Genomic DNA, 72089 nt, shown 5'->3' with positions numbered 1-72089 from the left:
AGCATGTTACACCTGACATGGTTACAGTACCTACAGATGATAAATACGGCATGTTATACCTGATATGGTTACAGTACCTACAGATGATAAATACGGCATGTTATACATGATATGGTTACAGTACCTACAGATGATAAATACGGCATGTTACACCTGATATGGTTACAGTACCTACAGATGATAAATACGGCATGTTACACCTGATATGGTTACAGTACTTACAGATGATAAGTACGGCATGTTACACCTGATATGGTTACAGTACCTACAGATGATAAATACGGCATGTAATACCTGATATGGTTACAGTACCTACATATGATAAATACAGCATGTTACACCTGATATGGTTACAGTACCTACATATGATAAATACAGCATGTTACACCTGATATGGTTACAGTACCTACAGATGATAAATACAGCATGTTACACGTGATATGGTTACAGTACCTACAGATGATAAATACAGCATGTAATACCTGATATGGTTACAGTACCTACATATGATAAATACAGCATGTTACACGTGATATGGTTACAGTACCTACAGATGATAAATACAGCATGTTACACGTGATATGGTTACAGTACCTACAGATGATAAATACAGCATGTTACACGTGATATGGTTACAGTACCTACAGATGATAAATACAGCATGTTACACCTGATATGGTTACAGTACCTACAGATGATAAATACAGCATGTTACACCTGATATAGTTACAGTACCTACAGATGATAAATACAGCATGTTACACCTGATATGGTTACAGTACCTACAGATGATAAATACAGCATGTTACACCTGATATGGTTACAGTACCTACAGATGATAAATACGGCATGTTACACCTGATATGGTTACAGTACCTACAGATGATAAATACGGCATGTTACACCTGATATGGTTACAGTACCTACAGATGATAAATACAGCATGTTATACCTGATATGGTTACAGTACCTACAGATGATAAATACGGCATGTGACACGTGATATGGTTACAGTACCTACAGATGATAAATACGGCATGTTACACCTGATATGGTTACAGTACCTACAGATGATAAATACGGCATGTTACACCTGATATGGTTACAGTACCTACAGATGATAAATACAGCATGTTACACGTGATATGGTTACAGTACCTACAGATGATAAATACAGCATGTTACACCTGATATGGTTACAGTACCTACAGATGATAAATACGGCATGTTACACGTGATATGGTTACAGTACCTACAGATGATAAATACGGCATGTGACACGTGATATGGTTAAAGTACCTACAGATGATAAATACGGCATGTTACACCTGATATGGTTACAGTACCTACAGATGATAAATACAGCATGTTACACCTGATATGGTTACAGTACCTACAGATGATAAATACGGCATGTTACACGTGATATGGTTACAGTACCTACATATGATAAATACAGCATGTTACACCTGACATGGTTACAGTACCTACAGATGATAAATACAGCATGTTACACGTGATATGGTTACAGTACCTACAGATGATAAATACAGCATGTTACACCTGATATGGTTACAGTACCTACAGGTTATAAATACAGCATGTTACACCTGATATGGTTACAGTACCTACACATGATAAATACGGCATGTTACACCTGATATGGTTACAGTACCTACAGATGATAAATACGGCATGTTACACCTGATATGGTTACAGTAACTACAGGTTATAAATACAGCATGTTACACCTGATATGGTTACAGTACCTACAGATGATAAATAAAGCATGTTACACGTGATATGGTTACAGTACCTACAGATGATAAATACAGCATGTTACACCTGATATGGTTACAGTACCTACAGATGATAAATACAGCATGTTACACCTGATATGGTTACAGTACCTACAGATGATAAATAAAGCATGTTACACGTGATATGGTTACAGTACCTACAGATGATAAATACAGCATGTTACACCTGATATGGTTACAGTACCTACAGATGATAAATACAGCATGTTACACCTGATATGGTTACAGTACCTACAGATGATAAATACAGCATGTTACACGTGATATGGTTACAGTACCTACAGATGATAAATACAGCATGTTACACCTGATATGGTTACAGTACCTACATATGATAAATACAGCATGTTACACCTGATATGGTTACAGTACCTACAGATGATAAATACGGCATGTTACACCTGATATGGTTACAGTACCTACAGATGATAAATACAGCATGTTACACCTGATATAGTTACAGTACCTACAGATGATAAATACAGCATGTTACACCTGATATGGTTACAGTACCTACAGATGATAAATACAGCATGTTACACCTGATATGGTTACAGTACCTACAGATGATAAATACGGCATGTTACACCTGATATGGTTACAGTACCTACAGATGATAAATACGGCATGTTACACCTGATATGGTTACAGTACCTACAGATGATAAATACGGCATGTTACACCTGATATGGTTACAGTACCTACAGATGATAAATACGGCATGTTACACGTGATATTGTTACAGTACCTACAGATGATAAATACAGCATGTTACACCTGATAAGGTTACAGTACCTACAGATGATAAATACGGCATGTTACACCTGATATGGTTACAGTACCTACAGATGATAAATACGGCATGTTACACGTGATATGGTTACAGTACCTACAGATGATAAATACAGCATGTTACACCTGATATGGTTACAGAACCTACAGACGATAAATACAGCATGTTACACCTGATATGGTTACAGAACCTACAGACGATAAATACAGCATGTTACACCTGAGATGGTTACAGTACCTACAGATGATAAATACGGCATGTTACACCTGATATGGTTACAGTACCTACAGATGATAAATACAGCATGTTCCACCTGATATGTATACAGTACTTAGAACTGCACAGAGCAGAACTATGCCGTCTTCAAGGGGTGACGCTTACAAACACTGGGAAGAGAACAAAAAAACACAGAAAGAAGAAATATATCTATAATGTATATTATTAAGAGCAGGAGGAGTTCACGTTATCTCTGGGTGTGTAAATCCTGTTTTTCATCTTATTTCATTTGTGACTTTATATGTACCTAACCCGCATGCACTGAAAGCTGCCATTTTCTGAGTTGAAGCCAATCAGATAGATAGATAATTTCTCTGCTGAATTCTAGAAAATGATAAACAGAAACGGATAGGTTGCTATGGGTAACATCACTGCTTGCCTATTTCCGAAGCTGTAGTAAATCTACTCCTTATAATGAATGCACTAGGAGCTGAGCTACAGAGTGGGAGCTTAAACACACCCCCTAAAGAAGACCATTGAGCTGCCTCCCAAAGTAACCAATCAGATTCTGTTATTTGTCTAGTTCATTCTATAAACTGACAGGTCAAATCTGATTGGTTCTTTACAGGCAACACCTTTGAGATCCGTATTTTCCATGCTATAACCGTGACACCTGTCGCACTTGTCCGCTCTCTTCTCTCCTAATTGATTTGAATTTGTCCCGAGTCCATTGTTGACACAAGAGCTTTCCCGGTACACAGGACGCGTTCCCTCTCCAAACACTGGGGAGTAATATGAGACTCAGCCACAGAACAGTGGTTGGGAGGATCTGCCCAGTTATTATATTTACAGGTCTCTTATCACTGTGGCTCTCTGCTTTGTACATTTTTAAGGGCCCCTTAAGGCCCCCATACACTGTGCGATTTGGGCCCGATTTCACCCGATTCGGATGGATCGGGCAGTGAAATCGGCCCAAATCGTATGTGCAGACATTCCATCCGAACCGATGCGCGGTCCCGTGCGCGTCGGGGTCGGGAGGTCGGACGGGCTGCACATAAGATTTGGTAAATCTTATGTGCAGCCTGGAGGCGGGCGGGGCACGCGGCATATGGGGAGCTGAGCAGGGCGGGCTGATGCAAGGGGAGGCGCACTGACCTGGGCGGTGATCGCCGCAAGCAGCGCCGGAGCGGTGAACGCGGTGATGGGTACCAGAGACCCTGTAGCGTGGGGGAAGCCGGACAGCAGCGGGCGCACATAGAAATGAATGGACAGTCAGTGATTGGCTGAGAGGTCTCTCAGTCAGAGAGCTCCCAGCCAATCACTGGCCATTTCTGTGTGTTTTATTACTATGTGCGCTCGCTGCTGCCCGGTCCGGCTTCCCCTACGCTATCCGGCAATCTGGTCCCCTCACAGTGCAGTAAGTAAACTCACTGCCTCTGGCAAGTGATTCATCACATGCAAAACTTGGCACATCAATTGCCAAATTGTGTGTGACCCTCCCCGGGTAGTTGTCAGTAGATTAGGTCCGCGGCCTAATGTATGGGGGCCTTTACACTTGTGAGATTTGACCCAATTCAGGTGGATTGTGTCAGTTTAAATCACATACATGTAATACTGCTGCAATGGGCTCATAGGGATTTTTGCAGAGCAGAATGCTGCGACTTGTAGAGAAATGGACCAGTTTAAATCACATACATGTAATACTGCTGCAATGGGCTCATAGGGATTTTTGCAGAGCAGAATGCTGCGACTTGTAGAGAAATGGACCAGTTTAAATCACATACATGTAATACTGCTGCAATGGGCTCATAGGGATTTTTGCAGAGCAGAATGCTGCGACTTGTAGAGAAATGGACCAGTTTAAATCACATACATGTAATACTGCTGCAATGGGCTCATAGGGATTTTTGCAGAGCAGAATGCTGCGACTTGTAGAGAAATGGACCAGTTTAAATCACATACATGTAATACTGCTGCAATGGGCTCATAGGGATTTTTGCAGAGCAGAATGCTGCGACTTGTAGAGAAATGGACCAGTTTAAATCACATACCTGTGAGAAGAGAAATAAACAGAAGATCAGTCCATATTCAGGGAAATTCATGCAGGATAACTGTTTTATAACTGTTCTTTATAAGTAAATCCACTTTGTATATTTCCCACTTAGTAGATTTCTCAGTTAGAGAACTGCCCAGGCAGAGGACTGCCTTCTATATTGTATTGTATTGTACTGTATTTTTGCCCTTTGCATAACAAATGCTGTATTATTAATGTGTTTCTAGTCTTTATTGTACCTGTTTGAAGCTGTGGTCAGTGAGGCATACTTTATTGTAGTAAATGTTTTGGCTAGTGTTTATGTTACACAGGCCTTGATTAGCTGGTCATGTGACCTCAGCTGTAGTCTATCTTAATTAGACCTGCTATATCTGGTCATATAGAAGGCAGTCCTCTAACTGAGAAATCTACTAAGTGGGAAATATACAAAGTGGATTTACTTATAAAGAACAGTTATAAAACAGTTGAAAAACATTGAACAACATCAACCAAGGTAAATACTATACTTATTCCACACTTTCTCAAACAATCTCCCCTTTACCTGGTCACCAACAGACAAACTATCACATCATGCTCACCACAATGCTACTTCTCATTTCATTACATGGCATACTTACCAAACTTCAACCATCCTATAATCTCCCTGACACTCACCACTCTGTACACATTGCCTCTTCCATTATTCACTCCCCTCTTCTAAACACTCATGAGCTCTTTAATTACTTCTCTACTTGTACTTTCACATCCACTTCCCATCACCAATACAAAAACCTGCAAACATCCACCTATCTCTATCTCTCCTTTCTAATCTTATTAGCTGGGGACATATCACCTAATCCAGGCCCCAACCACCTGACCCACCCAGATTTAATGGCTTCTAAGCCTAGAAATTCAGCTAACCTCATAAATATCACATGCCTCCCACCACACACCAAACAACTTACATGTGCCCTATTGAATGCACGCTCTGTTTGCAATAAATTAACATCCATCCATGACCTCTTCATCTCCCACAACTTCAATCTGATGGCAATTACAGACACCTGGCTCACACAATCAGACACGGTCTCGCCTGCAGCACTGTCACATGGTGGTTTCCACTTCACTCACACCTCTAGGCCTGGTAACTGTAAAGGAGGTGGAGTTGGTATATTACTGTCACAAGACTTCACATACTCAGTTCTCCCACCAGTTCCTTCACTCACATTTACATCATTTGAAGTACACTCCATTAGGGTTTTTTCCCCTTTCTCTCTGCGTGTTGCTGCTATCTATCGTCCACCTGGGCTTCCCAAATCTAAATTTCTGGAAGATTTCTCTGCCTGGCTCCCCCATTTCTTATCCTCTGACATCTCCACTATCATCCTGGGTGACTTCAATATTTCTATTGACAGTCCACCATCTCTGCATGCCTCCAAACTCCTCTCTCTAACCTCCTCTCTTGGCCTCTCCCAGTGGTCCGACGCCGCTACTCATGAGGAAGGCCACTGCCTTGACCTCGTTTTCACCAGGCTGTGCTCAGTCTCTGATTTTACTAACACTCCCTTCCCTCTCTCTGATCACAATCTCATTACTCTCTCACTCTCCTCCATTACCTCAAGCTCACTGACACAGAAATCATGCAAGCCTACTCTAACCCGCAGAAATACTAATGCTATTAATTTTCCACAACTTTCCACCTCCCTGCAACAACAGCTCTCACTAATTTCTACATTTACCTCTCCTGACTCTGCTGTTTCCCACCTCTACGAGACTCTTGAAACAGCCCTTGATGAAGTGGCTCCAGCTACCCATTATACCCCACGTAGGCTTAGATGCCAACCGTGGCACTCCAACACAACAAGACAACTACGAAATCAGTCACGTAAAGTTGAACGCCAATGGCGTAAATCTCGTAATATTACTGATTTCCTCACATATAAGACTAGCTACCACTCCTACTGCAATGCTTTGGACACGGCCAAACAAACATACTACCAATCTCTCATCTCTTCTCATGCCACCAACCCTAGGCAACTTTTTAACACATTTAAGTCTCTTCTGTACCCTCCCCCTCCTCCCCCACCGGCTACCATCAGTGCACAAGAACTTGCCTCCTACTTTAAGGACAAGATTGATAACATCCGAGATGAAATGGTATGCTCCACAACCTCTAACCCTCTTTCTGCCACACCTGAACCCTCTGGCACTTTCTCTTCGTTTGAGCCCACAAATGAAAAGGAAGTATCCGCACTCTTCTTATCCTCCTACTCTACTACCTCTCCTCTTGATCCTATACCTGCACAAGTCATTAAAAATCTATCTCCTGTGCTTATTCCAACCTTAACTAAAATCTGCAATCTCTCTCTTGCTACTGGTACTTTTCCGTCTCTGCTCAAACATGCAGCGATTACTCCCATTCTGAAAAAACACAATTCTGACCCTAACTCTCTCTCTAACTATCGTCCTATCTCTCAGCTCCCATGCCTCTCCAAGCTACTTGAGAGACTTGTCTACTCTCGCCTAACAAACTTTCTAAACTCCAACACCCTATTAGACCCGCTTCAGTCAGGCTTTCGCTCTCAACACTCCACTGAGACAGCACTGACTAAAGTGGTTAATGATCTGGTAACAGCTAAGTCTAAAGGCCATTACTCACTGCTTATTCTTCTAGATCTTTCTGCTGCGTTTGACACTGTGGATCACACTCTCCTTTTACAAACACTACACTCCCTAGGTCTTAATGATACAGCCCTTTCCTGGTTCACATCTTACCTATCTGATCGCTCTTTCACTGTTCGCTTCTCTGACTCTACTTCCTCTTCACTACCTCTGTCAGTCGGAGTTCCGCAAGGCTCAGTCTTAGGTCCTCTGCTTTTCTCAATCTATACCTCCTCGCTTGGCAAACTAATCAGCTCCTTCGGATTTCAGTATCACTTATATGCGGATGATACTCAAATCTATCTATCAACCCCAGAGTTGTCACCAGTGGTTTTGGGCCGAGTCTCTGAATGTCTCTCTGCCATCTCACTTTGGATGTCTTCTCGCCAACTCAAACTCAATATTTCCAAAACTGAATTACTTATATTCCCGCCAACTAAGAACAGTTACCATCCTGATATCTCCATCACTGTTGACAACTCGACAATCTACCCTACCCAACAAGCTCGTTGCTTAGGGGTCACCCTCGACTCTGACCTGTCCTTTGTTCCCCACATTCAATCTGTCTCCAAATCATGTTACATGCATCTAAAAAACATATCCAAAATACGACCGTATCTCACACAAGACACTACTAAATCTCTTATCCATGCACTCATTATATCCCGCATTGATTATTGCAATAGTCTCCTAACTGGACTTCCCAAGAACAGACTCTCACCACTGCAATCCATTTTAAATGCTGCTGCTAGGCTGATCTTCCTTGCAAGACGCTCATCGTCTGCTGATCCGCTCTGCCAGTCCCTCCATTGGTTGCCTGTATATTACCGTATTCAATATAAAACACTTCTACTTGCATATAAAGCTATTAACCATACTGCACCAGCATATATCTCTGCACTTATCACACAATATCTCCCATCTCGACCACTCCGCTCTGCACAAGATTTGCGTCTCTCATCTGAGCGGATCACTAGCTCCCATTCACTATTACAGGACTTTCATCGGGCTGCTCCCATCCTATGGAATGCCCTTCCATGCACAATTAGACTCTCCGCTAGCCTCCAAACTTTCAAGCGTTCCCTGAAAACTCACCTCTTCAGGCAAGCCTATCATATTTATACACCGCACCCATAACCCTCTGAGGCACTTATGTATTATATAGCTTCCCTTCTGGGCTTGTAACTTGGTGGGACTGCTATGCTATTACTGGTGCCTGTCCTTGTGTTTCCCTCCTATATCCCTATAGATTGTAAGCTTGCAGCAGGGCCCTCCTACCTCCATGTCTGTCTGTTACCCAGTTTGTTTTATCACTGTTTACTATTGTAAAGCGCAACGGAATCTGCTGCGCTATATAAGACGCTGTAACGGAATCTGCTGCGCTATATAAGACGCTGTAACGGAATCTGCTGCGCTATATAAGATGCTGTAATAGAATCTGCTGCGCTATATAAGACACTGTAACGGAATCTGCTGCGCTATATAAGACGCTGTAACGGAATCTGCTGCGCTATATAAGACGCTGTAACGGAATCTGCTGCGCTATATAAGAAACTGCAAATAAATAAATAAATAAATAATCTACTCCTTATAATGAATGCACTAGGAGCTGAGCTACAGAGTGGGAGCTTAAACACACCCCCTAAAGAAGACCATTGAGCTGCCTCCCAAAGTAACCAATCAGATTCTGTTATTTGTCTAGTTCATTCTATAAACTGACAGGTCAAATCTGATTGGTTCTTTACAGGCAACACCTTTGAGATCCGTATTTTCCATGCTATAACCGTGACACCTGTCGCACTTGTCCGCTCTCTTCTCTCCTAATTGATTTGAATTTGTCCCGAGTCCATTGTTGACACAAGAGCTTTCCCGGTACACAGGACGCGTTCCCTCTCCAAACACTGGGGAGTAATCTGAGACTCAGCCACAGAACAGTGGTTGGGAGGATCTGCCCAGTTATTATATTTACAGGTCTCTTATCACTGTGGCTCTCTGCTTTGTACATTTTTAAGGGCCCCTTAAGGCCCCCATACACTGTGCGATTTGGGCCCGATTTCACCCGATTCGGATGGATCGAGCAGTGAAATCGGCCCAAATCGTATGTGCAGACATTCCATCCGACCCGATGCGCGGTCCCGTGAGCATCGGGTCGAGGTCGGACGGGCTGCACATAAGATGTGGTAAATCTTATGTGCAGCCTGGAGGCGGGCGGGGCACGCGGCATATGGGGAGCTGAGCAGGGCGGGCTGATGCAAGGGGAGGCGCACTGACCTGGGCGGTGATCGCCGCAGGCAGCGCCGGAGCGGTGAACGCGGTGATGGGTACCAGAGACCCTGTAGCGTGGGGGAAGCAGGACAGCAGCGGGCGCACATAGAAATGAATGGACAGTCAGTGATTGGCTGAGAGGTCTCTCAGTCAGAGAGCTCCCAGCCAATCACTGGCCATTTCTGTGTGTTTTATTACTATGTGCGCTCGCTGCTGCCCGGTCCGGCTTCCCCTACGCTATCCGGCAATCTGGTCCCCTCACAGTGCAGTAAGTAAACTCACTGCCTCTGGCAAGCGATTCATCACATGCAAAACTTGGCACATCAATTGCCAAATTGTGTGTGACCCTCCCCGGGGAGTTGTCAGTAGATTAGGTCCGCGGCCTAATGTATGGGGGCCTTTACACTTGTGAGATTTGACCCAATTCAGGTGGATTGTGTCAATTTATCTGACAAAATCTGATGTGTAGGACACAATGCACAATCCTGGGTATAACCAAGAGATTGTAAGAGATTGATCCTCCTGCACATAGGATAAATCTCGAGTCAATCAGGTCCAATTTGTTGAACAATAAGTTGAACAAGTGTAAAGGGCCCCTTACATGACAGCCGCCTCATAGCTGGATGATTCAGGAGATAACAACCAAATCTCTGCCTTCTCTCACGCATATACTGTACAGATGAGACCCTTCTGTGCGCGTCACACGCAGCAGTAATGAGCATATACTGTACAGATGAGACCCTTCTGTGCGCGTCACACGCAGCAGTAATGAGCATATACTGTACAGATGAGACCCTTCTGTGCGCGTTACACGCAGCAGTAATGAGCATATACTGTACAGGTGAGACCCTTCTGTGCGCGTCACACGCAGCAGTAATGAGCATATACTGTACAGGTGAGACCCTTCTGTGCGCGTCACACGCAGCAGTAATGAGCATATACTGTACAGGTGAGACCCTTCTGTGCGCTTTACACGCAGCAGTAACGAGCATGTACTGTACAGGTGAGACCCTTCTGTGCGCGTCACACGCGGCAGTAACGAGCATATACTGTACAGATGAGACCCTTCTGTGCGCGTCACACGCAGCAGTAATGAGCATATACTGTACAGATGAGACCCTTCTGTGCGCGTTACACGCAGCAGTAATGAGCATGTACTGTACAGATGAGACCCTTCTGTGCGCGTCACACGCAGCAGTAATGAGCATATACTGTACAGGTGAGACCCTTCTGTGCGCGTTACACGCAGCAGTAATGAGCATATACTGTACAGGTGAGACCCTTCTGTGCGCGTTACACGCAGCAGTAATGAGCATGTACTGTACAGATGAGGCCCTTCTGTGCGCGTCACACGCAGCAGTAATGAGCATGTACTGTACAGGTGAGACCCTTCTGTGCGCGTCACACGCAGCAGTAATGAGCATATACTGTACAGGTGAGACCCTTCTGTGCGCGTCACACGCGGCAGTAATGAGCATATACTGTACAGGTGAGACCCTTCTGTGTGCGTTACACGCGGCAGTAATGAGCATATACTGTACAGGTGAGACCCTTCTGTGCGCGTCACACGCAGCAGTAATGAGCATGTACTGTACAGGTGAGACCCTTCTGTGCGCGTTACACGCGGCAGTAACGAGCATGTACTGTACAGGTGAGACCCTTCTGTGCGCGTCACACGCGGCAGTAATGAGCATATACTGTACAGGTGAGACCCTTCTGTGCGCGTTACACGCAGCAGTAATGAGCATGTACTGTACAGGTGAGAAACTTCTGTGCGCGTCACACGCAGCAGTAATGAGCATGTACTGTACAGGTGAGACCCTTCTGTGCGCGTCACACGCAGCAGTAATGAGCATGTACTGTACAGGTGAGACCCTTCTGTGCGCGTTACACGCAGCAGTAATGAGCATATACTGTACAGGTGAGGCCCTTCTGTGCGCTTTACACGCGGCAGTAATGAGCATGTACTGTACAGGTGAGACCCTTCTGTGCGCGTCACACGCGGCAGTAATGAGCATGTACTGTACAGGTGAGACCCTACTGTGCGCGTCACACGCGGCAGTAATGAGCATGTACTGTACAGGTGAGACCCTTCTGTGCGCGTCACACGCGGCAGTAATGAGCATGTACTGTACAGGTGAGACCCTTCTGTGCGCGTCACACGCGCCAGTAATGAGCATGTACTGTACAGGTGAGACCCTTCTGTGCGCGTCACACGCAGCAGTAATGAGCATGTACTGTACAGGTGAGGCCCTTCTGTGCGCGTTACACGCAGCAGTAATGAGCATATACTGTACAAGTGAGACCCTTCTGTGTGTGTTACACGCGGCAGTAATGAGCATATACTGTACAGGTGAGACCCTTCTGTGCGCGTCACACGCAGCAGTAATGAGCATATACTGTACAGGTGAGACCCTTCTGTGCGCGTCACACGCAGCAGTAATGAGCATATACTGTACAGGTGAGACCCTTCTGTGCGCGTCACACGCAGCAGTAATGAGCATATACTGTACAGGTGAGACCCTTCTGTGCGCTTTACACGCAGCAGTAACGAGCATGTACTGTACAGGTGAGACCCTTCTGTGCGCGTCACACGCGGCAGTAACGAGCATATACTGTACAGGTGAGACCCTTCTGTGCGCGTTACACACAGCAGTAATGAGCATATACTGTACAGATGAGAAACTTCTGTGCGCGTCACACGCAGCAGTAATGAGCATGTACTGTACAGGTGAGACCCTTCTGTGCGCGGCACACGCAGCAGTAATGAGCATGTACTGTACAGGTGCGACCCTTCTGTGCGCGTTACACGCTGCAGTAATGAGCATGTACTGTACAGGTGAGACCCTTCTGTGCGCGTCACACGCGGCAGTAATGAGCATGTACTGTACAGGTGAGACCCTTCTGTGCGCGTTACACGCGGCAGTAATGAGCATATACTGTACAGGTGAGACCCTTCTGTGCGCGTCACACGCGGCAGTAATGAGCATGTACTGTACAGGTGAGACCCTTCTGTGCGCGTCACACGCAGCAGTAATGAGCATGTACTGTACAGGTGAGACCCTTCTGTGCGCGTCACACGCAGCAGTAATGAGCATGTACTGTACAGATGAGACCCTTCTGTGCGCGTCACACGCAGCAGTAATGAGCATGTACTGTACAGATGAGACCCTTCTGTGCGCGTTACACGCAGCAGTAATGAGCATATACTGTACAGGTGAGACCCTTCTGTGCGCGTCACACGCAGCAGTAATGAGCATATACTGTACAGATGAGACCCTTCTGTGCGCATCACACGCGGCAGTAATGAGCATGTACTGTACAGGTGAGACCCTTCTGTGCGCGTCACACGCGGCAGTAATGAGCATATACTGTACAGATGAGACCCTTCTGTGCGCGTCACACGCAGCAGTAATGAGCATGTACTGTACAGATGAGGCCCTTCTGTGCTCGTCACACGCGGCAGTAATGAGCATATACTGTACAGATGAGACCCTTCTGTGCGCATCACACGCGGCAGTAATGAGCATGTACTGTACAGGTGAGACCCTTCTATGCGCATCACACGCAGCAGTAATGAGCATATACTGTACAGATGAGGCACTTCTGTGCGCGTTACACGCAACAGTAATGAGCATGTACTGTACTGGTGAGACCCTTCTGTGCGCGTCACACGCAGCAGTAATGAGCATATACTGTACAGGTGAGACCCTTCTGTGCGCGTTACACGCAGCAGTAATGAGCATGTACTGTACAGGTGAGACCCTTGTGTGCGCGTCACACGCAGCAGTAATGAGCATATACTGTACAGATGAGACCCTTCTATGCGCGTCACACGCAGCAGTAATGAGCATGTACTGTACAGGTGAGACCCTTCTGTGCGCGTCACACTCGGCAGTAATGAGCATATACTGTACAGGTGAGACCCTTCTTTGCGCGTCACACGCAGCAGTAATAAGCATGTACTGTACAGGTGAGACCCTTCTGTGCGCGTCACATGCAGCAGTAATGAGCATGTACTGTACAGGTGAGACCCTTCTGTGCGCGTCACACGCGGCAGTAATGAGCATGTACTGTACAGGTGAGACCCTTCTGTGCGCGTCACACGCAGCAGTAATGAGCATATACTGTACAGGTGAGACCCTTCTGTGCGCGTCACACGCGGCAGTAATGAGCATATTCTGTACAGGTGAGACCCTTCTGTGCGCGTCACACGCGGCAGTAATGAGCATATTCTGTACAGGTGAGACCCTTCTGTGCGCGTCACACGCGGCAGTAATGAGCATATACTGTACAGGTGAGACCCTTCTGTGCGCGTCACACGCAGCAGTAGTGAGCATATACTGTACAGATGAGACCCTTCTGTGCGCGTCACACGCGGCAGTAATGAGCATATACTGTACAGCTGAGACCCTTCTGTGCGCGTCACACGCGGCAGTAATGAGCATATTCTGTACAGGTGAGACCCTTCTGTGCGCGTCACACGCGGCAGTAATGAGCATATACTGTACAGCTGAGACCCTTCTGTGCGCGTTACACGCGGCAGTAATGAGCATATACTGTACAGGTGAGACCCTTCTGTGCGCGTCACACGCAGCAGTAATGAGCATGTACTGTACAGGTGAGACCCTTCTGTGCGCGTCACACGCAGCAGTAATGAGCATGTACTGTACAGGTGAGACCCTTCTGTGCGCGTCACACGCAGCAGTAATGAGCATGTACTGTACAGGTGAGACTCTTCTGTGCGCGTCACACGCGGCAGTAATGAGCATATACTGTACAGCTGAGACCCTTCTGTGCGCGTTACACGCGGCAGTAATGAGCATATACTGTACAGGTGAGACCCTTCTGTGCGCGTCACACGCAGCAGTAATGAGCATGTACTGTACAGGTGAGACCCTTCTGTGCGTGTCACACGCAGCAGTAATGAGCATGTACTGTACAGGTGAGACTCTTCTGTGCGCGTCACACGCAGCAGTAATGAGCATGTACTGTACAGGTGAGACCCTTCTGTGCGCGTCACACGCAGCAGTAATGAGCATGTACTGTACAGGTGAGACCCTTCTGTGCGCGTCACACGCAGCAGTAATGAGCATGTACTGTACAGGTGAGACCCTTCTGTGCGCGTCACACGCTGCAGTAATGAGCATGTACTGTACAGGTTAGGCCCTTCTGTGCGCGTTACACGCAGCAGTAATGAGCATATACTGTACAAGTGAGACCCTTCTGTGTGTGTTACACGCGGCAGTAATGAGCATGTACTGTACAGGTTAGGCCCTTCTGTGCGCGTTACACGCAGCAGTAATGAGCATATACTGTACAAGTGAGACCCTTCTGTGTGTGTTACACGCGGCAGTAATGAGCATATACTGTACAGGTGAGACCCTTCTGTGCGCGTCACACGCAGCAGTAATGAGCATATACTGTACAGGTGAGACCCTTCTGTGCGCGTCACACGCAGCAGTAATGAGCATATACTGTACAGGTGAGACCCTTCTGTGCGCTTTACACGCAGCAGTAACGAGCATGTACTGTACAGGTGAGACCCTTCTGTGCGCGTCACACGCGGCAGTAACGAGCATATACTGTACAGGTGAGACCCTTCTGTGCGCGTTACACACAGCAGTAATGAGCATATACTGTACAGATGAGAAACTTCTGTGCGCGTCACACGCAGCAGTAATGAGCATGTACTGTACAGGTGAGACCCTTCTGTGCGCGTCACACGCGGCAGTAATGAGCATGTACTGTACAGGTGCGACCCTTCTGTGCGCGTTACACGCGGCAGTAATGAGCATGTACTGTACAGGTGAGACCCTTCTGTGCGCGTCACACGCGGCAGTAATGAGCATGTACTGTACAGGTGAGACCCTTCTGTGCGCGTCACACGCGGCAGTAATGAGCATGTACTGTACAGGTGAGACCCTTCTGTGCGCGTCACACGCAGCAGTAATGAGCATGTACTGTACAGGTGAGACCCTTCTGTGCGCGTCACACGCAGCAGTAATGAGCATGTACTGTACAGATGAGACCCTTCTGTGCGCGTCACACGCAGCAGTAATGAGCATGTACTGTACAGATGAGACCCTTCTGTGCGCGTTACACGCAGCAGTAATGAGCATATACTGTACAGATGAGAAACTTCTGTGCGCGTTACATGCACCAGTAATCAGCATATACTGTACAGATGAGACCCTTCTGTGCGCGTCACACGCAGCAGTAATGAGCATATACTGTACAGATGAGACCCTTCTGTGCGCGTCACACGCAGCAGTAATGAGCATGTACTGTACAGATGAGGCCCTTCTGTGCTCGTCACACGCAGCAGTAATGAGCATATACTGTACAGATGAGACCCTTCTATGCGCATCACACGCAGCAGTAATGAGCATATACTGTACAGATGAGGCCCTTCTGTGCGCGTTACACGCAACAGTAATGAGCATGTACTGTACTGGTGAGACCCTTCTGTGCGCGTCACACGCAGCAGTAATGAGCATATACTGTACAGGTGAGACCCTTCTGTGCGCGTCACACGCAGCAGTAATGAGCATGTACTGTACAGGTGAGACCCTTGTGTGCGCGTCACACGCAGCAGTAATGAGCATATACTGTACAGATGAGACCCTTCTATGCGCGTCACACGCAGCAGTAATGAGCATGTACTGTACAGGTGAGACCCTTCTGTGCGCGTCACACTCGGCAGTAATGAGCATATACTGTACAGGTGAGACCCTTCTGTGCGCGTCACACGCAGCAGTAATAAGCATGTACTGTACAGGTGAGACCCTTCTGTGCGCGTCACATGCAGCAGTAATGAGCATGTACTGTACAGGTGAGACCCTTCTGTGCGCGTCACACGCGGCAGTAATGAGCATGTACTGTACAGGTGAGACCCTTCTGTGCGCGTCACACGCAGCAGTAATGAGCATATACTGTACAGGTGAGACCCTTCTGTGCGCGTCACACGCGGCAGTAATGAGCATATTCTGTACAGGTGAGACCCTTCTGTGCGCGTCACACGCGGCAGTAATGAGCATATACTGTACAGGTGAGACCCTTCTGTGCGCGTCACACGCAGCAGTAGTGAGCATATACTGTACAGATGAGACCCTTCTGTGCGCGTCACACGCAGCAGTAATGAGCATATACTGTACAGCTGAGACCCTTCTGTGCGCGTCACACGCGGCAGTAATGAGCATATTCTGTACAGGTGAGACCCTTCTGTGCGCGTCACACGCGGCAGTAATGAGCATATACTGTACAGCTGAGACCCTTCTGTGCGCGTTACACGCGGCAGTAATGAGCATATACTGTACAGGTGAGACCCTTCTGTGCGCGTCACACGCAGCAGTAATGAGCATGTACTGTACAGGTGAGACCCTTCTGTGCGCGTCACACGCAGCAGTAATGAGCATGTACTGTACAGGTGAGACCCTTCTGTGCGCGTCACACGCAGCAGTAATGAGCATGTACTGTACAGGTGAGACTCTTCTGTGCGCGTCACACGCGGCAGTAATGAGCATATACTGTACAGCTGAGACCCTTCTGTGCGCGTTACACGCGGCAGTAATGAGCATATACTGTACAGGTGAGAACCTTCTGTGCGCGTCACACGCGGCAGTAGTGAGCATATACTGTACAGATGAGACCCTTCTGTGCGCGTCACACGCGGCAGTAATGAGCATATACTGTACAGGTGAGACCCTTCTGTGCGCGTCACACGCGGCAGTAATGAGCATATTCTGTACAGGTGAGACCCTTCTGTGCGCGTCACACGCGGCAGTAATGAGCATATACTGTACAGCTGAGACCCTTCTGTGCGCGTTACACGCGGCAGTAATGAGCATATACTGTACAGGTGAGACCCTTCTGTGCGCGTCACACGCAGCAGTAATGAGCATGTACTGTACAGGTGAGACCCTTCTGTGCGCGTCACACGCAGCAGTAATGAGCATGTACTGTACAGGTGAGACCCTTCTGTGCGTGTCACACGCAGCAGTAATGAGCATGTACTGTACAGGTGAGACTCTTCTGTGCGCGTCACACGCAGCAGTAATGAGCATGTAGACCCTTCTGTGCGCGTCACACGCAGCAGTAATGAGCATGTACTGTACAGGTGAGACCCTTTTGTGCGCGTCACACGCGGCAGTAATGAGCATGTACTGTACAGGTGAGACCCTTCTGTGCGCGTCACACGCGGCAGTAATGAGCATGTACTGTACAGGTGAGACCCTTCTGTGCGCGTCACACGCGGCAGTAATGAGCATATTCTGTACAGGTGAGACCCTTCTGTGCGCGTCACACGCGGCAGTAATGAGCATATACTGTACAGCTGAGACCCTTCTGTGCGCGTTACACGCGGCAGTAATGAGCATATACTGTACAGGTGAGACCCTTCTGTGCGCGTCACACGCAGCAGTAGTGAGCATATACTGTACAGATGAGACCCTTCTGTGCGCGTCACACGCAGCAGTAATGAGCATATACTGTACAGCTGAGACCCTTCTGTGCGCGTCACACGCGGCAGTAATGAGCATATTCTGTACAGGTGAGACCCTTCTGTGCGCGTCACACGCGGCAGTAATGAGCATATACTGTACAGCTGAGACCCTTCTGTGCGCGTTACACGCGGCAGTAATGAGCATATACTGTACAGGTGAGACCCTTCTGTGCGCGTCACACGCAGCAGTAATGAGCATGTACTGTACAGGTGAGACCCTTCTGTGCGCGTCACACGCAGCAGTAATGAGCATGTACTGTACAGGTGAGACCCTTCTGTGCGCGTCACACGCAGCAGTAATGAGCATGTACTGTACAGGTGAGACTCTTCTGTGCGCGTCACACGCGGCAGTAATGAGCATATACTGTACAGCTGAGACCCTTCTGTGCGCGTTACACGCGGCAGTAATGAGCATATACTGTACAGGTGAGACCCTTCTGTGCGCGTCACACGCAGCAGTAGTGAGCATATACTGTACAGATGAGACCCTTCTGTGCGCATCACACGCGGCAGTAATGAGCATATACTGTACAGGTGAGACCCTTCTGTGCGCGTCACACGCGGCAGTAATGAGCATATTCTGTACAGGTGAGACCCTTCAGTGCGCGTCACACGCGGCAGTAATGAGCATATACTGTACAGCTGAGACCCTTCTGTGCGCGTTACACGCGGCAGTAATGAGCATATACTGTACAGGTGAGACCCTTCTGTGCACGTCACACGCAGCAGTAATGAGCATGTACTGTACAGGTGAGACCCTTCTGTGCGCGTCACACGCAGCAGTAATGAGCATGTACTGTACAGGTGAGACCCTTCTGTGCGCGTCACACGCAGCAGTAATGAGCATGTACTGTACAGGTGAGACTCTTCTGTGCGCGTCACACGCAGCAGTAATGAGCATGTACTGTACAGGTGAGACCCTTCTGTGCGCGTCACACGCAGCAGTAATGAGCATGTACTGAACAGGTGAGACCCTTCTGTGCGCGTCACACGCAGCAGTAATGAGCATGTACTGTACAGGTGAGACCCTTCTGTGCGCGTCACACGCAGCAGTAATGAGCATGTACTGTACAGGTGAGACCCTTCTGTGCGCGTCACACGCGGCAGTAATGAGCATATTCTGTACAGGTGAGACCCTTCTGTGCGCGTCACACGCGGCAGTAATGAGCATATACTGTACAGGTGAGACCCTTCTGTGCGCGTCACACGCGGCAGTAATGAGCATATTCTGTACAGGTGAGACCCTTCTGTGCGCGTCACACGCGGCAGTAATGAGCATATTCTGTACAGGTGAGACCCTTCTGTGCGCGTCACACGCGGCAGTAATGAGCATATACTGTACAGCTGAGACCCTTCTGTGCGCGTTACACGCGGCAGTAATGAGCATATATTGTACAGGTGATACCCTTCTGTGCGCGTTACACGCGGCAGTAATGAGCATATACTGTACAGTAATGTGCACGTTACACGCAGCTGTACGAGAATATGCAGCTGTCACTGCCGCAGCGGCCTATCGCCATTGCAAATACAAGCATCTGAGTGGGAAGAAGCAGCAACAGCCACAATTCCTTTAGAACATTATGACTGTATTTGTCGCGCAGCATGACGCACCAGAGCCACGTTATACTGGACCACAGGTGCAGGCTGGGACCTGCTCCAAAATCGGTTGCCGCATGCTTGCATTTTTGCTGGGTACTTGTGTATTATCACAGCGCCCACTACGGCATTTACGTAGTGGGCTATTCAGGGTAGTGAAATCGCATCGCATCCCATTATTGTATGCAATGCGATGCCATTTTCCTATATAATGTATTCACTGCTCTGTGTCAGTGAATACATAAAAAAAAAATAGGGTGCAATAAAAAATTTAATTGCATCGCATCGCATGCCATTATTGTATGCAATGAGATATTGGTTCTGATTGGACCTAGAAAAATGCCATTTAATGTGCTATACCATTAAATGACATGTCATTTATTTAGGCCCCCCCACTATCCACGTCATCCCGAAGCGTGGCGAGCCCCGCGAGGGGCGGGGGGGGGTCGTGTCCGCCCGACCTTTTCATACCCTCACTATCCATGTCGGTGTGGATAGTGACTTTACATAGTGTGGCGAGCCACCGAGCCCGAAGCGTGGTGAGCGCACGCACGCATAATACATGTACCATAATACGCGTCCCCCACTATCGGGATGACGTCGATACTGGGGGGGTGGGGGGGGGGGTGTAATTAATGCCATTATATGTAATTTAATGGTATAGTACATTAAATGCCATTATAACAGTTAAAATCGCATTGCATACCATACAATAATGGCATACGATGCGATTTCACTACGTTTGCGTACGTAGTAAAATCGGGCACCGTGATAATACACAAATACCTTTTGCTGCCATTGTCCCTCTATCTCCTCTTATTCCCCCTCAAATAAAGTGGTCTCCGGCCACCATTGTAAGCCAATCGTGGCACATGCACAGTGCGACCCAGAGCCCGATAATCGCTGTACTGTGTAACCATCAGATTGGGAGGGTAAAACTGGCTTGTATTATTACTAGAGAAAGGATCTCACTGACGCGACACATCTCCCTCTACCTGCTGCACAGCGCAGCGCATTCTCTACCTACAGAGAGCCACTGAGGCAGGAATCCATCTCACTGCCTGTGAGACGCACCACGGGAACTATAGACGAAGCCAGTGTCAGTCACATCTACACCAGAATAGCCAATCCCGATACAGCATTAGACGCTAGCCACCACCTGGGAATCAGGTCCACTGTGCCGTCTGTGCATCTAAAGGTGCCCACAGACGCATCAATTATCAAATGCGTTTTGTACTTTTTAAGCACAAATTGCATCTTATGTACAATTATTTATGGTGTTTATGGGCTTGTGCGATGCGATGCGCGTTCCCAGGAGCCCGATATTGTATGTCACATTGTACGTGCTGCACGTACTTTTTAGACTACATCTGAAATTTAACATTACAAACATGGGTTCATCACATGCATCCAAGTGCACATCTCATAGCAAGCTGGAAGAAAAATTGTATAGAACCATTGTACAGACAAAAACGCATAGCACAGTACAATTGTTGCGTCTGTGGGCACCTTAAGGTCCCCAAACACGAGTCCGACTTGTCTAAACTTCCCCGACAGCTCCCTGGGAGGGCTTCCATGCGATTTGGCACACCCGGGAAGCTGTCCCGGGAGTGTAGTGGAAATCAGATGCGATACATTGCGGGTGCTACAAACAGTGGCGTAACTATACCTCCGCAGCCCCCGCGGTGGCGGGGGGGCGCAGAGAAATTGGGGGCGCCGCCGGGGGGCTGCGGAGGTATAGTTACCTGTGGTCTTCGTCTCGCCCGGCTCTCTGCCGGGACCTGCCTGACGTCACGGTCCCGGTCGGCTCCTGCTGCAATGAAAACTGACTATTATAAAATGGCTGCCCCCATACTGCAGACAGTTTTCTGTCTGCAGTATGGGAGCAGCCATTTTCTAAGAGTCAGTTTTCATTGCAGCAGCAGGAGCCGGCCGGGACCGTGACGTCAGGCAGGTCCCGGCAGAGAGCCGGGCGAGATGCAGACTGCGGGGACAGGTAAGTGTAAGAAGGGGGGGTCAGGTTAGGTGGCGGGCGGCGGCGGCGGGGGGGGGGGGGGGGTTCGAGGGGGGCGCCGAAAAACCATCCGGCGGGGGGCGCTAAAAACTTAGTTACGCCCCTGGCTACAAAGCTGCACATACGATGTATCTTATATGCAGCACGTCTGACCTCTGACCCGGAACCGCACATGGGGACCATTCGGATGTTAAATACATGCAATTTCGGCCGATTTCACGGTCTGAACCATCAGAATTGGATGAATACAAGCCAAATCCCAGCGGCCTTCTAAAGCTTCTAAAAATGTAAAGCGGGAACGCTGCCCATAGTAACCAGATTCTGTATCATTTTCTAGGATGCATTAAAGGAATGATCGAAAGAATCTGATTGGTTGCTATGGGCAACATCAGCCCAATCTTAGCATCAAAGCAGAATTATCTCTGGATCCCATTAGCTGTAATCATAGCAGCCAGGAGGAAGTGCAGAGCCCAGGTGAGGACACGTGATTGGCTGTAATCATAGCAGCCGGGAGGAAGTGCGGAGCCCAGGTGAGGACATGTGATTGGCTGTAATCATAGCAGCCAGGAGGAAGTGCGGAGCCCAGGTGAGGACATGTGATTGGCTGTAATCATAGCAGCCAGGAGGAAGTGCGGAGCCCAGGTGAGGACATGTGATTGGCTGTAATCATAGCAGCCAGGAGGAAGTGCAGAGCCCAGGTGAGGACATGTGATTGGCTGTAATCATAGCAACCAGGAGGAAGTGCGGAGCCCAGGTGAGGACATGTGATTGGCTGTAATCATAGCAGCCAGGAGGAAGTGCGGAGCCCAGGTGAGGACACGTGATTGGCTGTAATCATAGCAGCCAGGAGGAAGTGCAGAGCCCAGGTGAGGACATGTGATTGGCTTTATACAGTCACCTGTGAATCTGTTCTCATAGGTGTAGAAGGATATTTTGGGAGGACTGCACACTACAATGTGGGAGCTATAGTCCTCTAACGGAGCATCCGTCATTATTACATGGTCTGAAGCAGAGAATCTGTACAGAGGGTCCACAGAAAGCCCACAAACACAATAACCCAATTTCCGCTGCCTAAGTACTACTTGCAGATTATATATGGGTGGGCAGCCATGCATGAACACAGCGAGGGGCCTGGGAGGGAGAAGTGGAGGCAGAAGTTGCCTCTGAGGAAGATGTAAGGACGTCTCCTTGAAAGAAGTTCATGGAAACCGTCACATTGTGTACATAGGACACATTATTATATCTTCAGCTCATCAAAGAAATTCTTCTATTAAAATAATTAGAGGAAATTAAAAATAACATCTTACTAGAAGATCTAAGCTCTGCAAAGATAAAAATAAGAAAAACATTTATAACAAGCTTAGATTTAAAGGGCCGTTAAACGGGAATAGAACATTAACATTGCACTGAATAAAGTATGTGATCACATGCATCAAAGAAAGAATTCGGTAGGGGCCAGTGACATCACTTATACCCCGTTCACATTGACAAAATAACCCGGGTAATGGCTGGGCTGCTGACGTGTCAACCTGCAAATTGCATTTTGAAAGCACCAAACCTAATAACCAGTGTGTACCAACCCAGTAATTCGACCCGGGTTATATTAGAATATAATGGACGACCCGGGTTATAAGAAGGGTTAAGCCCAGGTCGCCCTCTGTATAATGGGGGACCGGGGTTATAAAAAGGGTCAAGCCCAGGTCGCCCTCTGTATAATGAGCGACCCGGGTTATAAGAAGGGATAAGCCCAGGTCACCCTCTGTATAATGGGCGACCCGGGATAGGAGAAGGATCAAGCCCAGGTCGCCCTCTGTATAATGGGGGACCCGGGTTATAAGAAGGGTCAAGCCCAGGTCGCCCTCTGTATAATGGGCGACCCGGGTTATAAGAAGGGTTAATGCCCAGATCGCCCTCTGTATAATGGGGGACCCGGGTTATAAAAAGGGATAATCCCAGGTCGCCCTCTGTATAATGGGCGACCCGGGTTATAAGAAGGGATAATCCCAGGTCGCCCTCTGTATAATGGGCGACCCGGGTTATAAGAAGGGTCAAGCCCAGATCGCCCTCTGTATAATGGGCGACCCGAGTTATAAGAAGGGATAATCCCAGGTCACCCTCTGTATAATGGGCGACCCGGGTTATAAGAAGGGTCAAGCCCAGATCGCCCTCAGTATAATGGGCGACCCGGGTTATAAGAAGGGATAATCCCAGGTCGCCCTCTGTATAATGGGCGACCCGGGTTATAAGAAGGGTCAAGCCCAGATCGCCCTCAGTATAATGGGCGACCCGGGTTATAAGAAGGGATAATCCCAGGTCGCCCTCTGTATAATGGGCGACCCGGGTTATAAGAAGGGATAATCCCAGGTCGCCCTCTGTATAATGGGCGACCCGGGTTATAAGAAGGGATAATCCCAGGTCGCCCTCTGTATAATGGGCGACCCGGGTTATAAGAAGGGTCAAGCCCAGGTCGCCCTCTGTATAATGGGCTACCCGGGTTATAAGAAGGGTCAAGCCCAGGTCACCCTCTGTATAATGGGCGACCCGGGTTACAAGAAGGGTCAAGCCCAGGTCGCCCTCTGTATAATGGGCGACCCGGGTTATAAGAAGGGATAATCCCAGGTCGCCCTCTGTATAATGGGCGACCCGGGTTATAAGAAGGGTCAAGCCCAGATCGCCCTCAGTATAATGGGCGACCCGGGTTATAAGAAGGGATAATCCCAGGTCGCCCTCTGTATAATGGGCGACCCGGGTTATAAGAAGGGTCAAGCCCAGGTCGCCCTCTGTATAATGGGCGACCCGGGTTATAAGAAGGAATAAGCCCAGGTCGCCCTCTGTATAATGGGCGACCCGGGTTACAAGAAGGGTCAAGCCCAGGTCGCCCTCTGTATAATGGGCGACCCGGGTTACAAGAAGTGTCAAGCCCAGGTCGCCCTCTGTATAATGGGCGACCCGGGTAATAAGAAGGGATAATCCCAGGTCGCCCTCTGTATAATGGGCGACCCGGGTTATAAGAAGGGTCAAGCCCAGATCGCCCTCAGTATAATGGGCGACCCGGGTTATAAGAAGGGATAATCCCAGGTCGCCCTCTGTATAATGGGCGACCTGGGTTATAAGAAGGGTCAAGCCCAGATCGCCCTCTGTATAATGGGCGACCCGGGTTATAAGAAGGGTCAAGCCCAGATCGCCCTCTGTATAATGGGCGACCCGGGTTATAAGAAGGGTTAAGCCCAGATCGCCCTCTGTATAATGGGCGACCCGGGTTATAAGAAGGGTCAAGCCCAGGTCGTCCTCTGTATAATGGACGACCCGGGTTATAAGAAGGGTCAAGCCCAGGTCGTCCTCTGTATAATGGGCGACCCGGGTTACAAGAAGGGTCAAGCCCAGGTTGCCCTCTGTATAATGGGCGACCCGGGTTATAAGAAGGGTCAAGCCCAGGTCGTCCTCTGTATAATGGGCGACCCGGGTTACAAGAAGGGTCAAGCCCAGGTCGCCCTCTGTATAATGGGCGACCCTGGTTATAAGAAGGGATAATCCCAGGTCGCCCTCTGTATAATGGGCGACCCGGGTTACAAGAAGGGTCAAGCCCAGGTCGCCCTCTGTATAATGGGCGACCCGGGTTATAAGAAGGGATAATCCCAGGTCGCCCTCTGTATAATGGGCGACCCGGGTTATAAGAAGGGTCAAGCCCAGATCGCCCTCAGTATAATGGGCGACCCGGGTTATAAGAAGGGATAATCCCAGGTCGCCCTCTGTATAATGGGCGACCCGGGTTATAAGAAGGGTCAAGCCCAGGTCGCCCTCTGTATAATGGGCTACCCGGGTTATAAGAAGGGATAATCCCAGGTCGCCCTCTGTATAATGGGCGACCCGGGTTACAAGAAGGGTCAAGCCCAGGTCGCCCTCTGTATAATGGGCTACCCGGGTTATAAGAAGGGTCAAGCCCAGGTCGCCCTCTGTATAATGGGCGACCCGGGTTACAAGAAGGGTCAAGCCCAGGTCGCCCTCTGTATAATGGGCGACCCGGGTTATAAGAAGGGATAATCCCAGGTCGCCCTCTGTATAATGGGCGACCCGGGTTATAAGAAGGGTCAAGCCCAGATCGCCCTCAGTATAATGGGCGACCCGGGTTATAAGAAGGGATAATCCCAGGTCGCCCTCTGTATAATGGGCGACCCGGGTTATAAGAAGGGTCAAGCCCAGATCGCCCTCTGTATAATGGGCGACCCGGGTTATAAGAAGGGTCAAGCCCAGATCACCCTCTGTATAATCGGCGACCCGGGTTATAAGAAGGGTCAAGCCCAGGTCGTCCTCTGTATAATGGACGACCCTGGTTATAAGAAGGGTCAAGCCCAGGTCGCCCTCTGTATAATGGGCGACCCGGGTTATAAGAAGGGTCAAGCCCAGGTCGCCCTCAGTATAATGGGCGACCCGGGTTATAAAAAGGGATAATCCCAGGTCGCCCTCTGTATAATGGGCGACCCGGGTTATAAGAAGGGATAATCTCAGGTCGCCCTCTGTATAATGGGCGACCCGGGTTATAAGAAGGGATAATCCCAGGTCGCCCTCTGTATAATGGGCGACCCGGATTATAAGAAGGGTCAAGCCCAGATCGCCCTCAGTATAATGGGCGACCCGGGTTATAAGAAGGGATAATCCCAGGTCGCCCTCTGTATAATGGGCGACCCGGGTTATAAGAAGGGTCAAGCCCAGATCGCCCTCTGTATAATGGGCGACCCGGGTTATAAGAAGGGTCAAGCCCAGATCACCCTCTGTATAATGGGCGACCCGGGTTATAAGAAGGGTCAAGCCCAGGTCGTCCTCTGTATAATGGACGACCCTGGTTATAAGAAGGGTCAAGCCCAGGTCGCCCTCTGTATAATGGGCGACCCGGGTTATAAGAAGGGTCAAGCCCAGGTCGCCCTCAGTATAATGGGCGACCCGGGTTATAAAAAGGGATAATCCCAGGTCGCCCTCTGTATAATAGGCGACCCGGGTTATAAAAAGGGATAATCTCAGGTCGCCCTCTGTATAATGGGCGACCCGGGTTATAAGAAGGGTTAAGCTCAGGTTGCCCTCTGTATAATGGACGACCCGGGTTATAAGAAGGGATAATCTCAGGTCGCCCTCTGTATAATGGGCGACCCGGGTTATAAGAAGGGAAAAGCCCAGATCGCCCTCTGTATAATGGGCGACCCGGGTTATAAGAAGGGTCAAGCCCAGGTCGCGCTCTGTATAATGGGTGACCCGGGTTATAAGAAGGAATAAGCCAGGTCACCCTCTGTATAATGGGCGACCCGGGTTATAAGAAGGGTCAAGCCCAGGTCGCCCTCTGTATAATGGGCGACCCGGGTTATAAGAAGGAATAAGCCCAGGTCGCCCTCTGTATAATGGGCTACCCGGGTTATAAGAAGGGTCAAGCCCAGGTCGCCCTCTGTATAATGGGCGTCCCGGATTATAATAAGAAGGGTCAAGCCCAGGTCGCCCTCTGTATAATGGGCGACCCGGGTTATAAGAAGGGTCAAGCCCAGGTCGCCCTCTGTATAATGGACGACCCGGGTTATAAGAAGTGTTAAGCAGCGGGCCCCTGTTGCAACTGGACAGTCAGCTGCGGGGTCCCTTCCCATCCACCGCAGCATGGTGTGCATTGCAGCAGTGCTGGGGATAGATGTCGTTTTCTCCCACTCACCTGCCAGCCCCGCATCTTCCCACTGCCCTGCTCTCTTGCCACACCATCTCCTGGGGGACCTACCCCACTCTCCCCACCTGATCACCCCGTGTCCCAGGCACCATGAAGAGGCCATGCCCATGCAGCAGCTCCAACTCCGATGGACAGCGAGAAGAACTACTCCAGTGAGTGCTGTGGGGGGGGGGGGGGGGGGAGAGGCACAATTATTGTTGTCCAGGGCCCCCACAGACCTAAATCCGACCCTGATGCAGCCTATCCAGGCACTAGGGGCCAGTGACATCACTGAGAGTGCAGCCTTATCCAGTCACTAAGAACCAGTGACATCACTGACAATGCAGCCTATCCAGTCTCATGAAGCCAGTGACATCACTGAGAGTGCAGCCTTATCCAGTCACTAAGAACCAGTTACATCACTGACAGTGCAGCCATCCAGTCTCATGAAGCCAGTGACATCACTGAGAGTGCAGCCTGTCCAGTCACTAGGTGCCAGTGACATCACTGAGAGTGCAGCTAATCCAGTCACTAGGAGCCAGTGACGAGTACAGCCTATCCAGTCACTAGGTGCCAGTGACATCACTGAGAGTGCAGCCTATCCAGTCACTAGGTGCCATCACTGAGAGTGCAGCCTATCCAGTCACTAGGTGACATCACTGAGTGTGCAACCTGTCCAGTCACTAGGTGCCAGTGACATCACTGAGTGTGCAGCTTATCCAGTCACTAGGAGCCAGTGACATCACTGAAAGTGCAGCCTGTCCAGTCACTAGGTGCCAGTGACATCACTGAGAGTGCAGCTTATCCAGTCACTAGGAGCCAGTGACATCACTGAGTGTGCAGCCGGTCCAGTCACTAAGTGCCATTGACATCACTGAGAGTGCAGCTTATCCAGTCACTAGGAGCCAGTGACGAGTACAGCCTATCCAGTCACTAGGTGCCATCACTGAGAGTGCAGCCTATACAGTCACTAGGTGCCAGTGACATCACTGAGAGTGCAGCCTATCCAGTCACTAGGTGCCATCACTGAGAGTGCAGCCTATCCATTCACTAGGTGACATCACTGAGTGTGCAGCCTGTCCAGTCACTAGGTGCCAGTGACATCACTGAGTGTGCAGCCTGTCCAGTCACTAGGTGCCAGTGACATCACTGAGAGTGCAGCTTATCCAGTCACTAGGAGCCAGTGACATCACTGAGTGTGCAGCCTGTCCAGTCACTAGGTGCAAGTGACATCACTGAGAGTGCAGCTTATCCAGTCACTAGGAGCCAGTGACATCACTGAGCGTGCAGCCTGTCCAGTCACTAGGTGCCAGTGACATCACTGAGCGTGCAGCCTGTCCAGTCACTAGGAGCCAGTGACATCACTGAGAGTGCAGCCTATCCAGTCACTAGGAGCTAGTGACATCACTGAGAGTGCAGCCTGTCCAGTCACTAGGTGCCAGTGACATCACTGAGTGTGCAGCTTCTCCAGTCACTAGGAGCCAGTGACATCACTGAGAGTGCAGCCTGTCCAGTCACTAGGAGCCAGTGACATCACTGATAGTGCAGCCTGTCCAGTCACTAGGAGCCAGTGACATCACTGAGAGTGCAGCCTGTCCAGTCACTAGGTGCCAGTGACATCACTGAGAGTGCAGCCTGTCCAGTCACTAGGAGCCACAGCAATACACCCTCACAGCAGAGAAATATCCATGTTCCAAGTCTAACTAGAAGAAATACCCACCAGACACCCCAAATGCCAGCAATACACTGCCCTGCCCTACCATACCTAATTACCACCATGGCACAAAATGACCCTGCCACAATAGAAGATTCTGGGTGATGTATCACAATACATTGGGGCTTCATTCCGCAACTACTCAGCCATTGCTGTTCACTACTTCCCATCTCCATTTACCCCTTTATCATGCTGTATACTATACAAGGCATTATTGTGTACATGTGTATAGGTCATACTGCCACACAGTACACATAGCAGTACAGCGCGGGATCTGCAGGATGTGCCAGTCACCAGGGGGAGGCCATGATGCACAGTGATAGCACCCCTCCCCATCTATTGTGTATAGGTGTATAGATCATACTGCCACACAGTACACATAGCAGCACAGTGCGGGATCCGCAGTATGTGCCGGTCACCAGGGGGGAGGACATGATGCACAGTGATAGCACCCTCCCCATCTATTGTGCGAGGTACTGAGGCCCGGATTATGTCACACCAATAGTAAATGAGCTTTCTCTTGTTTTCGCACATTGGGCCCAGCCGCGGTGACACATATAAAGCTGTTTTAGGGCAGATCATTTTCCAACATGAAATGAAGCATTAATGACTTTGTCAGGAATAGATAACGGATGTCCCAGCCATTACAGCAACCAATGGGCCTGATTCAGACCTCACAGTCTAGCGAATAGGTAAATGCTGCCCACCCACCAGGCAAACACGCCCCCTCTGCTGCGCCAATCCCGGGATGTGTACTCTTCCGCACCCCCCGCATGCAGCACAACAGGTGAAAACCATAGAATGATATTTTTCGTGTTCACAGATAAAAGTCAGTCTTGATGGCCCACAGCGAGCACCAGCGAGGGCGAGTGTCATCATCACAGAAGGCGTTACCCCCCATTTGAAATGGGGCAGAATTCAGTCTGAATCAGGCCCAATGTTTCTCTGTACACTGCTGTAGTGTAGCCCAGACCTCAGACTTTGCGGCCAGATGATGGATCCTCCTGTTACTATATAGAAGCATTTGGTGGATGTCCGGCTATGTATAAGCTACAGTACAGAACAGCAATCCTACCCCTGCATTCGCTGGCCTGGGAATAATGTCTTCATTGTGATTGGTTGATAGATGTTATGGAATATCGCATTGGGAACCAATTCCTTCCCTGCCACGGATGATTAATTGGACACACAAATGTAATGGCGATTACTTCATTATTGCAAACATCTCATTAACCCTTCAGTGCCAGCGTTAGTGCTATTGCATGGAAGATTTACCAACATATGTCATTTATTTTAAGCCATTTTCCCTTGATACTTTGCATTCGACCAAGAAACAGATGACTTCTGTCCAAGGGAACGCTGACCTGAGCAAGACCGATGGCTCCACAGAGATCCAGGACAACTGCTCCTGATAGAAACCTCCCGTGGAGCAGAAGGTCTTTGTCTTCCCTGAGCTCGGCTCAGGACACCTGCACCACGTCTCTGGCCACCTGCCTCAGGACACCTGCACCACTTCTCTGGACACCTGCACCACATCTCTGGCCACCTGCCTCTGGCCACCTGCACCACGTCTCTGGCCACCTGCCTCTGGACACCTGCACCACGTCTCTGGCCACCTGCCTCAGGACACCTGCACCACTTCTCTGGACACCTGCACCACGTCTCTGGCCACCTGCCTCAGGACACCTGCACCACTTCTCTGGACACCTGCACCACGTCTCTGGCCACCTGCCTCAGGACACCTGCACCACTTCTCTGGACACCTGCACCACGTCTCTGGCCACCTGCCTCAGGACACCTGCACCACGTCTCTGGCCACCTGCCTCAGGACACCTGCACCACTTCTCTGGACACCTGCCTCAGAACACCTGCACCACTTCTCTGGCCACCTGCACCACGTCTCTGGACACCTGCACCACGTCTCTGGACACCTGCCTCAGGACACCTGCACCACTTCTCTGGACACCTGCACCACGTCTCTGGCCACCTGCCTCAGGACACCTGCACCACGTCTCTGGCCACCTGCCTCAGGACACCTGCACCACGTCTCTGGCCACCTGCCTCAGGACCACAAACGAAAAATAGAATAGTGACTTATCAGGCGCTTGGAAATTCCATAAATTCCAGGGTCTCTCTTATGTGCATCACGTATGCAAATAAAAGAGAAATGGCATAAAATAGTGAAGTACGTTTAAAACATCACAATTTAATCACAAAGGCCATATAAAATACAGTTTAAAATACACAAATATAAAAAGCACTACAGATAAAGTGCATCAAAAGAAATCCTCAGCAATGAATCCTTAAATAAGGAGGAGATAAGAAAATTACCAGATGGTCTGGAACTAGCTATTACGCAGTTCCAAACAAGCAGGGATTCCCAATCCTAATCGTGAATACGGCTGGGCAGTCCACTGGTGGTTTCTCTGGTTCCTCCTCCTTTAGGTAGCTGTAGAATGCAGTTCACCAACGCGTTTCTTCCTCACAAGGAGGACTTTTTCAAGGTGTCCCACTGTCTGCATTCAAACTCCCTTTATACCTGTACTTTCCCGCGCCAAGGCTGGACTCCTAATTAAACAATCAAACTACATGTCCCATAGTCCTCAGCCTCGGCGGGGACTTCCTGTCACGCCGTCTTCCGGCGTGCAGGGTATCCACGGCAACCCAAGTCTGTGACGCAGCACAGCTCTGGGTGCCGATACGTCACTTCCGGCATCGGCGTTTCCCGCAGATCGTCATGGTAACAGGACGCTAGTTTCCGTAACGTCACTTCCGGCTAGCGTCTCTGATCGTAGGCAGCGGTAGTATCAGTTTGTCGTTCTGCCGCATCATTTCTCAGCCCCGATCTCCATTTGTTTACATGGTTGCTGGGTAACGCCTCCCGGACATCCACTTCCATATAGGTTCACTCTAGGTAAGAGAATATCAGGGTTTAATTACAGAAACCATTTTATTTCAAAGTCGGAGTTGAGACCAGCGGGGATTAGGGTATTCAACTCATATATTGTTTGCATTTCTGCCTTGGCCAATTGCTTAGCCAGTCCCCGCTGTCTCCAATTCTCCTTTATCTGTCTTAAACCCACAAAACCAGTGATACCTGATGTACAGCAGTTATGCTTAACTCTAAAGTGTTCGGATAGTGCATGTACAGTTACACCTTTTCTGTACATGCACTATCCGAACACTTTAAGGGACTGGCTAAGCAATTGGCCAAGGCAGAAATGCAAACAATATATGAGTTGAATACCCTAATCCCCGCTGGTCTCAACTCCGACTTTGAAATAAAATGGTTTCTGTAATTAAACCCTGATATTCTCTTACCTAGAGTGAACCTATATGGAAGTGGATGTCCGGGAGGCGTTACCCAGCAACCATGTAAACAAATGGAGATCGGGGCTGAGAAATGATGCGGCAGAACGACAAACTGATACTACCGCTGCCTACGATCAGAGACGCTAGCCGGAAGTGACGTTACGGCAACTAGCGTCCTGTTACCATGACGATCTGCGGGAAACGCCGATGCCGGAAGTGACGTATCGGCACCCAGAGCTGTGCTGCGTCACAGACTTGGGTTGCCGTGGATACCCTGGACGCCGGAAGACGGCGTGACAGGAAGTCCCTGCCGAGGCTAAGGACTATGGGACATGTAGTTTGATTGTTTAATTAGGAGTCCAGCCTTGGCGCGGGAAAGTACAGGTATAAAGGGAGTTTGAATGCAGACAGTGGGACACCTTGAAAAAGTCCTCCTTGTGAGGAAGAAACGCGTTGGTGAACTGCATTCTACAGCTACCTAAAGGAGGAGGAACCAGAGAAACCACCAGTGGACTGCCCAGCCGTATTTACGATAAGGATTGGGAATCCCTGCTTGTTTGGAACTGCGTAATAGCTAGTTCCAGACCATCTGGTAATTTTCTTATCTCCTCCTTATTTAAGGATTCATTGCTGAGGATTTCTTTTGATGCACTTTATCTGTAGTGCTTTTTATATTTGTGTATTTTAAACTGTATTTTATATGGCCATTGTGATTAAATTGTGATGTTTTAAACGTACTTCACTATTTTATGCCATTTCTCTTTTATTTGCATACGTGATGCACATAAGAGAGACCCTGGAATTTATGGAATTTCCAAGCGCCTGATAAGTCACTATTCTATTTCTCGTTTGTGGTGTATGGTGAAGGTTTGAGGAACCTTAAGAATTAGTTGACTCACGGCTGCTGGGTGCGCAAAGCTACTCACTTCACTTATCTGTTGTTGGTACCTGCCTCAGGACACCTGCACCACGTCTCTGGCCACCTGCCTCAGGACACCTGCACCACGTCTCTGGCCACCTGCACCACGTGTCTGGACACCTGCCTCAGGTCTCAGGACACCTGCACCACGTCTCTGGACACCTGCACCACTTCTCTGGCCACCTGCCTCAGGACACCTGCACCACGTCTCTGGCCACCTGCACCACTTCTCTGGCCACCTGCCTCAGGACACCTGCACCACGTCTCTGGCCACCTGCCTCAGGACACCTGCACCACGTCTCTGGACACCTGCCTCAGGACACCTGCACCACTTCTCTGGACACCTGCACCACGTCTCTGGCCACCTGCCTCAGGACACCTGCACCACGTCTCTCTGGCCACCTGCACCACGTCTCTGGCCACCTGCCTCAGGACACCTGCACCACTTCTCTGGACACCTGCACCACGTCTCTGGCCACCTGCCTCAGGACACCTGCACCACGTCTCTGGCCACCTGCCTCAGGACACCTGCACCACTTCTCTGGACACCTGCCTCAGGACACCTGCACCACTTCTCTGGACACCTGCACCACGTCTCTGGCCACCTGCCTCAGGACACCTGCACCACGTCTCTGGCCACCTGCCTCAGGACACCTGCACCACGTCTCTGGCCACCTGCCTCAGGACACCTGCACCACGTCTCTGGCCACCTGCCTCAGGACACCTGCACCACGTCTCTGGCCACCTGCCTCAGGACACCTGCACCACGTCTCTGGACACCTGCCTCAGGACACCTGCACCACGTCTCTGGACACCTGCCTCAGGTCTCTGGACACCTGCACCACATCTCTGGACACCTGCACCACGTCTCTGGACACCTGCACCACGTCTCTGCTACCTCTGCTGTTAACATTTAACAGGAATAACTACAATGTACTAAAGTCTATGAAATTATTGAAAAAAAATCGGTACTTGTTTAGTTTCACGGCGCAGATATATCGCATGCGATGCGATTTTGTACCTGTTCATAACCCCACTATCCACTACACATGGAGTTGACTTTCTATAGTGTGGCGAGCGCAGCGGATTACTTTACATGTATTCCGTGCCAAGCGCAGCAAGGGAACGTGGAATACATGTAAAGTAATCTGCGTACCCTCGCGGGCCTCGCTAAGCTCACCACACTATATAAAATCAACCCCATGCGTAATGGATAGTGGGGTTATGAACAGGTACAAAATCGCATCCAATCGCATCGATTTATCTGCCGCCGTGAAACTAAACAAGTACCAAAATAATCAGCCAGCATTGAATACCCCCTTAGTATGAAGTGCAAGGCACCCTGGGGTCCAGGTTTTGAGTGTGTCCATGGCTCAGCAAAGATGTATAAATCCAATTGACTTAGGGGGAGATTCTCTAACCTTGTACGCAGCGGTGAGCCGTCTTTAACGGTGCCGCTGTCCCTTCTCTGTATGCGCTTTCTTCCGGCGGATTACTGCATCTCTCAGCACTTCCGCATTCCTCTCATTTCGGTGCGAGCTTCTCTCCCCATAAGCTTTGTATTGGAAAGGCGCGCGCACCTTATGCTCTAATCCCCGCCGCGTTAATCAGAGCCTCTTTCTAATTCGCCTCTTCAGGGTTGCGAAGAGGTAGTAAAATAGTTTAGAAATTGGTGGATTTTTTTTGCAGTGCCGTTTGTGGTGCCTTTATTCTTTATTTTATTTATTCAATTTTGGTTTATGTTGTGTTTTTTTTTATTTTTTATTATATCAGCAGCATACCAAATTATTGTAAAATTCTAGCCAATCGGGGGACAGGCACAGGCGGTGCCCATATGAAGCCAGTGCGCATGTCCACACAGCTCAGAGCAGGCGCATGCGCAGAAGATAAAAAAACAAAAAACAACGGAGATCGCGCAGGGGAACAATACCGCAAAGTGAATGCGGTAATCAAAAGGATAGAGAATATGGAGAAGATTAAAGGGATATCGCTGCGTTATTGCAGCGGAAAAAGACCGGTAAACTGACACATTCGCCGGGAATGTTAGAGCATCTCCCCCTTAGTCACCAGTAACTAAGCATGAATACCGTTGGGTGCCTTGAAGAACACATTTTGGAACCACTGTTCCAAGTAGTGGTTCTCAACTCCAGGCATCAACCACAGCCAACAGGTCACGTTTTTTACATTTCTTTACCCTAACCATGTACAGATCTATCTCATTAGGTGTAATTATTCCACCTGCTTCACGTCATGGAGACAGGTTTGATGCACCCGCTTGCCTGGCCCGGCAGTGCACCAGACCCATTTCCGTGACATGACATTATCACCATACAACCCGGCAGGTTTTACCATTGACGGACATTCTGTCCTGATACCGATTCAGTAGTCAAAAACAAATAATTCCTAAAAGTCTCAGTGTAGGTTTGGGCGGAGGGGGGAGCAAACTATAGCTCACCTGGCAAACTAGCTCATTTTGATCCCTGTACTAAATGGTTTATTATCTTATCCAATCTTCATTGATTCTCTCCTTGTAATTAAATGAGCATTTATCTGTCAACAAATCATCCCTATTTGAATACTCTGTACATACCTTACAATTTTGTGTGTGTGTATATATATATATATATATATATTAAAGTTTTCATGACAAAAGAAATGTAACCTTGCCTTCTCATGTGGTGAATATCTGGGGCCAGACATTTACCTTAAATCTCGTGCCCCTCTATATATCGCGTCTCTCCTATTATGTGAAATGTGCGGTCCTGCCTCATTTAATATTCAGCATGATCTGGCTATAAAGTCATCTGTGTTTCAGGCCATTAGTACAGGAAGACATTGTGTAACTTGCTGGGAGACTTCTGCAGGAATGAGGACGGCAGCTACACAAGAGACACTTATACCTACTGGGCGAAGAGTCACCAAGCGGCTACGATGGCTTCTGGTGTCCTACTGTCTGTAGAGAGGGTGCAGAACACCCATTACTGTACAAGAGCATACTGACAGACCTTTGTGGCAGGACACAAAACCTTAACCAGAGACAGAAGAGAACCCGATGACTGCAGTGGGCTGGAAATCTCTTCCTCCCCAGAGGACACACAGGAAACTAGGTCAAGGATGTCCAATTAGTGGCCCCTCAATGATTTCTTTTGTGGCCCTTAGCTTCCCCTAAAAGCTTTATATAATTTGTAGGAGACCTTTTGAGCAGGACTTGGCCTACAAAACCTAAAATCCAGCCCCGTTCATAGAACTGATTTTTTTTCTTCAATCATATAAGTTTATTTATGTAGGAGATCAACAAAGTACAATAAAACAGTGCAGTCCAGAGAACCACAAGATAGACAATATACATAATTGGAGAACAATGGTAATGATGGATAAGTAAAGCTGTGTACACACAGGGGCGATAGGGGATGAAACCGCTGGAAATATGGTCGCTGGCAACCATATTGCCAGTGATGGGAGTGTGCCCTGGTGATAAATCGCCGGGTGCGCGCTCCCGTTTTCAGCCCCATTGTAATCGCTGGAGCTTGCTCCTGCGACCAGCTAATTACCTCTGCGGCACCGCTGGCAGAAGTTCCCGTTCATCAGCGACCATCTCTGGTCGCTGATGAAAAGGAGACACTGAGCAATATATTGCTGAGCCACATATCTCCCCCGTGTGTACGGGGCTTAAAATATATAGAAATATATATTCTGGAGGCTAGTGATGAATTCCATTTTGTCCACAAACCGAATGCGGTTAACAAGTTCCTGGTGAGTCGGAGGGGGGGGGGGGAAGAGTCGTTTTCAGGATCTAGCGGCCTGGTATTTAGCCGCCGCACAGCTAATGTGCAGCAGCAGTTTATTCTCATGTTTGGCTAACTGGCAGACCAGGGCACACAATAGCATCGCTGCCGGGGAGAGGGGGGACAGTGTGGGATTACAGGTATGGACAGTTGACCAGAAAGGAGTTAATTTAGGGCATGTCCACCACATGTGAAAAAAAGATCCTATCTGGCCACATTGCCGCCAGCATAAAGCAGTGGTAGTGGGGTCATTTTATGTAGTTGTTCTGGGACTAGGTACCAACGGGGGTACACTTTGTAGGAGTTCTCCTTAATGGAGACACTAATGGAGCACTTGGAGATGTTGAGACGAATCTCCTCCCAGGTATCCTCCCCTAGAGTGGTGCCGAGGTCCTGTTCCCAGGAAAGTTTGTGAGTCGCTAAGGCGATAATATATAGAGTGATCTATGTGGGAGATGGTGCCTCTATCAGTGGGCCGAGAAATACAGAGACGTTCCATAGCCGTAGGGTTAGGGGAGTGGAGAGACGCGGCGATGAAGTTCCGAACCAGAAAGTATTGGCAGAAGATAGATTGAGGGAGGGGGTGTCTCTCTCGTAATTCGGTGCAAGATTGGGGACCACCTAGAATGTGGCGGAAGCTGGTTATACTTGCCCTCGTCCGGATAGAGACCATATGGGAAGAATTTCCAGGGGGAAAGGAGGGGTGATGCCATAGTGGGGCAAGGGGGGGATGGGTATGTGGACAGGGAGTATTTGGGAGAAAGCGATTCCCAGGTAGACAAGGTGAGTGCAATCGGGGGGACCAAAATAGCTGAAATAGGCTTATGTTTGCCAGGAAGCCATGGGAGATCAGATGTAGAATCAAATTGAGTAAAGTTAATTCTAAGTCAACCCAGCGTTTGGTGGCTTTAGGAAAATGCCAGGCTTCCAATTGGCTGGAGGGAAGAGAGGACTCTAAGTGGGACAGCCACAGGGAGAGTCTGAAAAAGATACAGTAATTTCAGAAGGACATTCATTTTTATTACATTTATACGGCCGACCCAGGAGATAAAGAGGGTCCGCCACCTGGATATGTCTTGTTCAATGGCCCGGAATAAAGGAGGGTAGTTAGCCTTGTACAGACTCGCATATATTTTTGCAAGATGAACACAGAGACACCAGGTGAAAGAAAAGTTAAGTCGGAGGAGGTCCTGGAATTATTTGGGGATGTGAAGGGGCAAGGCTTCAGATTTAGCCTGGATTTTGTAACCAGACAGATGTCCATATGTAGATAGTTCTTGGAATAGATTTGGGAGGGAGATCAGGGGGTTGGTAAAGGTGAGCAAGAACAACTGATTTTTAAGTGTAACGGACTATAGAATGAGATGGTACAAAGACAAATACATTTATTGGTCAATGGGAACCTGCAACGTGCACCACACACAACAGACAGCTCAGTCTTCACCCGTCTCTGTTCGGGCTACAATGAGCTACATCCCACCTAACCACTATGGATTCATGTTCAGTGCACTTTGCATGTGCAGGACGGGTTGCAGACGTCAAATTGCAGACAGCCATTTGGGGGCTGGGAGTGGGCAGTGATGGGCTCAGTCTGACATACACAGGGGTGTCACTATGGGGTTTATTCTAGTTCATTCTTTCTGACAAATTCCTTCTTAGATGGACAAAACCATGTGCACTGCAGGGGGGCAGAGGTAACATGTGCAGAGAGAATTAGATTTGGGTGAGTTATTTTGTTTCTGTGCAGGGTAAATACTGGCTGCATGATTTTACACTTCAATATAGATCTCACATTGAAGAAAAACCCCACCCAAATCTAACTCTCTCTGCACAAGTTACATCTGCCCCACCCGCAGTGCACATGGTTTTGTCCATCTAAGAAGGATTTTGTCAGAAAGAATGGACTAGAATAACCCCCTATGTTTTGTGAGAGTTGTAAGGCCAGGATCGCTGTCTTCTGGCAGACTTCTTGACACGGTATCAGAGCTGCAGATGGCCTGCCAAACCTGTGGGGTTACTCAGCCGGCCGATGGCATCTCCTCAGAAGCAGCAAGGGATCACACATGAATCCAGGAGACATCAATTTACACCAGACATCTCACAGAACGTGAATCATCTCTTACACACGAAAAGCCCGGGTACAGGAAGCTCCTAAAGGGCCTGCAAGTTCTACCCCTGCATACAATCATACCACCCACCCCCAACTCAACATGGCATTACATGTGCAAACAAGTTACAGAACCATCCATCTCTGCAACATGACTGATGCTTGTGGTAAACTAGAAAGAGTACTATATATTTACATAGGGCATAATATGTTACCAGGACAGCACAGTGGGATCTATATTGATTTACCTTGTTAAAATTATTTGCTACATAAATTGATGTTCTAGTCCCCAACCGGTAATGGACAATTCACTGTGTTCTTAGCACCTCTCAATAGAAAAAATTAATGAGCAGCTCTGCCATCTAGTGGAAATCTAAATAACTGCATGCATGTGATTCTCAACAAATATATACTCCATATTCTTATAGTAGACACAGAAAAGAGGCTTGCTGCCTTGTTTATACAGAAGAGGAAGAGTACATATGACAAATCATTGACTCTTTATTTCTGATGACATCTTATACATTAACTCTTACAGTAAAAGGTTCGGTTACATAGCAACCCAAGATGAGTCAATGACTGTTGCGACTCATCGCAAGACACGCAACACATCGAAACGTCGGAATTTAACATTTTGTCCATCAGAACTTTCTCGGTTTAATATTAAGACATATTTAAAAGCATTGGCCCAGCATTTAAGCTCAGACAGAACAAATGAGATATACACTGTATACTGCTTCCATGATTTTAGAAAAAATATAAAATAAAAAATGGGAAGATTTAAATATTGAAACTATTAGCAGCTACCTCAAACACTGAAATACTCAGGACATTGCAAAAATAGTCCTAAAAAAAAGGAACAAACAAACAAAAAAAAAACAACAACAAAAGACGTGACCCTAAAAGGGGAGGAGCTAAATATAAAAAAATGATATCACTTTTTGGATGAGTACTGGGTCACTGTGGCCAATACAGTAGGGGATGCTGTATCCAAAAACCGCACCCGCCATTTCCAAATACACATTTGATTCTAAAAAGAACATTCAAGGTGTAAGGAATCTTTCAGAAGTAAAGATATTTTGGACAGGACTGTGTTTTTGCTGAATGAACGCAACAGGGAACAACAGAGTGAAACAGAAGATATGACACCTAGAATCAGTTGTCACCCAATAACAAGCGTACAGTAGTTTCATCAAGAGCTTCGGAACAACCTACATCATAGTTGGAAGAGGCCTGTTTCACACTGTAGGAATAGACTCATGCGGATCTAAGTCTGGGGTTCTCAAACTCAGGCCTCAGGCCCCCACACAGTTCATGTTTCCAGGTCAACAGGCAGCTGCATTCATTACTTATTGACACATTTTAACCAACTGAGTGTCAAATTAATTTGTCAAAATTGATGTGGAAATTGCAAAGCAAACTTTTATTTAACATAATGACCTGTAATATTTGCCTTTTACAGGGAATCTATTCTTTTTTTACACAACATTTATTTGAATTTATATAACAAAAGTGAGCTACGCCGGCATTTTTAGCAGATATTTTGAACATCGCTCACATAGGTGTTGACAATCTTTTTTGCACAGCTCGGAGAGGTTGGCATTTGTAGCATCTCAGAGATGTTGGCACTCAAAGGGTTAAAACAGTGGTCAGGGACCTCGGTCCTCATTACCCCACACAGTGCACGTTTTGCTGGTAACCCAGCAGGTGCACAGGTGTACTAATTACTCACAGACACATTTTATAAGGGCCGCAGGTGGAGTTAATTATTTCACTTGTGATTCTGTGAGGAGACCTGCAAAAGTTGAGTTTGAGAACCTGTGTACTAGTTCATTGGTTCTGGATCATTCATCATCCTCGTTGACCATAATGATTCATCTACATCTGACTTTCCTATCACCGGTGTGACGTGTCCAGTGCAATATACAGCTTTATAAGCGGACCTCTAAAAAGGCACTGGGAACATGGTCAGTTCCATACATCCGTACGCAGTCCTCCATAATCACCCGTGACCAGAAATAAACCCCCAAGTTGAGGTTTTGGAATTTAACCACAGGAAACATTTGTGGTAGACACCGATTTACAAAGCAAACTGCTCGAAAGGACTCTGCACCTGATTCCACCATAACGTGCCCGGATCACGTGGACCAACATCAGACCCATACCTTATATGGGAAACACAAACTTTAGTCCAAATCCCACGAGGCGGCTGTTGTGTAAAGGCCATAAAAAGGTCAGCTATTAAAAACACAAATTATTCAATACTTACTTTAATGATTAAAAAAAAAAAAAAAAAGGATATGGCAAGACGGCTAAGTGTGGATACAGTACGGCACAGAAATAAAAAGTCTTTGCAGGCAACACTGGTTGGAAATAGTAAAAACACTTAATGGGTAAAAAACTTATCTAAAGTATATACATTATCATCTAATTGGGCAATGACGTCGGCCATTTCTCGTCTCAAGGATAAACGTCATCTTTCATTTACTAGGTTTGATGTCAACACACAAATAGATATGTAAAATGAAACGTTAAAAAAAAAAAAAAAAGTACAATATTTCTTTGAAAATGAAAGTATAAGCTATGTCCAATGTGGAATGTACTTACAGCAAATACATATCAGGGCTCTACAATAAAATTCTTTTATAAAAACACTATTTGCCCCAAACATACAGCCCTGCTTGCCAATAAGATCTTCAAAACAGAGCTGGGGGGGAGGGGGCTTGGGGGGACAAGTCTTCCAAATATCAGACAGGCATTTCCAAATCGACAAAAACTCATTCACAGTTCAACAGCAAACCCTGGTAGAAATTAAAATTGGGAAGATGTCTGTAGAAGCCTAAAGTCCTTATGAAGGACAAGAATCATTTGTTGAACTTTAACGGGTACCCAATGGCTTTTTCCAGGCACTCTACTAAAGACCCAGCGGAAAGAAAGTCTCTCTCCACTTCAACAAACTTTATGTAGATGGTTTTAGGGGACACCCCGGGCTCCACCTTGCAGTTCTGCGCTAAGAATCCGTTGATGCTCGCCCACTCTTTGCTTTGGTTCTTTAGGGTGGACTGAAAATGGAAAAACAAGCACTGTTGTAACGTTATACTCTCGGCAATTCCAAGGTAGCAATAGGTAATTTTAGGAGTTATTTTGTCAGATTTCGAGGCGAGCGCCGTAGGACTTTCACAATTCCCATCATTGACTAAATCTACAACTGCATTGTCAGCCACAGGTTTATTCCGCAGGTCCTCGTAGCCGATGGCGTAGAGACCCGGACATTTAGGAATCCCACCAGGCAAGAGGTACTGGACTATGTCCCCCCCGATGGGCTTGGAGTGAGCTATAGGAATCCAGTCAGTCTCCATGTGTAGTTCCAAACATCTCGCTTCGCTAATCGTAATTTCCAAAAACTTGTAATACACATTTTTCCAATTCATCTTCTGCACTCTGGTCATGACGACGCGGCCTTCCGGCTTCTCCGGATTGAAGTACTCACGCAGGCGCTTTCCCAGGGGAACTTGTGAACTGATTTCGGCATAATGGTATCGAATATCCTCTTTCCACCGCGTGTTGTAGCCGATGCCAAAAATTGCTAGTTTGTTAGAGAGGTGCAACCTGGAAAAGTCTGTCCAGCTTTGAAAGAGCTCCCATTTCAGCTGGACGGACTCCAAAATGTGCATAATAGTCTGCAGAATCTCCCTCTTCCTGCAAATAAAATACACACATTGTAAATCCAGCACATAATATATATCATGTAGCAAACAAGCAAATACTGTAACAATACAGCACAAAGCGGCACAGGGCTCCCATACACAGAACCTGCCCCCCCCCCATTACAAGCGCTGACTGTCGCAGATAGTGGGTGCCTCTCCCTCCCGACATTGGGGAATTCTGGCTCCAAGCAGAGAGCGATCGGAGCCGACAGTTACCTCCCTGATGTTATATGCGATGTGGCAGCCGGGGAAAAGCACCTCTAATACCTTTACTGACAATACCGCTAAGTCAGACACAGCATGAAGACAGCTCAGGCCTGATAGATGGAAAGTAATGGTGGTAGGTCAGGGTTGTGCAGACTATGGACAATACAAATTACGTTTATATCTATGAGATTATATATATATATATATGTATGTATATGTATGTATATGTATGTATATGTATGTATATATGTATGTATGTATATATCAGAGGGCGCTAATATATCACAACAATTTTGATAAAAAAAGGGATTTTTGTAAGAACTTACCGTTCGAATCCCTTTCTCTGATATGGTCCTGGTGACACAGCTCAACACTGGGATGTAGGAGGGTCCGAAGGAGCCAGGCACCTATCCTAAAGTTTTAGAGGGTAGGCTCCTCCCCTACTGCATCCCTGGACTCTTCAGTTCAATCTTTCAAAGCCACTGGAATACATTAACTCAGTACAAACGCCTGCACATATTATATGCACATTTTATAACAGAAAACTGTTAACTTTTAACCATTTTAACATGAACATCATGAAACTTCTGGCATACTTACTGAGCGTAAGGGAGGGATCGCTGTGTCACCAGGACCATATCAGAGAAAGGGATTCGAACGGTAAGTTCTTACAAAAATCCCTTTTTCTCTTTCAATGGTCCTGGTGACACAGCTCAACACTGGGACATTCCAGAGCCGGTCCTTTGGGAGGGTACGCTCAGGTCTGCAGCTCTCAGCACTGCTCGCCCGAATGATGCGTCCTCCGACGCGAACTCATGGAATCTATAGAATTTGGCAAATGTGTGAACAGATGACCAAGTGGCAGCTCTGCAAACCTGCTCAGCTGTGGCCCCATGTCGAACCGCCCAAGAGGTGGCAACTGACCTGGTGGTATGCGCATTTATCTTGGCCGGTACTGGTCTACCCACTTTGGTGTATGCAAAGGCTATCACAGACCGCAACCACCTAGCAATAGTCTGCTTAGATGCAGGCCAACCAATTTTGTGTACGTCATACAATACCAACAATGTGTCAGTCTTCCTGACACTCTTCACTCTGTCCACATATATGCGTAAGGCACGCACAACATCCAAAGTTCTCAACTTGTCCCTTTTCTTAGAACCCTCTGGGTGTTGAAACACAGGTAGAACTATCTCCTGATTTAAATGGAAGGTAGATACCACCTTCGGTAAAAACTGAGGCACTGTTCTTAAAACAGCCCTGTCATCATGAAAAATTAAGAAGGGAGATTTACATGACAAAGCTCCCAATTCTGAAACTCTTTTAGCAGATGCTACTGCTAACAAAAACACTAGCTTCCACGTGAGAAACTTAAAGTCAGCCGACCTTAAAGGTTCAAAAGGTGCCTTTTGAAGGCATACCAAAACCAGTGATAGATCCCAAGGTGCTACTGGTTGCTTGTATGGAGGTTTCAACCTGGATACTCCTTGTAAAAAGGTTTGAATTTCCGGCAAAATGGCTATCTTTTTCTGGAAATAGATGGACAAGGCCGAAATCTGCACCTTCAGTGACTGAAGGCTTAGGCCCGATGAAAAACCATCTTGTAAGAACTCCATCATTCTTGATAGCTTAAAATGAGATGTATGAGCCTTTCTTCTCTCACACCATCGAATGTAAGTCTTCCAGACTCTATAATAATTTGCCGAAGATACAGCTTTTCTGGCTTTTATCATCGTCTGTACTACTGCCTCAGAAAACCCTTTTCTTTTCAAAATGGTGGTTTCAATAGCCAGGCCGTCAAAATCAATCGATCTGAATCCAGGTGATTGAATGGGCCTTGTCTTAGAAGGTCTGGTCTCAGAGGTAGACGCCATGAATCCACAGACAACCTCTGAAGCCTCGAGTACCAGGACCTCCTTGGCCAATCTGGGGCCACTAAGATCACTGGAACCTTCTGCCCCTGTATTTTCTTCAGAAGTCTCGGTAACATTGGGACTGGTGGGAATGCATAAAGGAGATCTCCCTGCCAGTGAATAGTCATGGCATCCACTGCCTCCGCTAGTGGATCCCTTGTTCTGGCATAGAACCTGGGCACTTGACGGTTGACCCTGGATGCCATCAGGTCCACATCCGGAGTTCCCCACATCGAAGTGATTTGGTGAAACACTTGAGGGTGTAAGCTCCATTCCCCTTCCTTGAGCTCCTCCCTGCTCAGGAAGTCGGCTTCTATATTCTCTATTCCTGGAATGAATATAGCCGATACAGCTGGAACATTCTGTTCCGCCCATAGGAAAATTCTGGACACCTCCCACATGGCCAATCTGCTGCGTGTACCTCCCTGGTGATTCAGATACGCCACAGCTGTGGCATTGTCGGTCTGAATCCTCAAAGGGAGGTTCTGTAACCTGTCTCCCGCCAAGGAAATCACTTTCCAGACAGCTCTCAGCTCCAAGATGTTGATTGGTAACGCTGATTCCTCTGCCGTCCACAGGCCCTGAAGCCTGAGATCCAGGACTATTGCCCCCCAGCCCCTGAGACTGGCGTCGGTAGTTACTATCAACCAGTCCCAGGTCTGTAATGACCGACCCCACTGAAGGGAATCTACTTCTGTCCACCATTTCAAGGATTCTCGGGTGTCCGAAGACAGCACTATCATCTCGGATTTCATGGTCAAAGTGTTTCCTGACCAGGCTGACAAAATGTTCCATTGGAACCTCCGAGAGTGGAACCTGGCAAATTGAAGCATCTCGAATGACGCCACCATTTTCCCCAGGAGCTTGAGGCACCTCCATACTGAAATGCTCTGAGCCCTGAGAATCTCCTGGACTAGGGTGACCAGATCCCTGGCCTTTACCTCCGGGAGGAATACCCGATGAAGATGGGTGTCCAGTATGACTCCCAAGAATTGGAGCCTTTGTGACGGTACCAACTGAGATTTTTGCAAATTTAAAATCCAGCCGTGAGCCTGCAAAAAACTGATGGCCTCTGCCAAGTGACTCTGCAGCATGGCTGCCGACTCTGCTTTGAACAGGAGATCGTCCAAATAGGGTATTACTGTGATTCCCCTGAGCCTCAGCACCGCCGCCATTACTGACATTATCTTTGTGAATACCCTTGGCGCGGTTGCTAGCCCAAAGGGTAACGCCCGGAATTGTAAATGCAGGTCTCCTATGGCAAACCTAAACAAGGTCTGATGCTCCGGGTGTATAGGAACGTGCAAATATGCGTCCTGGACATCCATGGACGCCAAAAATTCTCCCTGGTCCAGACTCAGGAGTACTGACCGTAGGGACTCCATTTTGAAATGGTCTACCCATAAATGAGCATTTAGGGACTTCAAATTTAGTATTGGTCTGAAAGACCCGTCTGGTTTGGGCACCAGGAACAGCGTGGAGTAAAAGCCTTTCTTCCACTCTGCCCTGGGGACTGGTATAACCACCCCTTTTTCCAAAAGGGAGTGAGCTGCTCTCACAAGAGCTGTACGAAGCCGTGCCTCCTTTGGTAAGGATGTGGGGATGAACCTCTTCGGAGGCGGCCCTCTGCAAGGGATTTTGTAACCCTGTGTTATAATATCTAACACCCAGGCATCCTGGCCTAGAGAAGCCCAAGCGTCCCTGAAGAGTGTGAGACGCCCCCCCACTTTTGTCACTGTCGGGCGAAGCCCCTGACAGTCATGCAGAGGGTTTATCCTCTCCCTTTGTGGCAGGCTTCTTGTGAAAAGAGCCAAATTTTGACTTTTGTGTCTTGCCTCTAGAGGACTGAAACCTTCCCCTGAAAGACTGTCCTCGAAAGGACGCACCACCTCTAGGGGAGGGCCGAAAGGACGGCTTAAAAGCAGAAAATCTGGACGTCTGCTTTGCTGAGGAGGCCGGCAGGAATGTACTTTTGCCGCCCGTGGCCTGCTTTATAATCTCCTCTAATTCGGTACCAAAAAGCACCTTTCCTTTGAAGGCTAATGTTTCCAGAGCCTTCTTGGACTCATTGTCTGCTTCCCAGGCTTTAAGCCAAAGCACTCTCCTGGCATTAATGGAGACTGTGGACACTCTGGTTGCCATTTTAATAGCTTCCTCCTCTGCTTCCACTGCATATTCCGCAGCTGCCTTAATCTTTTCTGCAAGCAGTAACGCACCAGGGTCAGCCTGCAGCATGGTGCATAATTCACCAGCCCACTCTATCATGGCCTTAGAGACCCAGGCTGAAGCAATAAGGGGCCGTAAGGTAAACCCCACCCCTTCAAAGATAGCCTTGAGGTTTCCCTCCAGCTTTTTATCCACAGAATCTTTGAAAGCTGCACCGCCCTGTACTGGTAATACAGTAGCCTTGGACAAACGTGCCACTGAAGCGTCCACAACTGGGACCTTTTCCCAGAGCTCCGCATGAGACTCTGGCATGGGGTACAGACTAAGGAATCGCTTAGGCATCTGTAGCCTCTTATCAGGAGTTTTCCAAGCCCCTTCTAACAATTCCTGTAACCCCTCATCTGAAGGAAAAGTAACAGCCTCCTTCCGCTGTCGCTTAAAAACACCTTTAACAGGAGTCTTATCCTCCACAGACAGCTTTAAAGCCTGCTTCACAGCTACAATGAGATCCTCTATACCAGCAGCAGAGTTCTCTTCCACATCATCACCCTGATCCCAGGGGATGTCAGTATACTCTCCTTCCTCCTCATCTACCACAGTAGTTAAAGCATAAGACCTTCTAGGGGTCCCTGCCACATCATCCATTTTGTCCAGCATTTCACTGAACCTGTTGATCCCTTTAGCAGTATCCTGCATCACCTGAATCAGCGCAGGATCTGCCTGGGTAAGAGGCAAGGAGCCAGACGACTGCTGAGATGATGGCATAGGTCTCTGTGATTCTACCAGCCCATCACTCTGCCTGTCCAAAAGCTGCACCAAAGCGTTAACTGACCTGCCTAGGGCCCTGGCCCACGCAGGTTCCATCTGCTCTGCCCTATGGGGTTCACTGCCCATGGGTCTCACATCAGCGCAAGTAATACATAAGCCCCCCTTGGCCATCTGCTCAGGGACAAACTTTTGTGTGCAAACATTGCACGCGCTCAGTGCACTAAGGGCTCCCTCCCCCAAAACCACAGCCTGATGCTCAGACATGATGCAAGTGATAAATGTATATCTATCAGTATACACAGTGCAAACAATGTACAAGCGTTTATACAGAGGCAATGCACCCAATCACTTATCTGTCTGTTGGTTTCAACTGCGGGGAAGCGATGCCCAGGAAATCCAAGTCACTCTGCCAGGATCAGTAAGCCAGCTCAGCTCCGCTGCAAGCGTTCTGAAAGGCGCCAAAGTCAGAGTGAAGGAAGAGACCAAAAGTCCCTGCTGCTGCGGGGTCCGTGACCTTTTGGCGCCAACCACCCCCAGCCAGCCGCTCCTCAGGTAGGATTTCCTAGTTCCAGTGTCTCCCCCTCAACTGGGGATCACTTGGAACATGCCTGTCACGACGCTGCTGTCCTCTCATCTAGGAGCTCAGCGTGTAAGCTCCGCATAAAATGGCCGCCGCCATCACGGAGCGCCTGTCCCCCATGATCCCCACCTAAATGTGGAGCCGGTTTCAGGGTACTCCGGAGCCCAGGCAGCCTTTTAGAAAAGGCTATAAGCGCTGCACAGGGAGACCAGACAGTGTCTCCCCTGTGCACAGTGAGCTGACAGGACGCGCTTCTGTCAGCTCCTGCTGCGCTAGCAGTGTGAGGAATCACTATGAGAATCCTCACACTGTGCCTACCTAGCTAGGGTAAAAGTTAATAAAAATCCCCTAACTACTCTAATTCTTCGGCTGCTCCTGCAGCCCTTTAGAATAGCACCCACTCCAGTGGGCACCTAACACGAACTGAAGAGTCCAGGGATGCAGTAGGGGAGGAGCCTACCCTCTAAAACTTTAGGATAGGTGCCTGGCTCCTTCGGACCCTCCTACATCCCAGTGTTGAGCTGTGTCACCAGGACCATTGAAAGAGAAATGGTATTTATTAAGACCTCAGTAAAAATTGTCATAAAAAACACCACTTAGGGTGTAATGTTTACACATAAACAATGAAAATAAAACTCTGGTGAGACATTATGAGTCGCAATTGGAACGATGACACTGGTGGTATAGTCAATTCAGAATTGAAACGACTGCAAATCATAATACAAACAATAAATACATATGTAAATACCATTCAATAAGAATTTACATATGTATTTATTGTTTGTATTATGATTTGCAGTCGTTTCAATTGTTTCACTGCCCCTGATGAAGTCATGAATATGACGAAACGTGTTGGGCCTTCCATTCTGAATTGACTATACCACCAGTGTCATCGTTCCAATTGCGACTCATAATGTCTCACCAGAGTTTTATTTTTCATTGTTTATGTGTAAACATTACACCCTAAGAGGTGTTTTTTAATTTTTACTGAGGTTGTAATAAATACCATTTTTATAAAAATTATCCCTCAGAGGTGCTGCTCCATAGTTCTAGAGCGCAGAAAGGGGACCCCCATATCTTGTTTATCTCTCTCTCTATATATAAATAAATGGTATATAAAGTAGCGGAGTTACCGCTGGTCATCATCACAAGGAACCGCAGACATCTACAGGGTCATCAATACATTACAACAGGGGTAAAAGTGGGATACTAAATTGCTTATACCATTGACAATGAGTGCGTAAATCAGACATGTCCAAACTGTGGCCCTCCAGCTGTTGTGAAACTACACATCCCAACATGCCTTGCCATAGTTTTAGCATTCCCTAGTAGCAAAACTGAGGCAAGGCATGCTGGGATGTGTAGTTTCACAACAGCTGGAGGGTCACAGGTTGGACATGCCTGGTGTAAATGGTACGTCTCCCTACCCATACTAACAATAGGTTTACAATGGAATGTGACTGTTCCTATCTGTACACTAAGCAGCTGGGACCCATAACACAGAAGACTGAAAGAGACCAGAGCACAGCGAGGTCCTCGGCCTGCAGAAAGGTGCCGGAAGCGGTCTCAGTAGCCGTACCACAGCGTTCTCCTCACAGCAGGAGCCTCCCTCCCAGCACGTGTACCAGACATGTGAGTAAATGCTGGCTGGTGAATGTGAGGATTAGGTAATGGGTAAGACCTGAGGGCACATCATGCGTTGGCACCCGCCGGCAGAAGCGACGGAATAGCTCTAATGGGGACCATACAGAAATGAATTCCCCAAAGAGAGTGTAAGTAGCAAACAAGAGACGGATGCTCTTCATACCCGAGGGGGACAGGGGTGGTTATTTGTGACATTTACACTGGTCAAACTTATTCCTTAGCACATCTAGAGATTTATCTTCAAAATATTAGGTAAGCCCAAAAGTGAGGAGCCTAAAAACTCTGCCCTGTGCAAAAACCTGAGGAAATCTGGTAGGACCAGGTCCCATTACTGTGCCACTAGATCACACCAGCAGCGGATCACCCAAGCGGACCTCCTGTACAGTGCATTACCCTAGCCCGAATAGGACAATGGGCATATAAAAGTTTTTGCCCTCGCGGGGGTCAGTCTCTGGGCATGAAGTTTATACAGGGGATGTAAATCCATGGCAGGTGATAGGCAAATGTCTGTCTCCAGCTATTCACAAATACTCTACACCAGGCATGTCCAACGTGCGGCCCTCCAGATGTTGTGAAACTACAAGTCCCATCATGCCTTGCCACAGTTTTGCTATTAGGGAATGCTAAAACTATGGCAAGGCATGCTGGGATGTGTAGTTTCACAACATCTGGAGGGCCGCAGGTTGGACATGCCTCCAATCATCTGAAACACTTACTGTATATCCTCCGCAGAGTCTCTGTTCTTCGGGGGTCTTTTCGGAATACTGATTTCCTCTGAAAGAGAATGAGAGGAAAGAATGAGGAGTCTCATGTCCGGATATTGGGGTGAACGGGACACGTTAATAAGGGTCCCACGGCTGCTGCCACTACTCTACAAGGAGAACCTGTAACAGCACATCAGCCACTATCATACAGAACAGAAGATTCTGAGCCATTTAGACAGCTGGAATGATTTCATTATCACCCTCATTGCTGGAGGCGTCACCTGACCACTGATCATTGTAATCTTATCAACTGGGAACCTGATGTTATATTTTCTATGCCGCAACAGTCGTCCTAAAACCCTGCATCAGGTAGAAGGCAGATTCACTCTCGAGACAGAACTATATAGAACTATCATAAATATATATTAATGAAATCATTTTTCAGGAGAAAGCAGGCAGTTTCAGAGCAGAACCCACAAAGCGAGTATAACAGGCTTCACATGTAGATATATATTTGTGTATAAAGCACCACACCAGATAAACTAAAGGATTTAGTCCCAAATTCCAGTCCTTTCTGGAAATGTAAAAGATGGGACATGTCTCCACATTACTCTGCACCATCCCAAATGCATATACCACACAGGCATAATAATAGAGAGAAGTGTTATAGGGGGAATAATATTACAGTACCGTCGTTAGGGGGACACGGCAGTGGCTGCTTCTGGACCACCCAAGGCGCTAAAAGAAACAAAATACGTAGAAAAAATAAAGAAATGAAAAAAAAATATATGGTTGAAATAATTCCAGAAAAAGTTTTGTTTAACAAACTACAGAACCCTCCAGTGGGTAGATCCCACTAAGGAACAGCTGCCGGCACAGTAAGCAGCCCCCCCCCCCCGGGCTCAGTATGGGGAAAGGTAAAACGTTGTCACCACCGGCTGATGAGACTGTCATAAGGACTAGAGGGCTACCCCCGAGCACCGGCCGTGTAATCAGCACACCAGGATCTGCAGATTCCCTACTACTCACCGTGGTGATACAGTGCATCATAGTAGTTACATTGCCAGCTGATGTATCACCTGCGTACACACAAGTTGTGCGCTACGTCATCTGCAATAGCTATGCTGATCCTATGTGACACCCACAGATATTGTGCTGGTGTACTCACATACAATGGATTTATACCCCTGCACACACTTCCCTAAGACACAAGGGTCAGCAGGTGGCCTCACACATCAAACGTGCCTTGCCAAGTTACCTCCATACAAACACGGAACCCAGTAGCATGGAGTGTGGAATCTGGGGGTGATCCTGCGCCTTCTCAATCTCATTTCTTAAATTGCAATTTTAACGCAAATATATGGTAAGTACAATCCTTATATTGGCACAAACATGAAATTCCTTTTACATTGTACACTATGATATGTTCATTTATTTATTAGTGTTCACACTAGGATCTCCGTAGGGCTCGGTGCAGACCCCAAGGAAGGCACATTTTTAATTTTAAGGGTATATATATATATATATATATATATTTTTTTCTCTAATTCCCACACTGCAGGAAATAGAGCTCCAGCCTAAAGTCTACAGGCTTATTTGTTCTAAAGTCGTACATCTGGAATTGCATTGTTTTATCATTGATTGGCGATTTTACAAGTTTTTTAAGTATCTGGAAGGATATCAAAAAGTTCCAAACCCTTATGGAAATGTAACTCAATGAATATGGAGTCTAACCTTAACATAATCATATAGACCCGCACCTAATAGGGATTTTTTCTTGCACTTTTATAAAATCCAAAACCATATTTAAAGGGAACACTTCCCCATCTATTGGATACCATACAAAGATAGGAATAAAAAACATCGATATTGGAAGACCTGGTAATATTCCCCTGATGAAGTCATTGCTGACGAAACGCGTTGGCATTTCTGTGTACTGTTGACATCTGGAAAATATTTTTTATAAAAAGCACCTTGTGGATGAACAACGCCTCTTCTTAATCGTGTTGGAGATTATGAACAAACCCTTTTCAAACTGTTGTTGTTAATCGAGTGTTATAGATGCCAGATCACTATTGGGTTGTATATTTGTGTATTAATTCCCTAACCCTCAGGGAATGTAGTGATTGGGCTGCCTCATCTATTCTGTATTTACACTGTCAAATACACACACACACACACACATATATACACACACAAATGAAATAAGTGGCACTCGGAGGCTGATAAGTGGTGAAGATAACAGGAATATTTATTCCTTGTGCAGGAAAACGTTTCGGAGCTCTGGGGCCCCGTCGTCAGTTCAGAAATGCACTTCTGAACTAACGACGGGACCCCCGAGCTCCGAAACGTTTTCCTGCACAAGGAATAAATATTCCTGTTATCTTCACCACTTATCAGCCTCCGAGTGCCACTTATTTTGTTTGTATATTCCCTGAGGACACATCCCCTCTTGAAAGAGGGCACCGGAGCAAGCTAATTTGGCATCCATCTGCAGTCCTGAGTGCTGGCCTCATCGTTTTGTATATATATATATATATATATATATATATATATATATATAGATAGATAGATAGATAGATAGATAGATAGATAGATAGAGAGAGAGAGAGAGAGAGAGAGAAGCAAAACGGCACTCAGATGTTTAAGGAATGATGCGGTGCAGGGTCCAAGAGGGATAATGATAGACAGCACTTACCTATCCTGGGAACCAGGTTAGGAAACAGACCAGCACTCACGTAGTTTGAGTTGAAGAAAAAAAGGTGTATTTTCAAAACATTATACAAAGTGTAGTGCAGCAAGGCTGACCCAACAGCCGTTTCAACTGGATGCCTGACAAAAACTGGAAGGCATCCAGTTGAAACGGCTGTTGGGTCAGCCTTGCTGCACTACACTTTGTATAATGTTTTGAAAATACACCTTTTTTTCTTCAACTCAAACTACGTGAGTGCTGGTCTGTTTCCTAACCTGGTTCCCAGGATAGGGAAGTGCTGTATGTATATATATATATATATATATATATATATATATATATATATATATATATATATATATATATATATATATATATATATATATATATATATATATATATATATATACACATACATACATATACACACACACACACACACACACACATCACTCTGGGACTCCTCGAGGTGCCAAACAGCAGTGCCTTATTATGTCGATGCCGTTACAGGCGTCACTCCCCCCCCTCCTTACCAATGGCCACAGTGAGGGGTACCCTAATCTCAGGCCAGCCCTCGGCTCAGGGTACATGCCATGTGGGGGAGAGGATGCTTCTGTATGTGCTATGCTGAGGGGAAGGGGAGAGGAGGCTTTTAGAAAAGGTCAGGTCACCCCGATTTTTGTATGCGAGGGGTCCCAGGGACCCACTATTTTTGGGGTTTTCGCGATCACTGGGAGCGGATCCCTTGATACTATATTTAACCTTTGGGGTTTTTGCTACTCAAGTGAATTATATTGTATTTTTGGCATTACGCTATATATTCTTGCCCATTGCTTTATTCTACACAGATCCGCAATCACATTTCTTCCCTCGCACTGAACACATTGCACACTTGTGTGTCATCTATAGAAATATCCCTAAAATTGGTCATAAAAAGCACTGGTCCAAGTACAGATCCCCGGGGTCCCCCACTGGTAACATTACCCCCTGAGACTGCACTCCACTTTCCTATGCTGCAACCAGTTGCGTATCCACTCAACCATCTTAGAACCTTTAGCGGTGCTTTCAGTTCCTGAGCGGACTGTCAGAGAGGTCACGGCTGGCAGTGGCTCCTTCACGGATACTGCAGAGGCAGCAGGACACAGTGCTCGATAATACAGGAATGCTACAGACAATATGAATATTGAACTAAAAATATATGAATGAATATTTGAGGTTTAGAAGAAGCCGGAACGCGCCCAATTTTCCCATATAATTTTCGGAATTGTTACATTATTCCTGTTCCCATCTATAATCCTATCCAGCACCCATGAGAATAGCTGCAATCATCGTAGGAAATTCCACCATTGATGCGTTGTGGCGCTCTGGAGCAATACATTGTGTCCTACCGGCATCACACGTTTTCCCTCTCACCCCATAGGTGCACTAGTATAACCAGCAGATATATGCACCACTGGGATTTACGGCAATGTCTGGCAGCATGTTGTGACGCTGAATTCCACCCCATTGTGGGGGTCTTCCCACATCGCACTGATCTATTCACACATGAACTGCAGCCCCATACACACTTGCCAATGACTGTCAACACTAATATTGTCGGCGATGGGGACCCAGTGGAGTCTCGGCATCGGCAGGTGCATACCCACGTGCACACTAGGCGATATAGTAATAGATAGTGTCCTTCTGAGTGAGATCTTTTACTATATCGTCTAGTGTTTCGGGCTTAACTGGATGGTAATCGAAGTTGGAGACACAAATGCCAAAAGAGGTAGGATCCTGGTTCTTGGATAATATAAAAGAAATGTGTAAAGGTTGATTCGTAGACTTTAAAAGCAGTTGGGCCCATTCTGCCGAGAACGGCCATGGATTGTCCAACTCCCGGCTGCAGCTTGACGATCCACGGGTGTATCTCACGGCCAAGCCCCCTTTTTGACGTTCGGCAGGCGGGACATTGTATCCCAAGAACAGGACAAGGTCAGGCTGGTCCGACAGTCGTGATCCAAGGTTGAATATCCCCTTAAACATCAAATTACCAGGTGAAGCAGTTCTACCCTGCTCTCTACCAGGATCGCCAACTCGGCCTTTACGACATGGGTTCACCATTTCCTACTGAAGAAATACCTGTGTAATTCAGCAAATTACCAGGCTGAAATGTTTAACCCAGTAATTTGCTGCTCAGTGTGAAAGGGGGTCAGACTGCACCTGGCATAATGGCCCGGCATTCAAAATGGCGGGTAACTGCTGGGTTGCATGTCTGGAAGTGGTATAAGGGTTACATATTACTATAGTTTCTGTAACCCTTATACGGCATACGGCTGTGGCCAGAGTTTATCTGTGGGCCTAGACTGAAGTGGGCCGTTATTAAAGTGGGAAAACTGATTCATAACTACAGCGTTATACCAGGGTTATTAGACAGATCTTCAGCTTATTTTGATTCATCTGACTCCTCATCTCTTGTCTCCAACAGGTAAAACACTGAACATCTCCTCTGTACTGCAGAGCATTACATCTATTGCATGGGATTGATTTGTATATCTAGGTAACACACTGAACATCTCCTCTGTACTGCAGAGCATTACATCTATTGCATGGGATTGATTTGTATATCTAGGTAACACACTGAACATCTCCTCTGTACTGCAGAGCATTACATCTATTGTGTGGGATTGATTTGTATATCTAGGTAACACACTGAACATCTCCTCTGTGTGATTCCCAACAGTACCTAGCCTGTGTGTAGGGAGGAATTTATTTTTATTCTAAGTGATATATAGTATCCTGGAATGCTAGTTTTGTTTTTCTAAGCCACTTTTATTGCTAAGTGTTGTAGGGGGTGGGGACTGAGTGAGTGGATTCCAATTATTGGGAACCCATGCATTGTTAGAGTACTTTAGTAGTCATTGCATACGGCAGTGGCCGGATAGGCTGTGGCCAGAGTTTATCTGCGGGCCTAGATTGAAGTGGGCCGTTATTAAAGTGGGAAAACTGATTCATAACTGCAGCGTTATACCAGCGCTACACCGAAGTGAAACTGAAGGACAAAACAACAACTGAGAAAACCAAAGTCTGCTTTGAGTGAGTTAAATTCATTCACACAACATACTACTGCTGGCTGCTTAATCTGGCTATTCAACCATAATATCATCTGCAAACAACTTTTACTATCACTATTAAAGCTTGTGCTTGCACTGTCCTTTTTGAAAATGCCCAGCTGTACCTCTAATGACCTCACCTCTCCTGCATCCATTGATAATAGGTGTCCCCCAACATTTTATTCTTGGCCCTCTTCTTCTCTTTCTCTATACGTCCTCTCTGGGTGAGCTTATGTGCTCACTCGACTTTCACTATCACATCTATGCTGATAATACTGAAATCTACCTCTCCCTCTCCTGATCTCTCTCCCTCTATCCTCACTCATTTCTATGCTGATAATACTGAAATCTACCGCTCCTCTCCTGATCTCTCTCCTAACTCATATCTCCAACTGTCTCTCTGCTGTCTACTCTTGGATGACCCAGCTCTTTTTTAGACTTAAAATATCAAAGACTAAGCTGACCTCTTCCCACCCTCCTGCATAAAACCTGACCATCGCTTATCCTTACCTACTGTTTATGCCCACTTCATTCCCTTCTGTGTCACCCCAGTCTGTCTAACCCTCCCCTTTAGAATGTAAGCTCTCACGAGCAGGGCCCTCTCTCCTCATGTGCCTTTCTTAGAATATATAAACCTCTGCCACCCTGATGATTGCTTCAGCGTCCCGTCCACTGATGCAACTATCTGTATTAACCATGTACTTGTCCTAAACTGTCTTGTGCTGTAATTCGTTGTGTTCTTGCTCATAACTATGCTCTGTACAGCGCTGCGGAATCTGTGTGCGCTATATAAGAAACTGTTAATAAATAAATAATAAATAAATAATAGTTTCTAAAAGTGAAAGTGGGGATGTTGCCAATAGAGACCAATAAGTTTGTAGCTATCATTTCTCTATTGCTTCCTAGAAAAGGATAGACAGACTGGTTACTATTGGCAACAGCACCCTTTACACTTCTAAAAGCTTTGTTAAACTGACGTCTTATGGAGAAGAAGGGACGCATCCAAATATAATTATTTTCCATGTTATATAGAAAGAGATCCACAACTCCCTCCTATTAAATACACAAAGTGGCCTAGGACATGGGTCTTCAAACTGTGGCCCTCCAGATGTTGTGAAACTACAAATCCCAGCATGCCTTGCCACAGTTTTGGGATAAGGGATTGTTAAAACTGTGGCAAGGCATGCTGGGATTTGTAGTTTCACAACATCTGGAGGGCCACAGTTTTAAGACCAATGGCCTAGGAGAACTATTATGTGTCACTTTACATAGAGAAATGCAGATCTTATACATATATTCTAGTAACAGACAGACACCTGGCAGAACTCACCTGGCTCTTCCGGCCTCTTGCCAATCTCTTCCACTGCCTCACTGCCTCCAGGGAAGACTCCCGTCTGCAGATCTGCCCGTGTACGTAGATCGCCGGCATTGGGGTATGGCGCAGGTGCCAAGTATGAAATGTTAGACTTTTCTACTCCTGTGCAAGTGTGAGAATGTTTTATGCAATTTTCTGTTATCTAGACTGCAATGCCTTATCGGTTATAACGCCTTATGTGTAAAGCTATTTTTGTTTAAAAATATATATGAAATAATGTTCTACAGTACAGCTAATGGTAACGTAATCTGTTCTAGGACAGCTAATGGGTCAATATTCAGAATGGGGCGATGTTTATGCAGTTTGGATCTCTGTTATCGTATATAGACTAATGTAATCTTCCAATCTAAGGGAGATCCTGGTAATATTTAGAACTGTTGGCATCTTACCCAAATCCTCCCCTGGGAAGCCTTGGATCTCCTGGCTGTGGTTCCCCCAGTCCTCCTGTGAATAGTCTTCCATGGTACTGCCGTCAGATTCCATTTCCTGGTACAAGCCACTGCTGTTAATGAGCACCGGCTGACACGGCTGCGTGTCCCACCCCCCTTGTCCAAACACCCGCTCCAGCTGCTCAAAGGTGTAACTGCTCTTCCTTTTCCCAACGCCACGCTCTTTTACTCGGCTGTAGCACCTGCGAAGAGTCTAAAAAGAAACAGGTGTTATAATACACAATTCTGCCCATTGCTACGCCGCACATAAGAAGAGACAGGGGAGCGATCGCAGGCAGCAGGAGCGGCAGTGGAAATTAATACAGCTGCCCTCCAGTGGTGCGCCACCTTTTCCAGAGACAATGTACACTACAACAGATGGCGGCATCAAATACAAAAAACAATACTTAAAAGAAAATACTTATGCGTTATAGAAATACTCTCTCATGGCCTTAAAACACCACTCTGGTAAAAGTCAATAAGTGTGGTTCCTATTTGTGCAGGGAAAGTGGTTACAGTTAAGCTGCGGGGAGAGGGAGTAATGCTGGCCACACATAAGACCAACTTTCCTTCAACCATCCAACTAGTAGGTTGGTTGGACTGAAAATTTGGTACTGTATTGAGGCAAATGGCAATAAGCAATTTGCTCACAAACGCAGGAGAATGGACAAAAACATTCAGTGAAATTGTTTAAATCAAATAGGTCCAACTACCGTACATTTGTCTGAGTGACAGTTGTTGTCCATTTTCATATTTGGGAAACAAATGACTTCATTACAAATTACATTTGCTCCCATCCAGTTCCAGGTTTTTATTCAATCCAAGCAACTAGTTGGATGGTTGGAGGAAAGTTGGTCTGATGTGTGGCCAGCATTAGACACATGCAAGGTGGTGTTAGATTTAGGCTGTGGTATATGGGGATTAAGCACTAGCAGGGAGGGTTAGAGTCTGGTTGCAGGGGGGGGTGGTCAGGCTGCTGCCAGGGAGGGTTAGGGTGAGGGTGTTGGGGCACTTACAAAGGCCCTGATGGAATTCTCTCTATCGGGTGCCCTGGGTCAGTCTTTTGACAGCTAGCTTCCTGACCGCGAGGATATCGTACGTATGTATAGCCCTGGGGCAACTATATCTATATTAGTACATTTGTCATAGATGGACATATAGATAGCAAAGACTACACTTATGTACAGTAACAGCTATTCTGCCCAGTAGCCCTCTTGCAGGGTTCACATTTGGAAATACCAGACAAGGGAGGGAGGCACCATAGGTGTGAGGTGGAAGGAGTAAGCCCCTAGGTCCCGCTCTAATGTTCGGCATCTTTTTTTGTTTGAAAAGGAGTATAAAGGCTCAAACTGCTTTCAGCATAAAAGTCGCCCAGTGTGTACGGACCGGGGGCTCCCACATCATCGGTGGCCGACGCTCATCTGCTCCTGTTACCAGCAGATGAAGGACGCGGTGGATGACTTTGTAAAGCATCCTGCTATTGAGAGTCGTCCACCCCAGGGAAAATGGCTTGGACAGTGTGTAAACACTATGGAGATGGAGCGCCTCTCAGCCAGCACCGGGGCTCGCCAGAACGTCCACGCTGGAGATGATGAGCGACCGTCCCATGCACATGCGTCAAAGTTATCAGGCGGCGTAGGACGCTTCAGGGAGACGGGCACAGGGTTTTTCTTTTTTTGGGGGGGGGGTGTTAGGCCGGATTCACACACTCCGGCTCCTGCCGGACGGTGAAATCCCGCACGGTCAGGGAGCCGTGCCGCACACAGTAGTTTATCCAGTGGCGGTATCCGGCTGCAGCCGTGGCCGTCCCGTGTGAATGGACACAATAATGTCCATTCACAACTAACGTGTGCGGCACGGCTACCTGGCCGTGCGGGATTTCACCGTCCGGCAGGAGCCGGAGTGTGTGAAACCAGCCTTAGGGTTAGGGTCATATCAAACTTGACAGATGATTTGCCAGATAATTGTATAGTGTATTTCCAGCTTAGATGCTGACTGCGCTGATTATTTAGATATAGGACACATGTACAGAGTACAGCTACACCTACATCTATCCTCCGAGGGGTATTATACATGTAGCAGGCACATATGAGAGTAGGGGATGTGGGACAGTATAGTGTATGGTATACAGGAGGGGGGTATTATACATGTAGCTGTAGGGCAGTGGTTCCCAAACTGCGTGCCATGTCTCCTTGGGGTGCCTCAGGACACTTGCAGGGGTGCCTCAGGTTGGTGGTACAAGACCAACTAAATTTATTTATGGTCAATTATTTAAGGACAAAACCAGTTCTGGTGACTGCCAATCAAAAAATGTGTACAATCAGAATGCTTTACAATATAACTGAACCTAAGGATCACATATAAACACAATTCGCTTAATTTTCTAATTTTTTTTCTACATTTTTTTTGGCCTAGGGGTGCTGTGAAAAAACTCTTGTAGTCTAGGGTGACGTGATTCAAAAAAGGTTGGGAACCCCTGGTGTAGGGGATATGGGGCACTATAGTGTATGGTATACAGGAGGGGGGTAATATACATGTAGCAGGTACATATGAGAGTGTAGGGGATATGGGACAGTATAGTGTATGGTATACAGGAGGGATACATGTAGCAGGTACATATGAGAGTGTAGGGGATATGGGACAGTACAGTGTATGGTATACAGGAGGGGGGTATTATACATGTAGCAGGTACATATGAGAGTGTAGGGGATATGGGACAGTATAGTGTATGGTATACAGGAGGGGGGTATTATACATGTAGCAGGTACATATGACAGTGTAGGGGATATGGGACAGTATAGTGTATGGTATACAGGAGGGGGGTATTATACATGTAGCAGGTACATATGAGAGTGTAGGGGATATGGGACAGTATAGTGTATGGTATACAGGGGGGTATTATACATGTAGCAGGTACATATGACAGTGTAGGGGATATGGGGCAGTATAGTGTATGGTATACAGGGGGGTATTATACATGTAGCAGGTACATATGAGAGTGTAGGGGATATGGGACAGTATAGTGTATGGTATACAGGAGGGGGGTATTATACATGTAGCAGGTACATATGACAGTGTAGGGGATATGGGACAGTATAGTGTATGGTATACAGGAGGGGGGTATTATACATGTAGCAGGTACATATGAGAGTGTAGGGGATATGGGACAGTATAGTGTATGGTATACAGGGGGGTATTATACATGTAGCAGGTACATATGACAGTGTAGGGGATATGGGGCAGTATAGTGTATGGTATACAGGAGGGTATTATACATGTGGCAGGTACATGAGAGTGTAGGGGATATGGGGCAGTATAGTGTATGGTATACAGGGGGTATTATACATGTAGCAGGTACATATGAGAGTGTAGGGGATATGGGACAGTATAGTGTATGGTATACAGGGGGGTAGTATACATGTAGCAGGTACATATGAGAGTGTAGGGGATATGGGACAGTATAGTGTATGGTATACAGGGGGGGTATTATACATGTAGCAGGTACATATGAGAGTGTAGGGGATATGGGACAGTATAGTGTATGGTGTACAGGGAAGGTAGTATACATGTAGCAGGTACATAGGACAGTGTAGGGGATATGGGGCAGTATAGTGTATGGTATACAGGAGGGGGGTATTATACATGTAGCAGGTACATATGACAGTGTAGGGGATATGGGACAGTATAGTGTATGGTATACAGGAGGGGGGTATTATACATGTAGCAGGTACATATGAGAGTGTAGGGGATATGGGACAGTATAGTGTATGGTATACAGGGGGGTATTATACATGTAGCAGGTACATATGACAGTGTAGGGGATATGGGGCAGTATAGTGTATGGTATACAGGAGGGTATTATACATGTGGCAGGTACATGAGAGTGTAGGGGATATGGGGCAGTATAGTGTATGGTATACAGGGGGTATTATACATGTAGCAGGTACATATGAGAGTGTAGGGGATATGGGACAGTATAGTGTATGGTATACAGGGGGAGGGTATTATACATGTAGCAGGTACATATGAGAGTGTAGGGGATATGGGACAGTATAGTGTATGGTATACAGGAGGGGGGTATTATACATGTAGCAGGTACATATGAGAGTGTAGGGGATATGGGACAGTACAGTGTATGGTATACAGGGGGGGGTATTATACATGTAGCAGGTACATATGAGAGTGTAGGGGATATGGGACAGTATAGTGTATGGTATACAGGGGGGGTATTATACATGTAGCAGGTACATATGACAGTGTAGGGGATATGGGACAGTATAGTGTATGGTATACAGGAGGGGGGTATTATACATGTAGCAGGTACATATCAGAGTGTAGGGGATATGGGACAGTATAGTGTATGGTATACAGGGGGGTATTATACATGTAGCAGGTACATATGACAGTGTAGGGGATATGGGGCAGTATAGTGTATGGTATACAGGAGGGTATTATACATGTAGCAGGTACATATGACAGTGTAGGGGATATGGCAGTATAGTGTATGGTATACAGGAGGGGTATTATACATGTAGCAGGTACATGACAGTGTAGGGGATATGGGACAGTATAGTGTATTGTATACAGGGTGGTATTATACATGTAGCAGGTACATATGAGAGTGTAGGGGATATGTTGCAGTATAGTGTATGGTATACAGGAGGGTATTATACATGTAGCAGGTACATATGAGAGTGTAGGGGATATGGGGCAGTATAGTGTATGGTATACAGGAGGGGGTATTATACATGTAGCAGGTACATATGAGAGTGTAGGGGATATGGGACAGTATAGTGTATGGTATACAGGAAGGGTATTATACATGTAGCAGGTACATAGGACAGTGTAGGGGATATGGGACAGTATAGTGTATGGTATACAGGAGGGGGTATTATACATGTAGCGGGTACATATGAGAGTGTAGGGGATATGGGGCAGTATAGTGTATGGTATACAGGAGGGGGGTATTATACATGTAGCAGGTACATATGAGAGTGTAGGGGATATGGGACAGTATAGTGTATTGTATACAGGGTGGTATTATACATGTAGCGGGTACATATGAGAGTGTAGGGGATATGGGGCAGTATAGTGTATGGTATACAGGAGGGGGTATTATACATGTAGCAGGTACATATGAGAGTGGAGGGGATATGGGACAGTATAGTGTATGGTATACAGGAGGGGGGTATTATACATGTAGCGGGTACATATGAGAGTGTAGGGGATATGAGAGTGTAGGGGATATGGGACAGTATAGTGTATGGTATACAGGAGGGGGGCATTATACATGTAGCAGGTACATATGAGAGTGTAGGGGATATGGGACAGTATAGTGTATTGTATACAGGGTGGTATTATACATGTAGCAGGTACATATGAGAGTGTAGGGGATATGGGGCAGTATAGTGTATGGTATACAGGAGGGTATTATACATGTAGCAGGTACATATGAGAGTGTAGGGGATATGGGACAGTATAGTGTATGGTATACAGGAGGGGGTATTATACATGTAGCAGGTACATATGAGAGTGTAGGGGATATGGGACAGTATAGTGTATGGTATACAGGAGGGGGGTATTATACATGTAGCAGGTACATATGACAGTGTAGGGGATATGGGGCAGTATAGTGTATGGTATACAGGAGGGGGGTATTATACATGTAGCAGGTACATATGAGAGTGTAGGGGATATGGGGCAGTATAGTGTATGGTATACAGGGGGGTATTATACATGTAGTAGGAACATATGAGAGTGTAGGGGATATGGGGCAGTATAGTGTATGGTATACAGGAGGGGGGTATTATACATGTAGCAGGTACATATGAGAGTGTAGGGGATATGTAGCAGTATAGTGTATGGTATACAGGGGGGGTATTATACATGTAGCAGGTACATATGAGAGTGTAGGGGATATGGGGCAGTATAGTGTATGGTATACAGGGTGGTATAATACATGTAGCGGGTACATATGAGAGTGTAGGGGATATGGGGCAGTATAGTGTATGGTATACAGGAGAGTATTATACATGTAGCGGGTACATATGAGAGTGTAGGGGATATGGGACAGTATAGTGTATGGTATACAGGAGGGGGGTATTATACATGTAGCAGGTACATATGAGAGTGTAGGGGATATGGGACAGTATAGTGTATGGTATACAGGGGGGTATTATACATGTAGCAGGTACATATGAGAGTGTAGGGGATATGGGACAGTATAGTGTATGGTATACAGGAGGGGGGTATTATACATGTAGCAGGTACATATGAGAGTGTAGGGGATATGGGACAGTATAGTGTATGGTATACAGGGGGGTATTATACATGTAGCAGGTACATATAAGAGTGCAGGGGATATGGGGCAGTATAGTGTATGGCATACAGGGGGGTATTATACATGTAGCAGGTACATATAAGAGTGCAGGGGATATGGGGCAGTATAGTGTATGGCATACAGGGGGGTATTATACATGTAGCAGGTACAAATGAGAGTGTAGGGGATATGGGACAGTACAGTGTATGGTATACAGGAGAGGGTAATATACATGTAGCAGGTACATGAGAGTGTAGGGGATATGGGACAGTATAGTGTATGGTATACAGGGGGGTATTATACATGTAGCAGGTACATATGAGAGTGTAGGGGATATGGGGCAGTATAGTGTATGGTATACAGGAGGAGGGTATTATACATGTAGCAGGTACATATGAGAGTGTAGGGGATATGGGGCACTATAGTGTATGGTATACAGGAGGGGGTATTATACATGTAGCAGGTACATATGAGAGTGTAGGGGGATATGGGACAGTATAGTGTATGGTATACAGGAGGGGGTATTATACATGTAGCAGGTACATATGAGAGTGTAGGGGATATGGGGCAGTATAGTGTATGGTATACAGGAGGGGGGTATTATACATGTAGCAGGTACATATGAGAGTGTAGTGGGATATGGGGCAGTATAGTGTATGGTATACAGGGGGTATTATACATGTAGCAGGTATATATGAGAGTGTAGGGGATATGGGACAGTATAGTGTATGGTATACAGGGTGGTATTATACATGTAGCAGGTACATATGAGAGTGTAGGGGATATGGGACAGTATAGTGTATGGTATACAGGAGGGTATTATACATGTAGCCGGTACATATGAGAGTGTAGGGAATATGGGGCACTATAGTGTATGGTATACAGGAGGGGGTATTATACATGTAGCAGGTACATATGTGAGTGTAGGGGATATGGGACAGTATAGTGTATGGTATACAGGAGGGGGGTATTATACATGTAGCAGGTACATGAGAGTGTAGGGGATATGGGACAGTATAGTGTATGGTATACAGGGGGGGTAATATACATGTAGCAGGTACATATGTGAGTGTAGGGGATATGGGGCAGTATAGTGTATGGTATACAGGAGGGGGGGTAATATACATGTAGCAGGTACATATGAGAGTGTAGGGGATATGGGACAGTATAGTGTATGGTATACAGGAGGGGGGTAATATACATGTAGCAGGTACATATGACAGTGTAGGGGATATGGGGCAGTATAGTGTATGGTATACAGGAGGGGGTATTATACATGTAACAGGTACATATGACAGTGTAGGGGATATGGGGCAGTATAGTGTATGGTATACAGGAGGGTAATATACATGTAGCAGGTACATATGAGAGTGTAGGGGATATGGGGCAGTATAGTGTATGGTATACAGGAGGGTAATATACATGTAGCAGGTACATAGGACAGTGTAGGGGATATGGGACAGTATAGTGTATGGTATACAGGAGGGGGTATTATACATGTAGCAGGTACATATGACAGTGTAGGGGATATGGGACAGTATAGTGTATGGTATACAGGGGGGTAGTATACATGTAGCAGGTACATATGAGAGTGTAGGGGATATGGGACAGTATAGTGTATGGTATACAGGGGGGGTAAGATACATGTAGCAGGTACATATGAGAGTGTAGGGGATATGGGACAGTATAGTGTATGGTATACAGGGGGGTATTATACATGTAGCAGGTACATGAGAGTGTAGGGGATATGGGGCAGTATAGTGTATGGTATACAGGGGGTAGTATACATGTAGCAGGTACATATGAGAGTGTAGGGGATATGGGACAGTATAGTGTATGGTATACAGGGGGGTAGTATACATGTAGCAGGTACATATGAGAGTGTAGGGGATATGGGACAGTATAGTGTATGGTATACAGGGGGGGTAAGATACATGTAGCAGGTACATATGAGAGTGTAGGGGATATGGGACAGTATAGTGTATGGTATACAGGGGGGAATTATACATGTAGCAGGTACATATGAGAGTGCAGGGGATATGGGACAGTATAGTGTATGGTATACAGGAGGGGTATTATACATGTAGCAGGAACATATGAGAGTGTAGGGGATATGGGACAGTATAGTGTATGGTATACAGGGGGGTATTATACATGTAGCAGGTACATATGAGAGTGCAGGGGATATGGGGCAGTATAGTGTATGGTATACAGGAGGGGGTATTATACATGTAGCAGGTACATAGGACAGTGTAGGGGATATGGGGCAGTATAGTTTATGGTATACAGGGGGGTATTATACATGTAGCAGGTACATATGAGAGTGTAGGGGATATGGGGCAGTACAGTGTATGGTATACAGGAGGGGGGTATTATACATGTAGCAGGTAAATATGAGAGTGTAGGGGATATGGGGCAGTATAGTGTATGGTATACAGGAGGGTAATATACATGTAGCAGGTACATAGGACAGTGTAGGGGATATGGGACAGTATAGTGTATGGTGTACAGGAGGGTAATATACATGTAGCAGGTACATATGAGAGTGCAGGGGATATGGGGCAGTATAGTGTATGGCATACAGGGGGGTATTATACATGTAGCAGGTACATATGAGAGTAGGGGATATGGGGCAGTATAGTTTATGGTATACAGGGGGGTATTATACATGTAGCAGGTACATATGAGAGTGTAGGGGATATGGGGCTGTACAGTGTATGGTATACAGGAGGGGGGTATTATACATGTAGCAGGTAAATATGAGAGTGTAGGGGATATGGGACAGTATAGTGTATGGTATACAGGAGGGGGGGTAATATACATGTAGCGGGTGCATATGACAGTGACACCCCCGCACACACATGTCAGAGTGGGGGAGGGGCACACACAAAGCCCCGGTGTGAAGGGAAGGAGCGGGATGCTGATGGCGGGCCGCCAGGGATCCCCCTGAGTGGTGACGGAGGAGCATTTTCCCCCCATTTACCTTCATCCTCTCCCGGCACTGACTGGGGGTCCTCTCGTAGCCCAGCTCGGACAGGGCCCGGGAGACCCGGTCGTACATGGCGGGCCCGGGGGCCTTGGTCCCGAAGATGGTGCCGGCCCCCTCCAGCTGCTGGTACCGCGCCTCCACCAGCCGCTCGTTCCCCCACACGGCGATGAGCGCGTTGGTCTCGGCCGGGGTCCACGACATGCCCCGGCAGGCGGTGGAGAAGGACACAGAGGGGGAGGCTCCGCTCAGGCCTGGGGGGGCCGCCCCGCCGGTCACGCCGGAATTCAGGGGAGATGAGCGGCTGGGGGTGGACGGGTTGGAAATGGAGCGGTTACCATCGCTGAGCCCGGGGGAGGGCGGCGATAAAACTTCGTTCTTCGGGATTTTCAGGCAAGAGGAAGCCTCGGACGGAAGCTCCGAATTACAGGGCGCCGCCATCTTCCCCCTTGTGTGCGGCCGGAAGTGACGTATGGGGGGCGGAGCAAGACCGAGGCCCGCACTGTACTGAGGAGGCTCCGGCTGCTGGTCCGGGCGGGAGAGACGGCATTGTGTGCCAGAGTAGTGTGATACACGCAGTTCCGTACACAGGCCTGCCCGCCGCCATCGTGCGTTATTACACATGTAACGTTTTACCTCATGTCTCCCCTATACACAGGTAATTACCTCACTGTGTCCTTATACACGGGTAATTACCTCACTGTGTCCTTATACACGGGTAATTACCTCACTGTGTCCTTATACACGGGTAATTACCTCACTGTGTCCTTATACACAGGACTGCTCACACATTTACCTCACTGTGTCCGTATACACGGGTAATTACCTCACTGTGTCCTTATACACAGGATTGCTCACATTTACCTCACTGTGTCTTTATACACAGGTAATTACCTCACTGTGTCCTTATACACGGGTAATTACCTCACTGTGTCCTTATACACGGGTAATTACCTCACTGTGTCCTTATACACGGGTAATTACCTCACTGTGTCCTTATACACGGGTAATTACCTCACTGTGTCCTTATACACGGGTAATTACCTCACTGTGTCCTTATACACGGGTAATTACCTCACTGTGTCCTTATACACGTGTAATTACCTCACTGTGTCCTTATACACGGTTAATTACCTCACTGTGTCCTTATACACGGGTAATTACCTCACTGTGTCCTTATACACAGGATTGCTCACATTTACCTCACTGTGTCCTTATACACAGGTAATTACCTCACTGTGTCCTTATACACGGGTAATTACCTCACTGTGTCCTTATACACGGGTAATTACCTCACTGTGTCCTTATACACGGTTAATTACCTCACTGTGTCCTTAAACACGGGTAATTACCTCACTGTGTCCTTATACACAGGTAATTACCTCATGTCACCCATATACACAGGACTGCTTACACATTCACCTCACTGTCTCCTTATACACAGGTAATTACCTCACAGTGTCCTTATACACAGGACTGCTTACACATTTACCTCACTGTGTCCTTATACACAGGTAATTACCTCACAGTGTCCTTATACACAGGTAATTACCTCGTCACCCATATACACAGGACTGCTCACACATTTACCTCACTGTGTCCTTATACACGGGTAATTATCTCACTGTGTCCTTATACACAGGTAATTACCTCACTGTGTCCTTATACACAGGTAATTACATCATGTCTCCCATATACACAGGACTGCTCATACGTTTACCTCACTGTGTCCTTATACATGGGTAATTATCTCACTGTGTCCTTATACACAGGTAATTACATCATGTCTCCCATATACACAGGACTGCTCATACGTTTACCTCACAATGGGTGAGATGTACAAACTCTTGAAAAGTGATACAATGGAGAGTGAAAAACCACCAACCAATTAGCTCTTACCTCTCATTTTTCAAACACAGCCTGTAGTATGGCAGTTAAGAGCTGATTGGCTGGTGGTTTATCACTTTCCATTTTATCACTTTTGAAGCTTAGTACATCTGGCCCTGTGTCCTTATACACAGGTAATTACCTCATGTCACCCATATACACAGGACTGCTTACACATTTACTTCACTGTGTCCTTATGCACAGGTAATTACCTCACTGTGTCCTTATGCACAGGAAATTACCTCACTGTGTCCGTATGCACAGGTAATTACCTCACTGTGTCCTTATGCACAGGACTGCTTACACATTTACCTCACTGTGTCCTTATACACAGGTAATGACCTCACTGTGTCCTTATACACAGGACTGTTTACACATTTACCTCACTGTGTCCATTTACACAGGTAATTACCTCATGTCACCCATATAAACAGGACTGCTCACACATTTACCTCACTGTTTCCTTATACACAGGTAATTACCTCACTGTGTCCTTTTACACAGGACTGCTTACACATTTACCTCACTGTGTCCTTATACACAGGTAATGACCTCACTGTGTCCTTATACACAGGACTGTTTACACATTTACCTCACTGTGTCCATTTACACAGGTAATTACCTCATGTCACCCATATAAACAGGACTGCTCACACATTTACCTCACTGTTTCCTTATACACAGGTAATTACCTCACTGTGTCCTTTTACACAGGACTGCTTACACATTTACCTCACTGCGTCCATATACGCAGGTATTTACCTCATGTCACCCATATACACAGGACTGCTTACACATTTACCTTACTGTGTCCATATACACAGGTAATTGCCTCACTGTGCCCTTATACACAGGACTGCTTACACATTTACCTCACTGCTGTATATCCTTTATACACAGGTAATTGCCTCACTGTGTCCTTATACCCAGGACTGCTTACACATTTACCTCACTACTGTATATCCTTTATACACAGGCAATTACCTCACTGTGTCATTATACACAGGACTGCTTACACATTTACCTCACTACTGTATATCCTTTATACACTGGTAATTACCTCACTGTGTCATTATACACAGGACTGGTTACACATTTACCTCACTACTGTATATCCTTTATACACAGGTAATTTCCTCACTGTGTCCTTATACCCAGGACTGCTTACACATTTACCTCACTGCTGTATATCCTTTATACACAGGTAATTACCTCACTGTGTCATTATACACAGGACTGCTTACACATTTACCTCACTACTGTATATCCTTTATACACAGGTAATTACCTCACTGTGTCATTATACACAGGACTGCTTACACATTTACCTCACTACTGTATATCCTTTATACACAGGTAATTACCTCACTGTGTCCTTATACCCAGGACTGCTTACACATTTACCTCACTACTGTATATCCTTTATACACAGGTAATTGCCTCACTGTGTCCTTATACCCAGGACTGCTTACACATTTACCTCACTACTGTATATCCTTTATACACAGGTAATTGCCTCACTGTGCCCTTATACCCAGGACTGCTTACACATTTACCTCACTACTGTATATCCTTTATACACAGGTAATTACCTCACTGTGTCCTTATACCCAGGACTGCTTACACATTTACCTCACTGCTGTATATCCTTTATACACAGATAATTACCTCACTGTGTCCTTATACACAGGACTGCTTAGACATTTACCTCACCTCACTACTGTATATCCTTTATACACAGGTAATTACCTCACTGTGTCCTTATACCCAGGACTGCTTACACATTTACCTCACTACTGTATATCCTTTATACACAGGTAATTACCTCACTGTGTCATTATACACAGGACTGCTTACACATTTACCTCACTACTGTATATCCTTTATACACAGATAATTACCTCACTGTGTCCTTATACACAGGACTGCTTACACATTTACCTCACTGCTGTATATCCTTTATACACAGGTAATTGCCTCACTGTGCCCTTATACCCAGGACTGCTTACACATTTACCTCACTACTGTATATCCTTTATACACAGATAATTACCTCACTGTGTCCTTATACACAGGACTGCTTACACATTTACCTCACTACTGTATATCCTTTATACACAGATAATTACCTCACTGTGTCCTTATACACAGGACTGCTTACACATTTACCTCACTGCTGTATATCCTTTATACACAGGTAATTACCT

The 72089-nt window shown here is 46.9% G+C and overlaps 1 protein-coding gene across 4 annotated transcripts; it reads right to left on the bottom strand.

Annotated features, from left to right (window-relative positions):
• Positions 1 to 39897: 39897 nt before the first annotated feature.
• Positions 39898 to 68488, bottom strand: MSANTD2 (Myb/SANT DNA binding domain containing 2). 4 transcript variants are annotated; one of them, XM_083163565.1, is made up of 6 exons: positions 67993 to 68488; positions 58652 to 58904; positions 58218 to 58364; positions 51794 to 51841; positions 51116 to 51173; positions 39898 to 43113 (listed from the first exon to the last, which is right to left on the bottom strand). In XM_083163565.1, exons 1-6 carry the CDS (start codon positions 68434 to 68436, stop codon positions 42279 to 42281), a joined length of 1785 nt encoding a protein of 594 aa, XP_083019691.1. In that variant the 5' UTR covers positions 68437 to 68488; the 3' UTR covers positions 39898 to 42278. The 4 variants fall into 4 exon arrangements, with proteins under 4 accessions (XP_083019691.1, XP_083019692.1, XP_083019693.1 ...); XM_083163566.1 differs by lacking the exon at positions 51794 to 51841; XM_083163567.1 differs by lacking the exon at positions 58218 to 58364.
• Positions 68489 to 72089: the final 3601 nt, after the last annotated feature.

Source organism: Crinia signifera, chromosome 19 (assembly GCF_055691185.1).
Source record: "Crinia signifera chromosome 19, ASM5569118v1, whole genome shotgun sequence".
Lineage (NCBI taxonomy): Eukaryota > Metazoa > Chordata > Amphibia > Anura > Myobatrachidae > Crinia > Crinia signifera.
Note: the sequence above shows the minus strand (reverse complement) of the source record. Positions and strands in the feature narration are given on the sequence as shown.

Bases quoted from the DNA above. Each gene is read 5' to 3' on its own strand.
- MSANTD2 (XM_083163565.1), bottom strand. From the start codon at position 68,436: ATGGCGGCGCCCTGTAATTCGGAGCTTCCGTCCGAGGCTTCCTCTTGC. The intron at 58,905-67,992 runs GTAAATGGGGGG...GTTTCTTTTTAG, and splicing joins AGTGCCGGGAGAGGATGAAG to ACTCTTCGCAGGTGCTACAG. The intron at 43,114-51,115 runs GTAAGTGTTTCA...TTTTATTTGCAG, and splicing joins GACTCTGCGGAGGATATACA to GAAGAGGGAGATTCTGCAGA.